The sequence below is a fragment of the Plutella xylostella genome, chromosome 12 (genome assembly GCF_932276165.1).
Source record: "Plutella xylostella chromosome 12, ilPluXylo3.1, whole genome shotgun sequence".
NCBI lineage: Eukaryota > Metazoa > Arthropoda > Insecta > Lepidoptera > Plutellidae > Plutella > Plutella xylostella.
This window is the reverse complement of record NC_063992.1, coordinates 11,845,319-11,898,994: the sequence shown is the minus strand read 5'-3', so window position 1 is coordinate 11,898,994 and position 53,676 is coordinate 11,845,319. Positions and strand designations below refer to the sequence as shown.

General features: G+C 41.0%; 1 protein-coding gene across 1 annotated transcript; it reads right to left on the bottom strand.

The window, feature by feature from the left end:
* Window positions 1-25,658: 25,658 nt before the first annotated feature.
* LOC125489285 (counting factor associated protein D-like) lies at window positions 25,659-38,628 on the bottom strand. The gene is made up of 16 exons (XM_048624707.1): window positions 38,528-38,628; window positions 33,247-33,342; window positions 32,005-32,085; window positions 31,413-31,466; window positions 30,744-30,977; window positions 30,328-30,562; window positions 30,105-30,204; window positions 29,719-29,972; window positions 29,377-29,492; window positions 29,097-29,220; window positions 28,291-28,371; window positions 27,947-28,173; window positions 27,597-27,862; window positions 27,306-27,395; window positions 27,133-27,230; window positions 25,659-26,004 (listed from the first exon to the last, which is right to left on the bottom strand). Exons 1-16 carry the CDS (start codon window positions 38,562-38,564, stop codon window positions 25,776-25,778), a joined length of 2,322 nt encoding a protein of 773 aa, XP_048480664.1. The 5' UTR covers window positions 38,565-38,628; the 3' UTR covers window positions 25,659-25,775.
* Between the last annotated feature and the right edge of the window lie 15,048 nt (window positions 38,629-53,676).

Sequence of the window (53,676 nt, the reverse complement as noted above, 5' to 3'; positions counted from 1 at the left end):
TAGGGAAATTTTGTTTTTTTCCCTAAAAATGGGTCGTTTTTATTTCATCAGCAAACTAAATGCATCCACCTACACAAACGCGCTCTACAAGTCAAAACTGTCAGACCACTCAATACAGGTGAAATAGCCTTAAAACATGTAAAGTTTCTCTTTTACAAAATGGCTGCCACTTCATCCGCCATTTTGATTTTTGCAGTTTTCGGAATTTTCCTATTAATTTCACCATATATCCAACCATGTGCAAAGAAAGACATCACCCCACTTTCCCCCTCTTCCGGGAGATCAATTCACCTCAAGTCGGGTCTGACACGCCCTAAACTTTACTTCACTGCAACTCGGCCGCCATTTTGTTTTTATAATCTATCAAACATTCCGAAAACACCCTCAAAATATAAAAAAATGTATGGTCACCAAAAAAGAGGAACAAAATTTTTTTTTTTTTACAACTTTTTTTAAAAAGTCGAGGTTTTTCTCTACTCACCCGAGCACCCTGTACATTTCCCTAAAACATTTTCATATAAAAAAATGGCTCCTTCTGTCAGTCAGTGGTAATCCAGCTTTATATATAAGTTAGTTATAGTTATTATTAAAAGTATTGTTTAGTTATACAGTAATAATAATAAGTTACCTAAATTAAACGGTAACAATTCTCACTTAACAATAGTTAATATGAGCATTTGACAGCTCTGCCATCATCCTCCTCCCCTGCCCTCGCCCTCAACGGACGCAACGTGCGGCTCGGACATACGCGGAGGCCGCGTCCTTGCCTCGCCACCCTGTGGTGGTGGAGTCGACAGATCCCAATAAGACCCGTGACGAAATATTGTCTGAAATCAAATCGAATGTCGACGTCATCGCCATGGGTGTCGGGGTGAACGCAGTCAAAAAGCTCCGCAACCAAAAAGTCATGGTCTCGTGCGACCCCAGCGCCGGATGAGCGGCTTTCAAGAGAGCTCTCGATGAAAGAAAGGATTTTAAAACCTCAGAGCCACCCATGAGGAGGCCGCTCGTCCAACTAATAGGATTTTCTAAAGACCTATCGGACGCACGCGTTATGGAGGCCCTCCGAGCTCAGAATAAAAACCTCACGGATGGCTTGGAACATGAAAAGATGAAGATGCGGGTAGTCAGGCGCACGAGGGGTAGAACCTCATCGTAGAACTGGGTCCAAAAATTTGGCAGCGGCTGTGTGACCAACGCGTCCGGGTAGGATACCAAATGGTCAATGTGGTCGATCAGTCACCAGTAGTCCAATGCTTCAAATGCATGGGCTACGGCCACACTGCCCAGATTTGCCGCGCCGTGGAGCGCTGCGGTCACTGCGGTGGGGCTCACGAAACAAGATCTTGTCCCCCAGCGTCCAAATCTGCCCCGCCCAGCTGCTGTCACTGCAAAGGAAATGCTGAAGGGGACGCCGCGCATCCAGCTTACTGGGACATTTGTCCAGAACGTCAACGCTGGGACAGAATAGCCCGTCAATCAGTCCAATACTGCTGGAACAGTTTCTGTTGCGATCTCCCAGACACCTCAGTACACCGACTACTCAACTGGGACCCACGACCACCTCACCAGGAAAGCGGAAACCCGACTAAAGATCATTCAGATCAATGCAGGCCGTTGTCGGGACGCTCTCCATGAAGTGCTCCAAGTAGCCATAGAAGGTGGCTACTCGGCAGTTTTGATTCAAGAACCTTACGTTGGATCCAAAGGCCGAGTAGAAACCAGATACCGCTGTGTACAGAAAATGGCTACAAGGGATAACCCAGTTAAGTCAGCCATTATAATTCTGGACCCCTCTTTTTCCTTAGTAAAAGATCACACCATGGTGACGGAAAACATTGTCACCGTGGTGTAGAGCGAGGTCCAGTTAAGCTAGGCTTAGTGTCGGTGTACCTCGAAGGAGATAAGCGCCTCAACCCATATCTCTCAACTGTCCAAAGTTGTGTGAGTTGCATTAACACTAAGACCGTCATCTTAGGAGGGGACATCAACGCTAAGAGCCAGTGGTGGGGGTGTGAGCATGAGGAACCCAGAGGGACCACATTTTCTGAGTTTGCAGCACAGCAGGACCTCCACGTGCTAGCTATCTGGCGAGGGGATAACTTGTACACCCGGAGAGTGGATGTTACCCTCGCAACCTCGGCTCTGTTTCATTGAGTGCAAAATTGGAGCGTACAAGCAGACCTGGTTCCTAGCAGAGCTCCAGACCATCGTGCAATCACCTTTGCCATTGACTTCGGCAAATTGGCGCATTCTCCTCCTCCTCCAAAGACAACTCGACTCTACAACTCCAAAAAGGCCGACTGGGTCAAATTTGGCGCCTCAATGGACGTAGGCCTCGCTGACCTCAAGGTCGAAATGATTGAGGCTATTGAGGCGCCGGATGACCTAGAGAAGGCGATTGGACAGTACACTGCGGCTATCAAAAAGCATGCGACGATTCTATCCCTCTAATAAGTCCATGCAAAAAATACAAACCGGCAAATTGGTGGACTAATGATCTTGACAACCTCAAAAGAGAGTTGAAGATCCTGAGCGGAAGAATCAAAAATGCAAATAGCCGCAGGAGGGATGTGGTAGTTGAAGAGTACCTTCCTGCGAAGGAGAAATATAAAACAGAAATTGAAAAGGCGAAAACGAGCAGCTGGGTAGAGTTTTGTGCTAAACAGGATAGAGAAAGCGTGTGGGACGGGATATACAGGGTGTTAAGGTGCGTCTCAAAGTCCCATGAGGACATCCTGCTTAAGGACAACGGCGGAAACACCCTAGATGCCCAACAGTCCGTTGACTTTCTAGCGCAAACATTCTACCCAGCTGACGTGTTGGACTATGAGACCGACGAACAGCGGGCTATTAGGATTCGAACAGACCGGGCTGAGGAACAGTTAAGAGCGGCACCGTGTGAACACTTGCCATTTACCCGACACGAGCTGACAGAGGTACTTCAAGGCATTAGTCCTAAAAAAGCACCTGGAGAGGACGGCCTCACAGCGGACATCTGTAGAGCGGCTATCGGAGCTAATGTCAACATCTTCTTGGCTCTGATAAATACCTGCCTCAGACTAGGATACTTTCCCAAATACTGGAAGGCTGCGGTAGTAAAAATCCTGCGGAAACCATGTAAGGAAGACTACTCGCAGCCTAAATCACACAGGCCAATAGGAATATTGGCCGTATTGGGAAAGATCTTAGAAAAAATGTTCGCCAAGAGGCTTCTCTGGCAGCTTGGTTTGGAAGGTAAGCTAAGTTCCACGGCAGTATGGCTTCATGCCGCAGACTAGCACAGAGGACGCCCTGTATGACGCCGTTAACCTCATAAGGGCACATGTCGAGAACAAGCAAATTGTCGCGGTAGTCTCTATAGACATCACTATAGACAAGATTAGCTCCAGGCCAAAGGATGCGACCCGTCTCTCTACACACTGCTCTGCAGCTACCTAAAAGACAAATATGCTGGTGCAGCAGTGGAGAGACCTACCAATAAGGGTTGCATCCAAGGCTCGACATGCGGTCCTCTGTTGTGGAATATCCAACTAGACCCTTTACTCCAGCGGTCACTTTCTGCTCACGTACAGGCATTTGCCGATGACATTTTGATCATCGCTGCGGCAAATGGAACTGGTGAGCTGGAACGAATTACAAACTATGCGCTGGAAGCCGTGTCTGAGTGGGGAAAGAGGGCCGCTCATAAGACCCAGGCTATGGTCGTCACTAGGCGACTGAAATACGACCTCCCACAGCTGAGACTAAACGGAGTCGAAATCAGTCTGTCGGGGGAAGTAACTGTCCTGGGTTTCACAATAGACAGGAAACTTAATTTCTTGAGCCATTTTAATAAAGTTTGCGGCAAGGCCATGGCTCGGTTCCAGATGGTATCTAGAGCGGCGAGAGCAACGTGGGGCTTAAATGCCGATATCCTCAAGCTGCTCTTGCAACAACATTGCCATCATTGAACCAACTGTTCTGCATGTGTCTGGGCTCCTATTGCGCGGTGTCGATACGCACGGACTGTACCCGACAGAGTCACCAGGGCCTTTGCCATTAGAATTTCAAACGCCCACCGCACCACGTCACTTACATCTGCCGTCCTGTTGGGAAGGCTTTTTCCTCTGGACTTGAGAGCAGAAGAAGTTTATAAGTTCTATGAAGTCAAAAGAGGAAAACCCTTCATCAGCCTTCCAGGCCGACCACCTGAACTAAGAGAGAGCACCTTCTCACTGCCACACCCAGCCCGAAGGGCTATGTTACCCTTCGAAACAATCGCCAGTGAGGAGGAGCTCTCAAAAATCGAGAACGATTGGCCGATGGTTTATACAGACGGCAGTAAGATCGTGGATAAAGTGGGAGGTGCGGTGACTCTGTGGAGAAATGGCAACGAGTATAAAACAAACGCCTTCAGACTGGAAAATTACAACTCGGTGTTCCAGGCCGAACTGGTGGCAATTTCAAGGGCACTGAATCTTATCGCCAGGGAGCCCCATGTGAAAAGAGGCAATATACTCAGCGACTCTAGATCTGCACTGGAGTTGCTGAGGGACCCATCATCAACCCATCCCCTGGCCTACGAAATTAGAAAAAAGATAGAAGATCTAAAAGGGGGTGGTGGTGATGTTGCATTTTATTGGGTCAAAGCTCACATTGGGATCCCTGGCAATGAAAGGGCTGATGAGTTGGCCAAGAGAGCAGCATTAACTCGAAAAGACTTAGCAGCGTACAGTTCGTTTCCTCTCTCTCATGCAAAATATGCAATTAGATGGGAGACGACGAAGCAATGGCAGGAGAGGTACGCAACCTGGCCGAGTCGCCTTCTTGTTCTTCCCAAATGTCACGTCAGCCTACAAAATCCTTGGTTCCTTCACAATGTGCATCCACTTCATCCACTTCATCATCATCATCCGGACATCAAGCAGGACACCTTCTTGTAATGTATGGACTCTATTGTAAGAAACTATCTCAGAAATAAGAAGTCCAGACGCAGATTAAACGTTAACACTTTTATTGTAGCTAGGTACTTATTACAACACTTAGGAATTATACATCCGTCCACCTTGGAAACTCAGCTCGATCTGCCGGTCACCGTTGAGAGGGCCGACTCAGCTGCGGTGAGGTACCGCCCCACTCCTCTCAACGGTGTGGCCAGCATCTTGCTTTAAAATGTCACATAAAGTTACAAAAATACAAATGAAATCTATGATTCCACCAACAAAAAGTTATGAATTTATATAAACTAAATTTTTAAATTAACGAAACCTTACACTCGTCCGTCCTGACGTTGTGTATGTCCTCATACACATATCTGGTGAAACCTTACACTCGGAAAAATAAATTCACAATTATTGAATGAATTGACATTAACTCCCTTCAAATCAGATAACATCAATATTATTATTGTACATATTAGTCTTTTATCTACAATTAATTATTTAATTTATTCCTTCAACATTTAGCACATTATGTATATATGAACATATATTATATATCTATTATAATTAAGGTATACCAGTGTTTAGCAATTTTTCATATAGATATTTACCTACTCATACTTAATCATTTAGTCAGTATCATTTGTTTTAATTTACAATCTTATAGAATATTCGGATTTTATAATTGCATCAATTGTTCATAAACTTATATTCATATTCAACTCATAAATATTAACACAAATTATTATTTTCTATGAACAGATTAATAGATCAAACTTATTAATAACCCCCCCCGCGAAGCGACGAATCGAGTCGGACGTGTTTGTTTTCGCTGCTACATTTTAATGTTCAAAACACTGTTTACAATTACCTATAACTAAATCTAACAAAAACTATAAAACCAGTGTACTTAACTTCAACCAAATAAGTGCCCCGAACTCAAGATTGTGCGCGATTAAGTGTTTTTATAGTAATCTTATTGTGAATATTGTGATTAATATTTTGTTGGTTGCAATTCGTGCACTACCCCACGTATACAAACTGGTATAAGCGCCTGTCGACATAGCAGAGCAATTAATTGCAACTGCGTAACAGTGCAGCGTCTGTGGAACTGTAAACAATCATTTCCCACTTTTTGTTTGGCACGCTACGAGACCAACAATTATGTATCACTCACCTAAATCAACTCATCAGGGAGCTCCATCTAAATCGGAAAGTGACCTAATAAATTTAGAGAAGGAAGTGAGTACTCAACTACACTCACCTGAGACTTTTATAACACAACGAGCCAAACGTCCTAGAGACTCCAGTAACTCTAATCCAAGCGAATTCTCCGACCTCAAGGATATGATACTGCGGATGATGTCCAGCCAGTCTGAACGGATGGACAACTTGGAAAAACATATACTGGATATTAAAGGACAAACAACAAACATTGAGAACACAAATTCAGATATCGAAAAATCAATGAACCACATCTCTGACCAAATGACATGTTTCGAGGCAAAAATTGCGAAGTTGGAAAAGGAAAACAAATCCTTATCAGCTGAAATTGTCATGGCTCAGAGCAGAATCGACACGATCGAACGATCCATGACAAAATTATCGATAGAAATACGGGACGTACCTAAACAGAGCAACGAAACTAAAGAGGTTCTGTACGGGATGATAACCCAACTATCTAAAACTCTCAATATACCATTCAACCGCAGTGACATTCGAGATGTTTCCAGATCCCCCTCCAAGAAAGAGCAAAAACTCTCTACAGTCGTCGTTGAGTTTACCAACACATTTATGAAGTCACAATATCTAAATATGGCCAAGGACTACAATAAAAAGAACAAGAACAATAAACTTAACAACACACATCTAGGACTCATGGAGCCAAAATCACCTATCTATATTGGCGAGCTGTTGACACCTGCTGCAAAAAAGCTTTTCTACCTCACAAGAACCTTTGTAAAAGAGAGCCACTTCAACTACTGCTGGACAACAGAAGGAAAGATATTCATAAAGGAAAATAATGACGGTCCATATTTCCAAATTAAAAGCGAAGATCACTTATTATCCTTAAAGAAAAAACCTATTTCTGAATGACTACCTAATTGTATCATTTTACTACGCATCATTATCATTTATATTTTTCGTTACTTACGATGCTATTTAACCTATATTAAAACACAATACACACCTCAATTTACACAAACAAATAACAAAACAATGCCAACAAAGTACGTACACACCAGACTACCAATACTTGTGCCAATATCTACATCACCAACGACGCTAAAATCCCGCAATCAATTTTATACAAAAAGTGATTGCAACACATCTATATTAGTATATATTTTTACACTATTGACCGGCTTTATTATTAAAAAAACAGTGAGCATACAATTTATAGATTCCCCCCAATCTATGCATTTCCTAATTACTCCGTTTCCGTGAATAAAATAGACGATGCTTTTCTGCAAGACCTAGATAATTTTTATGTATCTACTGTCATACACTGCCGGGCAATGAAATAGTTCCACTGATATAACACCAAAATACTCCTAAACGGAAAATGCTAGCTTAATGACGCCTTCTGCAATATTGGAGAATATTTAATTGCGCATTAGAATATTCCCATGTAAAAACTTAAATATTGTAATAAAAAAATTAAATGAAATGTTTAAAAAAAATGGGACATTTTGCAAATAAACAAAATGACTAATAATGCGTTTATTAGGTGTAAGCATGGTATTTTGATAACTCAGTACTTGGTGTTTCCTCCATGTGCTCTCAATACAGCTTCTACGCGATTGGGCGAGCTGAATACCAGATTCTTCAGCATATGCTGAGGAATGTTCTCCCATTCTTTGATGAGCGCGTCTTTCAAGCCACGAAGTGTAATTGTAGGTGGAACTCGGTCTCCACAGGTCTGTCGAGCTCGTCCCAAGCATACTCAATGGGATTCAAATCGGGGCTCCTTGCTGGCCACTCCATATTGTGGATTCCTACGTCATGAAGATACTCATTTACAACTTAAGCAGTGTGCGCCCGTGCATTATCGTGCATGAACATTACATTCTCGCACATATTGGCCAAAAACGGACCAGCATGTTCATTGAGGACCTCACTGATGTATCTCACAGTAGTTAGGTCCCCATTCTCGATTGAAACTAACGCTGTTCGACCCTCTGCAGAGACACCCGCCTACACGTGAAAGCTGCTTCCGCCGCGTGCCACTTTTTCTTCAAAAAATACTTGTGAATAATGTTCTCTTGGTTGTAGGTATTCTCTTTTCCTCCCATCATGATGCTACAGCATAAATTTTGACTCATCTGAGAACATCACCTGCTCCATTCGTCCTCACCCCATTCTGTATGAAAACGAGCGTATCGCAATCGGGCAACTTTATGATGCCGTTCCAGTTTTGGGCCATTTGCTGGCCTGTAAAGCTTTAATCTTCTTTCGGCAAGACGTCTCCCGACTGTCCACTCGCTTATTGGCTCTGTCCGGACTTGTAGAAGTTGTTGTTGAACGGCTGCTCCCGTCTGATGTCGATTTCTTAACATGATTTCCGCAATGAATCGATCTTTTCGGACTGTTGTGCACCTTGGCTTGCCAGTACCTGGTCTTCTCAGGTTTAACCCAGTCTCCCTAAACCTTTAGATCACTCGTCGTACAGTAGTATGAGTCACACCCATTATTCTGGCCACATTTCGTTGGCTGGTTCCCATTTCCACCATGGTGATGATTCTCGCACAATCCTCGCGTGATCCAGGCGTGATTTATGGGTACGAGATCCGTAAGACTTTACAATTTAATAATTCTTTCACAACGACAAAAAAAAAGGATGAAATAAAAAGCACAACTAAAAACGAGGCAAATGTCTTCCTAAATTTTCAAACCCGAAAATTTTGCTTCTTATCTTTTTTTATCCATGGCTTCGAAAAGAACACTATTAAAAAGAGTTTGCATTTAAAAATGTTTGCATAATAAACTATATTTCATTAAACTTTTTAATTCATGAAGCTAGGTTCTATATCTTAGGAGATATTAAAATGTTTTTCGACATTTTGTGGGTGGAACTATTTCATTGCCCGGCAGTGTATCCTGTACTCCAGAACAAATCCATAAACATGTTACTAAACACAAAAATAAACTTAAAATACTATCAATCAATATTCGCTCTATAAACTGCAACTATCATAGTTTCCTTACTCTGCTCACAAGATTAGACATAGACTGCGATATTCTAGTCTTAACAGAATGCTGGTTGAATTGCCTTTCTAATTCTAACGTACCTACGCTAGCAAACTATACCTCTATCTTATCAACTAAACATCAGAATCAAAGTGATGGCGTTATTGTTTATGTAAGATCCGAACTCGCCCTCAACTCAGAGGAACTTGATTTTAACGGATCAGCCTCTGGGCTTCTATTGAAAGTAGGTTCTGATATAGCTATACTATGCATCTACCGCTCTCCTTCTAATTACAACATTGATTTATTTTTAGAAACTCTAGACCATGTCATTCCTACACTATCTTCATTTAAATCCATAATTATAACGGGTGATATTAACATCGATATTACCCCAACCTCCCTGGACTCACGCTCTCATAACTATCTTAGCCACCTTTCATTCCATGGTCTCCTGCCAGCACACGATCTACCTACTAGAGATAATAGCTGTCTAGACCACCTGATGCTTAGAACACAATCTCCATCACTCACTTTTATTCTCGACTCACATACAACTGATCATCGCCCAGTACTCTTTATGCTAGACTTTAAACCCATACGAGATAAGTCTTTGGGAACAATCTCTATTATAAACTATGATGGCTTGGATAAAGACATGGAACAACTAGACTTTACTCATGTCTTCTCCTCCAAGGATCCTGAGTCTGCAACTAATAATTTAATAACCAGTCTCTCTACTATAATTAATAAAAATACAACAGTTAAAATTATCTCCAAAAAACATAAAATTCTTAAGCCCTGGATCTCTCCCGGACTCCTTCGATGCATGCGTAACCGCGATCATCTCCATAAACAGCAGAAAGCGGACAAGGATAATGAGATTTTAAGACTAACTTACATACGCTATAGAAACTTTTGCAATAAGCTTTTGAAAAAAATAAAAAGACAGTATGATACAAATGAATTAAAAAAGGCTGGTACTAATAGCAAATGCTTATGGGATACTATAAAAAGAATTTCAAACACTAAAAAAACTAAATTCATAGCTAACCAACTTCTTTCTCCTACTAACTCTCCTAAACAGTCATGCAACAGTGTAAACACCTTTTTTGTTAATATCGGAAAAACTTTGGCCGATAATATTAGATGCTCACCCCACCCTACGGGCTGCAGTAACCCCCCTCCTCAATTATCTAACACTCCTGGTTCTTTCGTCCTGCTGAACACAGACGAAAACGAAGTTCTTGGCGCCATCAACTCTTTAAGACCCCTTGCTGCTACTGGCTGGGATGGCATTTCCCCAACAATCATTAGAAAATACTCCTTGATTCTCGCCCCTATTCTTACACACATTTTTAATCTTTGCTTACAAAACGGTTTCTTCCCCTCTGCATTCAAAAAGGCCATAATCCATCCTATATTTAAAAGTGGAGATAGGTCATGCGCTACTAACTATCGTCCAATCGCTGTGCTCAGTACATTCTCGAAGCTTTTGGAACGCATCATTAATAATAGATTGATCAATTACCTAGAAACAAATAATATAATATCACCCCAACAGTTTGGATTTCGTAAAAATATCTCCACCGTTGATGCAGTTCTAAAGCTAACAAATAATATAGTAAAAAACATAAACAGCAATAAGAAAACTCTCGCGGTGTTCCTTGATTTAGCAAAGGCCTTTGACACCGTACCGATTCCTATTCTTCTAACCAAACTATACTTAATCGGTGTCAGAGGCACTCAGCATAACCTATTCGAATCGTACCTTACGGGACGATCACAAATGGTTAAAATAGGCCACCACACTAGTGACGAATTGCAAATCTCCTACGGGGTACCGCAAGGTAGTATATTAGGGCCCACACTATTCCTCGTTTTTATTAATGATATGTGTAATATTCCACTTAAAAATGGCACTATTATTACATACGCCGATGATACAGTCCTCCTTTTTAATGATGTTAGTTGGGCTAATCTCCAAAAGACAGCTCAATCAGGTTTCAATGTTGTCGCAAACTGGCTTTCCACACACTTCCTTACCTTGAACACCTCTAAAACCAAATTTATACCCTTCTCTCCCACATCCGCCAATCAACCTAAATCACCTATTGTTATCCAAGCTCACTCCTGTCACGATCTTCTATTGTGCCAATGCCCCTCCATAGACCGTACTGACATAATTAAATACCTAGGAATCACTTTAGATAAATATCTTAACTTTAAAACCCACATTGATATGCTTACATCTAGACTTAGGAAATTAATGTATGTATTTAAATCTATCCGACACTCTGCCCCTCCAAATGTAATCAGGACTATGTATCTTGCTCTAGCTCAATCTATAATTACATATTGTATACCGTGTTGGGGTGGTGCTGCAAAAACACATCTAAAACCGCTGGAAGTTGCCCAACGCGGAGTACTGAAGGTGGCCACTAAACGTCCTATCCTCTACCCCACCACTAAGTTATACAAGAACTGCGACATTTTAACTGTCAGGCAGCTCTTTATTTACAACACGGTGATTTATCAACACATCCATACACCCCTCTTTGAAACCTCCAAACGTCGCAAAGACTTAATTTGTAATACTCCCCTGCCTAAGCTTAGTTTTACAAAAAGGCATCAGTTTTATCTTGGCCCAAAATTATATAATAAAATTAATAAAATCAATTTTGTGTTTGACAAACCTACATTTGAAGTTAAAAAGAAAGTGTCTACACTACTAAAAACCTTTACATATGATGAAACAGAGCTTTTTATTAAGTAATACGTACTTATTCAGTTTACGTACTCACACTCATTCTGACTCACATACAAACACACACACACAAACACACACACACACACATACACACACACACACACACACACACACACACATACACAGCATGTTAGTTATTAGGTTTTTATTTTTATTTTGTGTCTTCTTTTATGTCCTTCCTTCTGAGGGAACATAAAAATATTGTTTGAAAAACATGACACCACCGATCACTGTTACGATCCTCATAAGAGGTGCGAGCCTACTTAATCATAAATACAGGCTACATGTGAGCCTAGTTATGATAGTAGTCGTCAAAACTTTTCTGTTATGTTAATTTTTACTAAGAATAAAGATTTTTGATTTTTTGTTTTTTTTTAATAAATATGAATAATGCATAGGTAGGTATACAGCAAATTATAGGTACTTAGTTATACATTTTTTGTACATACTGCTAACGAAACTTATTGAAATAGGTTATTTAACCAATAAAAACTTATTGAAACAGGTTATTTAACCAAATAAAACGCAATTATTGCAAATGGTTATTTACCCAACAAAACTTATTGAAACGGGTTATCTAACCCAACAAAACTTATTTAACAGGTTATCCTTCAAACAGCCAAAACTTATTTAACTGGGTTATCTGTTAACCAGACGAAACTTATTTAACCCAGCAGGTATCAACAGAGTTGATCAAAACTTATTTATCCATTGTTTTGCATTGGTTTCAGGTCAAGCCAGCAAACCTCTCACGTTTCTCGTACTTGACCTGAAACAACACAAAAAGAAACTATGTAAATTCATTATTACATACACTAGAGGTTTACCATAAATCGGGTTTCAATCATTCTTATTCAAATATGCTAAAATTTAACCTTCAGACAAACTATCTTCCGCGACTGTATCATTCCCGGTATCATCATCAGTATCATTGTCAATCTCTAGAGAGGCTACATGGATCCAAGGTCGCATGCGGTCAGCGGCAACGGTCGTTTTCCGCCTGTTTTTCATGCCTTCGAAACCAGCTATTGGAGCCACTTTGTACCGATCATTGCCCAGGACCTTATCAACTTTAAAAGGCCCTTCATACGAGGGCATGAGCTTCGTACTTTTACCATTATTTTGGAAGTTAACTTTAGTAATTTTTACTAAATCCCCTTTTTTGTATTCCCGTGCAGGTTGCCTTCCCCTATCATAATATTTCTTTTGTGTCTCTTGAGCCCTATCAATCCTGTCCTTAACCTCACTGCGAATCAATGGCAGGGAAGACACCTTACAAGCTGCTTCTACTACTTCATTTAGAGTCGGGTCAAACTCGCTACTCATTTCCGTACCAAACATCACATATCATACAATCGTATTCGTAAGAGTCGGACGTGTGTCAGTTGCTCTCGCAATAGTTTTAAAATTATTTTCCTAAAATTCTGATTGGTTAAATTAGTGTTTTTAAATTTCCTTGTCGCACCTATGGGAAACATATGCTGAGTCGCCGCCCACCGCCGCTGTACGGTGAGATAGCCTGCTTGCTATTGTTGCTTGGGTCCACCGGGGCGTGCTAAATTGCGCTTAGCTGGCTGCGGGGCCTCGCGGGATTCGAACCATAGTCGCCTGCGTGCGAGGCGAGCACCTGCCCGAGCGCGCCACCGTGCACTTGTCCTGCTTTGCGAATCTATCGTCCCTCTTCGACGCGCTGAGTCATCGCCGCCGCCGTAGCGACATCAACCAGTGCTACAACGCTCTCACTGCTACGACCCGCTACGAGTGCCACACTACAATCACCGTGCGCAGCGTTACCGCTCTGGGGATAAGTAATTATATACGATGCCGCGCACGGCTAGGTCACCACCACGGGCCGCAAAAAAACAGGTAATAAACCAGGAAAACGATAGTGCTTCGAGCACACTGGATAAGTCGCCAGTTAGCGTGCCTCAGCGATCTAAACGGCCTCGCGCGGAGTTCTCACCTGGGAATGATTTCTCGATACTAAGGGACGAGATAAAGAACATGTTGGCTGAGTGGAAAACGGAGCAGGACGCAGCGCTATCCAAATTGATATCAGAGGTATCTGATTTAAAACTTCAGAATATAAAAGTACAAAAAACTTTCCTAGATATTGAAAAAGCAGTCGAATTTATGAGTTCGAAATATGAAGACTTCTCCAAAAAAATACAAGAATTTGACAAAGAACGTGAAGGTCTACATAACTATATACTTAATCTTGAATCGAAGATTCAGGACCTGCAATCCAATTCTCGGCTATCTACGCTGGAGGTCAGAAATGTTCCTAATAATGATAAAGAAACAACTCAAGACCTCATTTCAGTTGTCTGCAGTATAGGGCAAGTGTTAAAGGCCGACATCTCTCCGTCTGAAATACGAGACATATACAGAGGACCAGGAAAACCGGACACCAACAAGGCTATAATAGTGGACCTCACCTCAGTACTAAAGAAGAACCAGGTAATATCCTCAATTCGCCTATTTAATAGAAATAAACCAATACCTGAGAAATTCCACTCTGGCCATATTGGGAGACCGGGCCAAACAGTTCCAATTTTTATTGACGAACACTTGCCTTACTCAGTTAAAAAGCTATTTCTTTTATGTCGCAATTTTACCAAACAAAACGATTATAAATACTGCTGGTCCAACAATGGTAGAATATTCATTCGAAAAAATAATGAATCAAGAGCAATTCTGATAAAATCTGAAAAATGTCTACAAAACTTGGAGCCGCAGAAGTGACTAGGAAATACCGGCAATGAGCTCTTGATGTCGAGTAGAGTCTATTATACTAAAATGCATAACCTATTTATTAGTGTATTGTCTATGTTTATTGTGATTGTATGTATAGAAAGTCAACCCTCCCTAATGGTGTTATCTGTAGAACAAAGATTAATTTTAACAAACGACTGTTATAAACGGATATTTTTGGCGTGTGTCACTGCAATAAATGTAAGCGTGACTGTAATTCAAGTCAGTGACGGTACTTTTGCACTCTATTTCAACTTAACAGCATATTATCAGTTTACTGTGACCTATAGCCAGATAAATTTCATTACTATAAATGGCTTGTAATAGTTTAGATCTTATCACTCAGCTGGATAGCTTTGAAGTTTCGTCCGCAATTCTATGTCCATTAGAAGAGTGCACTAAAGTCATGAAACAAAACATTAATCCGTTTAATATTATTCATCTAAATATCCGTAGTATTAGTAAAAATATAAATGAATTAAACACTATATTATCTCTTTATAAACTGGATTGTGATGTCATAGCTCTAACCGAATGTTGGCTCCTAGCGGAAACTAACTCAATAATTCCTCAATTAGACGGCTATAAAACACATGCATCAAAAAATCTGCTAAACCAAAATGATGGTATAGTAATTTATATAAAAGAGAATTTGGAATGTTCCTTTACAGAACCTTCTTTCGTGGAGGGTAGTGGAGTTGTTTTAAAAATAGGCTCAACCCTGGCAATGATATTTATATATAGATCACCATCTTTCAAGAGCACAAATGGTTTCATATTATGTCTAGACAATATTCTTAACAGTCTAAAATCATATAAAAACCTCGTTTTAATGGGAGACATCAATATCAATATTGGAAGTAATAGTTTCGATCCCCTTTCCGTATCCTATCTCAATCTAACCGTATCACATGGTCTTCTTCCTGCCCACACATACCCTACAAGAGATAATAACTGCCTAGATCATGTTATGCTGAGGACAACAAAATCCTCCCTTACACTTGTCATTGAGACAAACATAACTGACCACGCACCGGTTATGCTTAGCATAGATAATGCAAATCTAAATGCGAGAAATGATTGTAGCAGAAAACATATTAAATACGAGCTGATACAAAAAGAGCTCCTGTTATGTGATTTCTCAGATGTTTGTAATTCCTCTGATGCTAATGAGGCTACTGATCTATTTATAAATAAAGTATCATCAATAATACAAAATAACACATATATCTCATCTCCTCCAAAGAAACAGCGACTCTTAAAACCGTGGATGAGTTTAGGCTTATTACGCTGTATACGCAATAGGGATAAAATGCATAAAAACCAAAAAAAGGATCCGGATAATATTATTTTAAAAATTACGTATAAAAGGTACCGCAATTTTTGCAATGAACTTCTAAGCAGGCTAAAAACGAATTATGAGAAAAACGAGCTATATAAATGCAAAAATAACTCTAAAGCACTCTGGAAGACCATTCGATCAATATCAAACACCAAAAAAACACTATCACCGTCAAATGTATTGCTTAAACTCAATCATGATCCGACTATTTCAGTAAATACGGTAAATAAACACTTTGCAAACGTTGGGGAAAACCTAGCAGCCAAAATTGTTCCACCTCGCACAATGGTATATACTCACCCCCACTCATCTCCTAAAGATTCTCTGGCTATCCTTGAGCTTGATTATAATGACATAGCTATGCTTATTCGTGGCTTGCGAGATGATTGTGCAGTGGGGTGGGATGGCATTTCCTCTAAAATTCTAAAGGCCGCTCTAGAAGTCATTGTTCCACCCATCACACACATCTGCAATCTAGCAATTGCTACTGGAGTTTTCCCTCGGGCATTCAAAAAGGCGGTGGTTCATCCAATCTATAAAGCTGGGGACAGAGACAGTGTTAATAACTATAGGCCTATTTCCGTACTGACTGCCCTTTCAAAAGTACTAGAAAGAATCCTTAATAGCTCTCTCGTCTTTTTTATGGACCGCAATAAAATTATTTCAGACAAACAGTTCGGATTTAGGTCAAATATCTCAGCTGAAGATGCTGTTACCGCGCTCACGACCTCTATTGTTGATCATATAGAGAAAAAACACAAATGTTTGGCTATATTCTTAGATCTCTCTAAGGCATTCGACACTGTCTCTGTCCCTCGCCTGGAAAAAAAGCTTGAACAGATCGGTATAAGAGGACTTCACATTTATAACGATTATCTACACCAAAGAAGACAATCTATTAAAATAAGTAACTTTATAAGTGATGAGGAATTCATTAAATATGGCATTCCGCAAGGTAGTATTCTGGGGCCTACACTGTTCCAGATTTATGTCAACGAACTTTGCCAAATGAGTATGCCCAACTGCGAAATATTTGCATATGCAGATGATACCGCTCTACTCATTCATGGATCTGACTGGTCTAAAGTAAAGTCACATGCCGAAAACAGTTTGAGACACGTCATGACATGGCTGTCATCCAACCTCTTAACCCTAAATATAGCAAAAACCCAATACGTTTCCTTCAGCCTGAACAGACTATATCAACCACCACCAGAGTTCAAAATATTTGCACATCAATGTACGGAGGAAGAGTGTAATGTAGGTAGATCTATATATGATATGTATAATTCATAGTATAGGGTAGGTGTCTATGTACCGCGCCTTTAGTCTCGCATTAAACGGTCAACTGATAACTTGTGTTTGATTTATTACACTGGCGAACGAGGCTGGTTCAAATTTAAAAATGGCCGGTAAAATAACGGAGTTCGACGTGGTTGCCGGGAACTGGGAAGCTTATTGCGAACGGTTGGAGATGTCGTTCCTAGTAAACGACGTTAAGGAATCACTGAAGGTGCCTACATTAATAGCGTGCGTCGGCGAGAGTGCATATGAATTGATGGTAAATTTGTGTAGCCCGTCAAAACCAAAGGACAAAACATACGCGGATCTGGTGGCCCTCGTCAAGGAACATTTACAGCCGAAACCAGCAATATTAGCAGAGCGGTTCCGTTTTAGACAGTGTCGTCAGCGCAGTGATCAAAACGTGGCTCTGTTCGTGGCTGAATTAAAGAAACTAGCGAGGTATTGTGAATTCGCGAAAACGTTGGACGAGAACATGCGAGATCAATTTGTGTGCGGGTTAGCTAGTGACGCCACCCGTCAGAGGTTATTTGCGGAGGACACCGTGGATTTTACTAAGGCAGTGCAAATAGCCACCACTATCGAAGCAGCGGAACGGGACGCGCGAGCGGTGGAGCCGGGCAAGATGGCGGCGGGCGGCGGCGGCGGGCCGCCGGGCTGCAGCGAGGTGCACCACCTGCGGGCGGCGCCGTGCAAGGCGTGCGGGGACCATCGACACCCGCACTGGGACTGCAAGTTCCGACTCTTCGAGTGCAGCCGGTGCCGGAAAGTGGGACACTTAAGGCGAATGTGCCCGATGGGCCTGGAGCAAGGCGGGCAGGCGGGCGGCGGAGGCGCGCCGGGGATGGCGCAGCAGCAGCGAGACTGGAGTAGCGGAGCGCGACGCGGGGCGGGCGGCGGCGGCGGGCGGCGCGGCGGGAGCGCGCGCGGCGGCCGCGCCACGTGGCAGCGGCGCCGCGGCGGCTACACAGGGCGGGGCGGCCCTACCCCCTCATATCTCATGAGGGAGGAAGAAGAAGGACAAGAAAGGGACAGCGATGAACAACGGGAAGAAGACGAACCTGTTCACCAAATGTCCTTGAGGGAGTATAAGCCGGTTAGTTTAATTTTACAAGTAGAAAATTGTAAACTAAATATGGAAATAGATACGGGCTCAGCCCTTTCGTGTATTAGCAAACAAATGTACGATAGCAATTTCAGCGATTTCACGATTAAACCATGTGAATTAATTTTATCATTTTACGATGGGTCAAAAACGAAACCGGTAGGTTACATAGAGGTCAAAGTGAAGTATAAGGGGGTCAGTAAATTATTAGATCTATACGTAATAGATAAGGGTACAACGACGCTCTTAGGACGACAGTGGTTAACTGAACTCAGTATAGATGTACCTAAATTTCAAATTAACAGTGTAGAGGTGTCAGAAAAAAATAAATTAATTGGCGAATTGCATTCCAGGCATGGTGATTTATGGAACGGTGGACTGGGATGTTTCACCGGCGGGCGCGCGCGCCTGCACGTGCGCGAGGGCGCCGCGCCGGTGTTCTGTAGGGCGCGGCCGCTGCCCTACGCGCTGCGGGAGCGGGTGGACGCCGAGCTGGACCGCATGCTCCGCGACGGCGTCATCGAGCCCGTCGACGCCTCGGACTGGGCCACGCCCCTCGTCATTGCCAACAAGGCGGATGGTTCACTACGGTTGTGTGCTGACTATAAGGTAACTCTTAATCGTGTTCTCGCAGTTGATAAGTATCCGGTTCCTAAAATTGAGGATTTATTTACTAATTTAAACGGGACTAGCATCTATAGTAAAATTGATTTATCTCAGGCGTACAATCAAGTATTACTAGATGACACCAGTAAGTTTACAGTGATTAACACACATAGGGGTCTTTTTAAGTATAACAGACTGGTCTATGGTTTAGCGTCGAGCCCGGGAATTTTTCAAAGAATAATGAGTAATATATTCAAGGATATTCCGAATGTTATTGTCTTCTTGGACGATATTTTATGTGCAAGCTCAACAATAGAGGAGCATTTTGAGACATTAAATAAGATCTTAGATCGATTAAGGGATCATGGTTTAAAAATAAAGCGGGAAAAATGCGTATTTTTTACAAATGAGATAAAGTTCTTGGGTTATGTCATAGACCATAACGGAATAAAAGCGGACCCGGACAAGGTTAAACCCATATTAAGGATGACTCCGCCGAAGGATGTCTCTCAGCTAAGGTCTTTTTTAGGAATGATAAATTTCTATGCTAAGTTCATTAACAATTTAAGCTATACTTTAGCACCGTTGTATGATTTATTAAAAAAAGATCAGGCCTGGATCTGGGGGCCGGAACAGATGTTAGCTTTTGAGAAGGTAAAAAGTCTATTATGTCACGCGGAGGTATTATGTCATTATGATGTGTCACGACCGGCGGTGCTGACAGTGGACGCGAGCTCGCGGGGGCTCGGCGCCGTGCTGGCGCAGGGCGACGCCACGGGCCGGGAGCGCCCCGTCGCCTACGCGTCACGAGCACTCACCAACGCGGAACAGAACTACAGCCAAATTCATAAAGAAGCATTAGCTATTGTATACGCGGTTAAAAAATTTCATCAGTACCTTTATGGTCGTAGGTTCGTACTTAAGACAGACCATAAACCATTGGTTAGCATTTTTGGACCGGGCACGGGAATACCGAACATGACAGCGAGCCGATTACAGCGTTGGGCGTTAACTTTATCAGCCTATGATTTTGATATACAATATGTAAGCACGGATAGAAACACGGCTGATTGTTTGTCCAGAATGATAGCGGAACACAGGGCCGAGGGCGGTCGGTTAAGTGGGGATGACCTTGTACCGGAGCAAACTTATTTACATTTTGCTACAGAAGCGTTTCTTTTAGACTATAACGACCTTAAGAAAATGACTCAGCGGGATCCAGTGCTAAGTCGCGTGCTAAGTTACGTTAGGGACGGCTGGCCAAATGAAGTAGAAATACGGGAATTGAAACCGTTTGTAACTAGAAAAAATGAGTTGTACACGGAGCTAGGTTGCCTCATGTGGGGGCATCGGGTAGTTGTTCCGGCGGAGTGCAGGGACAAGGTTTTAAAAGAGATACACGACTCTCATATGGGCATAGTAAAGAGCAAGTGCATTGCACGGAGCTACGTGTGGTTCCCAGGGATAGACGAGGCGCTGGAGGCGATGTGCCGCGCGTGCGCCGTGTGCGCCGCGGTGGCGGACGCGCCGCCCGCGCACGCGCCGCGCGCCTGGCCGTGGCCCGACAGGCCGTGGTCGAGGCTCCACTTAGATTTTCTGGGCCCTATAGAGGGCAGTACGTACCTAGTATTGGTGGACGCGTGTTCCAAATGGATAGAAATTTGGAAAATGAATTCTACCTCAGCTAGGAATGTCATTGCGAAGCTGAGAGAAAGTTTTGCGAGATTTGGCTTGGCAAAACAAATAGTTACAGATAACGGACCACCTTTCTCCAGTAATGAGTTTATTCAGTTTTTAACAAATAATGGAATAAAATCAATCCATTCTGCGCCCTATCATCCTGCTTCAAATGGGGCAGCAGAGAACGCGGTCCGGACTTGTAAAAAAGTTATTAAAAAAGCGTTAATACAAGGGGTTGATGTTGAAACGGCGTTATGTCGATTTTTGTTAATATACCGTAACACAGAGCATTGTACCACAGGGGAAACACCCGCTAAATTGTTACAAGGTCGAAATTTGCGTACACGTCTCGATATGTTAAAACCGTCGCGGTCGGATCACGTACGGGAGGCACAGCAGCGCCAGCTGGCGGCTGCGGGCGGCGCCGAGCGCGGCCTCGCGCCCGGGGACCTCGTCTGGGCCCGGAGTTACCGGCCCGGCGCGCGCTGGTTAGCCGGTCGAATTAGCGAAAAATGTGGTGATACGAATTATAAAGTTAAAATGCTAGATGGAACCGAGATACATAGGCATATAGATCAATTAAAGAAACGTGTCGAGCACTCAACACATTCCACACCGGTGAGGGTGGAGGGAAGTAGGCCAAAGAACATCAGCAATCCTTTCATTTATCCGTGTGAACCATCCGAGGGGCAAGGACGAGGGGGTGGAGCGGAGGCGGGCGCGGCGGCGCCGGCGGCGCTCGCGGACCAGGCGCGGCTCGACCCGGCTCCCGGCCCGGTGCCACATCCCCGTCCACAAAGGGACCGTAGACCTCCACATCGTTTCGGGATTGACGATGTTTCCTGATAGCTTGTTTATTATTGATTGTATTGGATTGTAATTTAATCTAATCTAAGCTGCTCTTGCAATCAGCTGACGAGGGTGACCTCCGCTAAATACCTAGGTGTACATATCGATGAAAGGCTCGACTGGCACACACACATTGAAGCGTTAACTGTCAGGGTGAGAAAATTAATGGCGGTTTTTATGAACCTTCGTCGGTCGGCCGATGTGACTACCTTGATAATGGTGTACAAGGCGATGGTCGAATCTATACTCACGTATTGTATTAACGTTTGGGGGGGTGCCGGTAAAACCATCTTCCTAAAATTGGAAAGGGCCCAGCGAGCTGTGCTCAAGGTGATGCTCTCGAAGCCTTTCCGGCATCCAACCACACAACTTTACTCAGAGTGCAAAATGTTGACAGTCAGGCAGCTGTACATATTGAAAGCTATTTTAAGAATTCACCGTTCCCTTTCTGCAGAACAAATAGCCAAATACTCTAAATCCAGGCCAAATAAAAATGTGCTTCCAACAGTAAAACTTAGAACCCGATTCGCTGGTCAAAACTATGTAGCCTTAAGCACGCGCCTCTACAATAAAATAAATAGGAAACTATCCATCTACTGCCTAAATAGGAATGAGTGCAAAACTGCCGTTACAGCCTTTCTGCTTAAGCTTAATTACAGTGACACAGAATGCTTGCTCGAAACCCTATTGTAAACGCACAGTAGTGTTCCCTTTCACAGTGTTTATGTAAATTTTTAGACTGTATACAACATAATAGCAACTTTTTTTCTTTCTAAATCACTTTCCCATGGCATAATTTGTTAAACTTTAAATTTATTTCATAAATATAATCTAAAATACTTTCTTAATTATCATGTACTTAACAATTTAAAATCAACGTTTTAATGTATAAAGCAACTGGCCACAAATAAAGCCTAATTTAAGTATATATTTAACTTCTAAAATACAGGTTTTTACCTAGTTTAGAAGTTATAAAAATACATAATAAACTACTGCATTATTTGTTACCACCAAAAACTCAAAACAGATATTTTTTTGTATAAGTCTAAAGTTAAGTTAATTTTAGGCCATATTAATATTAAGTTACTTTTTGTGTGTTTTTTTGGTCAAAAATAAACATTCTATTCTATTCTATTCTATTCTATCACTTCCGAGGGTGTTCTACCTATCGTCTTTTGCACACTATTATTTAATCCCCATTGTATCCTTCCTATTTGGTTATCCCAATCTTTTTCATCCTCGCTGTGGTTTTGTGCCTTTAAGGAGTCAAGGATCGTCCTGTTATAACGTTCAACTTGACCGTTAGATCTAGGGCTTGCGACTGCGTTTAAAATGTGCCTTATTCCCCGGTCAAGACAAAACTTTCTGAATGCGTGTGAAGTGAAACAAGAACCTCTGTCACCTATTAATCGGTCAGGAGCTCGAAACGTATCAAAAATATCTTGCAACACTCTGATAACATTTTGTGCGTTCGTGCTCCTCACCGGTTTGATGAATACAAATTTTGTAAACGAGTCTACAATTACTAAAATGTGGGTATTTCCCTTCTTAGATTTCACAAACGGCCCAAGATGGTCAGTGTGTAACGTATGGAAAGGTTTTTTGACTTTCTCTATAGGGTGCAGTAAACCTTCTCGAGTAGTCGCGGCATTTTTCGTATACGCGCAGTTAATACACGCGCCTACGTATTTTTTTACGAATCGTGCCATTTTCGAAAACCAATATTTCTTTTTTATTCTTTCTAAAGTTTTCTCTAAACCGACATGTCCTATATCGTCATGATTTCTCTTACACACTTGCCATCTTGCTCCCTTTGGAACCACCCATCTCAAACATTCTCTATATCCCCCAAATACATCTAAACAGCTTATTATCTTTTAACGTGTAATTATCTTTGAGATACTCTACACCTTTAGGGTCTAGATTACTACCAACGATATCGCGGATTCTACATAGCTCTGTGTCGCCTAACTGTAAGGTAAGAAGCCAGTCCTCGTCATTTATAGCCATGACTGAAGGGTATAGCTCAGGACACAAAGTTTCACAGTCTATTATGGGGTTCCGTGACAAAGCGTCTACGTGTGCCATCTTCGTCCCTGCGCGATACTCTACACTGCAATCGAATTCTTGAAGAGTCAACCACCATCGAGCAATCCTAGGTATAAGATCGCGCTTCTCAAAAGTGGAACGTAGCGCACTACAATCGGTGACTATCTTAAATGGTCTTCCTAGTAAATATACTCTCAGCTTTTTAAGAGCACAAATAACCGCTAGCGTTTCTAGTTCATATGAGTGAAAGTTCTTCTCTTCCGGCGTTGTTTGGCGACTATAATATGCCACCGGATGAAAAGAACCCTCACTGCCCTCAGACCGCTGAAATAGGATGCCACCTACACCTAACTTGTTGGCATCTGTGTGCAGTTCAGTCTCTGCCATGGGATCATATATAGCGAGTACGGGCCTATCTATCAATTTGGACTTGAGATTTTTAAACGACTCTTCTTGAATTTGCGTCCATTCCCACGTTGCATCCTTTTTGAGTAGTTTCGTGATTGGGTAAGCCAATTGTGCAAAACCTTGTATAAATTTCCTAAAATAGCTAACGAGCCCTAGGAATTGGCGCGCGCCATGCACATTTTCAGGTCTGGGAAAATCGACTACGCTTTGAATTTTGCCTTTCCCCGGCCGCATACCCCTTGAGCTAATTTCAAACCCCAAATAATTTATAGTATCTTGAAGGAAACTACATTTTGATAAATTTAATTTCAGATTAGCTTTTTTCAACAAGACCAGTATCTCCTCTAATCGCTCCATACACTCGGATGGACTCTTGCCGTAAATTAACAGATCGTCAATATAAACCGTGGCCTTATTGAATCGAGCTGGACCTAAGACTCTCGTACCAAGTTTTTGCAAGTCCAGTCAGCTTTTGCATGGCAAAATGAACTATAGTCTTCTCATCCCAGCTGTAAACACTTGCACATTCGTTTATCTTTTTGATCCAAATATCTACACGTTGATTTTTTTCTGAAGGGTTGAACTCAGGAATTATATTTTTATAATCTAAACTTCTATTACTCAATGTGTTTTGGTTTGGCAGCTGAGATGGTAAGGCGTCCTTTATGTTTTTTATAATTTCTATAACGTCTTTAGAAGAAAATGAAGGACTACATTACCTTTTTTCTCGAAGACCGAGGCTCGAGGCCTCCCGATGTCGCCTCTCAGGACCCCGCGGCAGCCGACTGCGACTGCGCCGCTCCCCGCTGGCTCCCGGGGCAGGTACACGGCTACGGCTGCGACCTTCATGACTCGCTCTCGCGTCGGGCGACCCACGTCGCTCCCTCTGGCGCCTGTCGTGCTCCCGTTCTTCAAGCAGCTCCATCTCCATTCGACGAACCCGTTCCTTCTCGCATCTCAGCGCTTGTTCGCGCTCTTTCAGCCTTCTACCGTGGCTACGGCTCCGGCTTCGACTCCTCGGATGCACGCTGGCCTCGCTTCGTCTGGTGCGCGAGCGGGTCTGCCGAGGAGTTTCAAGAGTCCGGCTGAAACCGCGCTCTCTTTCATTCTCCATGACCAGTTTTATTGTGGGTCGATCCCAATTCTGAGATGTAAGAAACTATCTCAGAAATAAGAAGTCCAGACGCAGATTAAACGTTAACACTTTTATTGTAGCTAGGTACTTATTACAACACTTAGGAATTATACATCCGTCCACCTTGGAAACTCAGCTCGATCTGCCGGTCACCGTTGAGAGGGCCGACTCAGCTGCGGTGAGGTACCGCCCCACTCCTCTCAACGGTGTGGCCAGCATCTTGCTTTAAAATGTCACATAAAGTTACAAAAATACAAATGAAATCTATGATTCCACCAACAAAAAGTTATGAATTTATATAAACTAAATTTTTAAATTAACGAAACCTTACACTATGGACCCCTGATACTTAATTGCAGCATGAAATCGTATGGCCTTCAGCAAAATCCACTGCTAAGCGAAAAAAGTACCAGGAGCCCATACCTATGAAGGAGGTTTTCCTGTCCCGCCTGCTATGCAGGTAATAGAAAATTTTAATTCTCAAGCTGGTTATACTTATTTTTAATGAGGGCGAAGAATGTCAATTCAACATTTAAAAAAAACTGTTTAGTTTATAATTATTTATTTACTTATACATTTTTTTTATATTACTTATTAGTGTTAAACATATTTATTAGTAATGTCAAGAGTGTAACATAATAATATAGTGTGCGTCGCCGGCGCTAGGGCTGGTCGACGTCGGCGGGCGCGAGGCGCGGGTAGCTGGGCAGCGCCAGCACGCCGCACGTGTTGGCGGGCGCGTGCAGCCGCGCGTACCCGCCCTCGCCCCACCGCTCGCTCCACGAGTTCTTGATGGTCACGTACTGCGCGCCCCCCGCGCCCCCCGCGCCCCCCGCCGGGCCCCAGCCCACCGCCAGCACAGCGTGGTTCAGCCTGGGCTGCTGCTTGCCGCTGTCAACAAAATATCTATATTAATAATTTCGTCAAGGGGTACGGTAGACTGGATCGAAAACTTATATAGAATAGAATAGAAAAGAATATTTATTCAGAAAATACTTAATGCAAAATGTGGCCGGCCGTTACAATAATAGGTCAACTCTTAATGCTAAAGGTAGTTAAAAATGCTGATCTGAACTAGGAAATAACAGAGTTTTTCGTGTATTTCAGATGGAAATTGGAAAAGCACTAAATTAATCTTACTTTCTAGATGTTTTCTGTTAGATTTATTGTAAACAAGGCAATTTATATTAGGTTTAGGTAATTATATAAGTTAAAAGTATTGTTTAGTTATACAGTAATAATAATAAGTTAAATTAAACGGTAACAATTCTCACTTAACAATAGTTAATAAGTTCTCTGTATCTTCGTAAGACATCTCTTGTAGAGATTTCTGGAGAACTTTCTTACACTCTGTGTAAGTTAACGGGTAAATGACCAATTTAGCATTTAAACTATTGCAAAAGAATTGGTCCCAAGAACAAGTATATGAATAACAAAGCATAAAAAAAAATTTTATTTACCATGTTTATTAAACACAACTAACGAAGCTATATGAATCTATATTTAATATTCTTTGAGAACCGATGACTACAGAAACATTTAACTATCTACATTTTGGACCTAGATATGTATAATGAATAATGAGTCAAATTTCAGCGATCCGAGCGAGGCTGGGTTTTTATCTAGTATTTTATAAAACTCCTTTATGTTGAGTTGAGACTAATTTTAAATTTATTATGTTTAAACATACGTGTGCTGAGTAATCCGCGAAGGGGTAGTCAGAGGTGACCCACCACTAAGGCAGGCCACCCGCTTTTCGCTGTACATTTTGCCCGTGATAAGTTGCGAGCCGTATCGCAATTTTGCAATAAGTACAATGCACTTAGATATATGTCAATGACTTAGGGTACAAATCCAGAATCTAGATGCACGGTTTTATCACGATGTTTTTCTTCACAGTAACAGCCCGTCGTATAAATGAATCCTCTCGATTGAGAGTCCAGATCCCATCCATAACGACACCGCGGCTCTCACATTGTGTATAAAATAGCTACATTAAATGAATGAATAGGAACGAACCATCGGTCGTCGTAGAGCACTCCCTTCTTGTAGAAGATGAAGCTCTTGACTTCGCTATCGATGATGACCACCGTGGGCGCGTGCTCGCCGATCGCCACCTGCGGGAGACATGGACATTACACTCTGAGCTACACATAGAGTATACATGATGTATGAACAGACGGTGCGGGTACCTTGAGCGCGGGCCAGCTGTTGCGCGTGACGTTGACGTGCGCGCTGATGTGCGTCTCCGGCGGCGCCTGGCGCTCGCGGCACGCCTCCACCTGCGGCACAAACACGAGTGTACTGGGACATCGGGGCCACGACTTAACATCGAGTTTACATCGTTAAAAAGTGGGACAATTGATCATTTTATTGTTAGATCAGATACGATTCAGATTACCCAACAATTTCAGAGTTCCAAGAGTGCATTTGTAGTTCAAATCCTAAGAGTATGGAGCCCAACACTCGTAACAAGTAATGACCTTCTCCTTGTGCGGTCCGTAGGTGTCGAGCGCGGGCAGGCCGCGCAGCTTCACGTAGTCGTAGGCGTGGCTCGGCCACGTGCCGCCGCAGCCGTGCGCGCCCGTCTGCTGCGCGCAGTCGACTAGCGCCTGCTCCGCCAGCGCCGTGAGCCGCCCCCCGCGCCCCGCGCGCGCCGCCGCCGCGCCCCCGGCGCGCGCCACGAACAGCGCGCCCTCCACCGCGCCCGTCACCGCCACGGCCCAGCACGACTTGCACGACCCTTGGTCTGGAATAGAAAACATATTACTCATTCGAGTGTTACTGCTGCTTTACCGCTTTGAATTAGAGCTAAGTGTGTGTGTGTACTGACAGCGCACGTGCGACACGGCGCCCACGTCGCGCCAGTCGAAGGCGGCGGGCAGGCGGCGCGCCAGGCCGGGCAGCGCGGCGGCGTCGTGCGGGTCCTGCTCCGCCGAGTCGCCCGGCTGGTTGAAGGCCACGCCCAGCAGCGCGCTGAGCTCCGCGTCCAGCCGGTCCGACAGGAAGTTCACGCCCATCTCGAACGACGCGCCCTGGCGGTTCCCCGCCACCACGAACCTGCCGCCAGGTGGACACTTACAATCATATCACATGTGAGAAATAAAGATTTCTTAGCTTTAAATGTAGATATTAAATTCAATAATGATTATATAATTTATATATGTTCGGACAAACCTTGAGCATTGCGTGAAGAGATTCTTACGAACAGCCTGTTCCTTGGCATCGGCGTACACTCGGTTGTATGTCTGAGCGTACCTGAACAAGAATACACACTTATTTGTAGTGCGATAAGTGTACGAGCCACGCTGTAGGTATTTGTGTCCGCGTCAGCAGTTTAACCTCACTTCAGTGTATTTGAGTCACGTCAGTATGCCTTTAGCAGTCAACCCGCGTATCAACGCCTCATTATCAACTCCAAATTATTCTAGCAATAATGACTTAGTTTACAATAAATCAGTTAATCAGTTAAATTATAATTTTATGTTTTATAATATCAGTAGAAACTGTGGGTAGGTATCATTCTTTACTTAACTAGAGTTGTAAGTAGATATCATTCAATCACGGAAATACGAAAAATATACACAAATCCTCATAAACGTGAATAAACACTTATATACCATAGGTAACTCAACTAGTCCCATATGTAGGACATGTAAGGGAGTAGATGAGACGGTTAAACACATATTATTCTGTTAGCTTGTTCACCTGCTACAGAAACAAGATTATCTATTCTTGGACCAACAGAGCGCCTATCTCAGCTAATGCAACACCCAGGCTTGCTACTCCAGTTTACTCGGGAGCTAGGCTGGCTGAGCTGAAATCAAGGGGATATGTACAAAGGTTCCACTCGAGAGAGCCACGTAAAGGAACTTCGCCCCCTCTCAGAATAGAATAGAATCCTCGTAAACATAAAGACTGTTAATAATTTAGTCTCAAAACGAGCTACTAGTAGGTGTAGTGAAGGAGGCAGGAGTGGGTACTTGAGCAGCGCCTGGTCGTGGCGCGGGTCGGCGCCGGCGCGCGTGAACTCTTGCAGCGGCCGCAGGCGCGCCGCCGCCTCGGGGTCCGCCGCCTCCAGCGTCTCCGTCACGTCACACGCCGCATCTACACAAACAGATTTATTACTATAGAGTGGTGGGAAACGGTATAAGCTTACAAAGGAAGTTTAGACATTGGGGATATGCACAAAAGGTTCCGGTCGAGAGCGCCAGGTTCAGGTCCATACGTCCTCACAGAGAATAGTATAGAGCAGGTACTGACCGAGGTCGGCGGCGAGGTCGGCGGCGGGCACCGCGCCGGCGCGCACGTCGGTGTAGCGGTGCTCCCAGCCGTCGCTCGCCGCGCCCAGCACCGAGCTGTCCACGCGCACCGAGTACCTGCACACACCGGGACATTAACACCTTCATAATGAGCTGGAGGCCAAGGCGTATCAAAGACAAAACATCATTAATTACAACACAAATAACAACTAAATACTGGCAAACTGGTGACTCCGACGTGATATAAAAGTATAATTTTGCTGTACAGCTTTATAAGACCCTTGGTTGAGTTCTCTAGACAGTCATGAGGCCGCTCAGTATATGCGTGTTCCCTGGTGCCTACCGCACAGGCATGGCGTCCCCCGCGGCGCCCCTGGTGAGCACCAGCTCGTGGTGGAAGGCGCGCTGCTCGCCGGCGCCGCTCTCGTCCACCGCGTGCCGCCACACCTCCACGGCGGCGCCGTCCAGCGTGGAGTAGCCCACGAAGGTGAAGGGCGCGGGGTCGGGCAGGCCGGGGGGGGGCGCGGGCGCGGCGCGCTGCGGCCGCGACGTGGCGCAGCGCCGCAGCGGCCGGCTCTCACTGTTGTCCATGCGGATCTGTCACAATAAGTTAGATCCTTAGTAAATACACCGTTTCTGGAACACCGGCAAGTGTTTTTTCATGCATTCAATTAATTAGCCTATTGCTAATTTGATATTTTATGTAAAGCTATGTAGGTAATTGTATACCTCTGAGTACTTGTAGAGTCCGTCGCCGGTGCGCTGGCTCAGCGTGGTGGTGGTGCCGCCGTGGAACTGCGTGCGCGACGCGCCGCTCGCCTCGTCCCACCTGACACACACACACACACATGTGAACATACAGTCACATGATCACACAATCAGAAGGAGACACACGAGTGTTCAGCAGCCTAGAGGCTCTACGAGGTTCGAAAAGTGTTTCAGTAGTACTGACCAGGTGGCGTATGTCTCGGTGTAGTCGGCGCGCGGCACGGTGAGCGCGGCCCGCAGGCGCAGCGCGCGCGGCCAGCGCAGCGGCGCGGGGGCGCGGCCGGGGGTCAGCGGCCCCAGCGGCCCCTGCAGCACGGGGGCGGGGGCCCCCGCGGGCAGCAGCACGGGCGGCAGCTGCGGCGCGCTGGGCTGCTGCAGCCGGAACTGCTGCACCAGGTAGTCGGACGACGCCGCTACCGCTGCAACATTAGCATTTACTAAAATATATTAGTGACACAAAAGAAGGGGCGTTCGATTAGATTTTTTTTGTGCTTATTATTAAGACAAAACTTTCTTTATATTCAAAAAGACATCAGTAGGGAAATAAAATATACTTACATCATAAAGGTCCAGAATCACAATGAGAAAATATAATCTTACGGACAAAATCGTTGACCGGAGCCTCCGTCTGTCCGAACTTGTTCTGCACCCCGAAGTACTCGAAAGCGCTGGGCTGCGGCGCGGGGGCGGGGGCGGGCGCGGGGGCGGGGGCGGGCTGCGGGGCGCGGGCGTAGTTCGCGGCGGACACGCGGAACACGGAGGACACGCGCGTGGGGTCGGCGGCGGGGAGCGCGGGGAGCGCGGGCCGCGGGAGCTGCTCGCTGCCGCACGATCCTGCAATACACAATGCACATATAAAATAGTATTAGGTTTATATAGCAGATTTTAGGTATATATAGCAGATTAGAAATTATCATAAAAACAAGTAAGGTAAGGTGTACATCAGAAACCTGACCCCCTCTCAGTAGCAATGTCACTCTAAGAGGGGCCAGGTGTCAGTCGAGGCCACTGTACTCGTATGGCAGTTGGTACTAAGGTGTCAGTCGAGGCCACTGTACTCGTATGGCAGTTGGTACTAAGGTGTCAGTCGAGGCCACTGTACTCGTATGGTAGTTGGTACTAAGGTGTCAGTCGAGGCCACTGTACTCGTATGGCAGTTGGTACTAAGGTGTCAGTCGAGGCCACTGTACTCGTACGGCAGTTGGTACTAAGGTGTCAGTCGAGGCCACTGTACTCGTGTGGCAGTAGGTATACGTGGCGTGAACTCACCTGGCACGGCGACGGGCACGGGCAGCACCAGCACGGGCAGCGAGCCGCGACCCGCTGCAACACACAACACCATCATCAGTATACATTGTACCGGTGGTAGGTATAAATCATAAGTTATAGGTACTATGGCGTCGGATGAGGCCAAATGTCAATGTTATTCGTTCTATGTTCCGCCGTAGCTCTAATGTTGCAATTTGTATCCTCAGCAGTTTTTGCTGTAGTCTAGGGCGGAATTATGTATATTAAATCGGACTTTCCTAAATAATATAATCGTCCTCATAACATCCCAAAATAGGTACCTACTTAAACAATTTTAGCTATTCAGCTGAATAAACTTAAAAAAGTAGATAAATAAAAATGATTTCTAGGAAGCTGAACTTTGCGAATTAGGTGTGTACTGTTGCTATAAATGTCATCGATCTCTTGATCTTACAATGTAGCAATTCATCACGTTGAATAAGTTAAGCAATTAAACTCCCTCAAAAAAATTACGTCTCGATACGAGTTATTATACTTATATCGAATAGGTTACTTTATTTATTTGTGTGTGTGTGTGTGTGTGTGTGTGTGTGTGTGTGTGTGTGAGACTCACCGATGGGCAGGTCGAGGCGGAAGGGCTGCGGCACGCCGCCGCCGCCGCCGCCGCTCTGCGACGTCTGCGCACGCGCATAGTCTGGAACATACATGCACACAGCGTTATGCATATGTCGCAGACATTTTGTAAGATCTCGCCGTTTACATACGGCGTCGTCAATTTAAAAACGCTCGCCTTTTTTTTAATATGCCGAAGGCAAAATGTATATTGCCGAGTCATTTTATAGTATGCCACAACATTTCATTGACAATCCATACGCCGTTTACATAATGCCGCGACCAATTGAAGAATTTAGTTCTGGTTCTTACCGCGCGCGGCGCTGTTGATCACAACAACAAAAATGGCGTCAAGTAGTGGTTCCGTGACTCAATAAATACTCAAAACAGTGCAAATATTACGAGTATAGAACCATTTTCACCAAATAATTATGACTTTAAAGTCACTTATTACAGTGCAGGAGCAGTAAAAAGGCCGTAGACAAACGAAAAAGTTTTTGAGGTTATTCTGCACCTAAAAACTACTACATTATCCATAGATCCCGGTGTACGGAGGACACATGCAGGATATTAATTTAGAGCTTCATAAATTGTTTAGTAAAGGGTTTAGCGTTTTCCTTAGTTTAGTGCATTCGGGCACCAGTGTTTGTTTTTATCTGGAAATGCCTAGTTTTATTGTTTTGTATAAATGACTACGTTTTTAATTTAAATGTATCTTTTTATTAAATACCTATTTAAACTTATGTAGCACTTACCTGCTTAGGTACCTACCTACTTTAGAAGACAAAAGTAAAAAGTCTTAATTGAAATCCTGAAATAAAGACTGATATTTCCATTTGTTCAAAGTTTAAACTGTGTTTTATCATGGTCACCCTAATACTGCAATTAACGTCGAAATCAGAACGATTGAACGAGTTATCAATATGCCTTCGGCAAATTACAAAACAACGAGCGTTTGTAAACTGACGACGCCGTATGTAAACGGCGAGATCTTACAAATTGCCTGCGACACATATACAGCTTTAATCCGACCATAGTATGATATCATATGACAGGATGGGTCAGACAGCTCTTTCAGCGTCTAACTATCTACACATTGGAGTGACCAGCGGCTGCTGTAGCCTATTGTTAACATTCCCGTGTACCTACTCGGGTCCACCATGCACACCTCTCTTCTCGTAACGAAATCCCTTATTATAGTAAGCATAGTTCGGCACAGCAAGTGCGGCGCCACGCGACGTACCAGCGACGAAGTCCAGCCAGCGCTGGTTGTCGGAGGAGCGGGGGGCGCGCGCGGGGGCGGCCGTGGGGGCGAGGGGGGCGGGGCTGCATAGTGCTCCTGAAACAATACAACATTAATATTAATATTATGTTTCTGGTCTTCATACCTTATGGTGTGATAACTATGGTCTGAAAAATACCCAATATAGTTAGGTAAACATTGCCATAAATATTATGATCTTTCTCTTTTATACAGGGTGTTGCAAAAAGGGTATAGTTAGCCTAAGCGGGTGACTCAGGGGTTATTTTGGACAACGTAAAAAATTTGCTTTTGCATAGAAGCTCTGTGTCATGTGACTTTTTATAATGGGGTGCACTTCCTTTTTCGAGATTTTCTTATATTTGTAGAAAAAAGTTCAGGATGAGTCACCCTCTTTCAGCTTAGTATACCACATTTGCAACATCCTATATTATGATATGTCACAATCTAGAGTTCACGCAAGGGATCTCATTCTTTGCTAGTTTGAGATCATTAGATAATAAAATAGACGAGGCACTTCTACTATCAAATATATGGATCGGATCTAAAGGTCACGAATTAACGATCGACCTGTTTTTGGTTTTCTTAAAATCTTAAATGCTTTATTTGCATTATTTTTATAATTCAACACGTTCACAAATTTTGCATTAGGTAGGTACTATATACCTACAAATTTTCAATAATCAATACAAATTTTCAGTGTTGATGGCCGGTATCAACTGTTGCTGTAAGCTTCCCCGCGAGCCTAGCTTCGTCCGGTCGCGGCCCGAGGCAAAGCTCGGGTCAAGTTCTTGTCATGGTTATTTGCGCAATGTTATTTATTATTTATTACTTATTTCTTATAAATAAAAACAATGAATCAGGTGTCATCAGAAATAATAAACTCATTCAATAAAAAAGCTCTATCTGCACTCTTAGACTAGAACAGTCGTGAGCACAAGTTAGATCCTCCGTTAACGTTGCGTATCGTCAACTGTCACTGTCAAAATGTAAGGCAAAGTTAGTTCCAAAAGTGACATTTGTTTTTTCCATATGTTAGGTGGAATTTCACCAAACGCTAAACGTATTTAGTAGCCTGTCATACGTCTGTCAGTTAGTACAAAATGTATTTAAAATTTGATTTAATTACGTTTAGCGTTTGGTAAAAGTGACTCTTCGTGTAGATTCGAAAATAGTATCGAATCCTATGCTCGCTGCGGACAGTTTACGATGTGAGCACCGATAGTCGAAGTAGGTCTATGGATAGACGTGTGACCAAAGAGTATGTAAAAAGCTAACGCTAATGAGGCGTTTGTTAAAAAAAAAAAGTTCCTTTTTGGAGAAATAGATGGCGTTGTCTGGGGTTGTACCAACTTTCAAACCCTCAGAACACACTCAGATCACAATATGTTATTCTGTGAGGCTAACGAAATGTGAAAGTGACGTAGGTAGGTAGAATTGTAGTATTATTTTCTCTATGATGTCGATGTCACTGTTGCTTCAGCGTTCAGTGCGATTGTGCGTACAGCCGTTCTTTTCAAGTTTTCTCAGTTTCCTTGTGTTTCTCCTGTATTAATTGAGTTGTAATTGAGCTATCTGCTCCTCCTCCCTTGATACTGTAGAGTTAGTGCACTTGAGTTAGTGACTCTTTTGAGATAGTGACTCTTGTGAGATAGTGACTCTTGTGATAGTGACTGCTATACTGTAATAATGCCTAAGGCAATCCCCTAACGCACGCAGCACCCGTTCAAACGGCGCGCATAGAGAAAAGAACACTACGTGACGGCGCGGGTAGAACTATTCACAGAATACTTAGCACTATCCCAAGCCACATGCAGTCTGAGCCTCGGAAGGATGGCTCGCGCTACCACCCGACATTTAATCACAACTAGTGAGTTCTTATTCTGAGTTTAGTACTCTTTGCTCTCTATGTAATTCTTGACAGTTGGTACACTGCGTTTTCACGCCATCTATCGGCTTACCCAAAAGCTCAACTGACAGCTGTCAAGGAAAACGGCTCATTTGGTCTGAGCGCTAATGTGACGCCTGACATATATTTTTTTATTGCTCATTGAGACGATGGAAAAAGTCCTAGGGCCACTTGCACCAACATATTAAATCTAGATTTAGTGTCAAATTTTATATGGACTGACATTTCTTAAATCGAGATTTGACACTAAATCTAGATTTAATATATTTCTGCAAGTGACCCCTAAAAAAACTTTTCAAGTTTCACAAAACGGGGATTCTACGGACTTTAGGACTTTTTCCATGAAGATTCATCCATCATCCAGATTTTTATAAAATTACTAACGCATAGAAAAAATCTGAGATTTTTTAGGATGATACGGAGGGTTATTCCTATCGTCAGAAAAATTATAAGCGTTGTCGATTTTTTTCGAACATTGCCCATTACTCATGGCATTACTTTTCTGTTTTCGTAGCTTTTTCACTCAACAATAAAGTAACTATCGTGTCAATCACTTTATTAACCGATTTCAAAAAAAGGAGGAGGTTCTCAATTCGTCGGGATCTTTTTTTTTATATTTTTTATGTTTGTTCACCGATTACTCCGCCGTTCATGGACTGATTTTCTAATGGAACAGCAATTTGCAGAGCGTGATGTAAACTGTATGTAAAGCAGCGCGTCCCGCGGCCGCCGCGGGGTCGCTCGCCACATCCACGTGATTCTACGAGGTCACAGCTCACCGGTTTAGTAGAATCTTCATAAACTTATTTATGATTTGCATATAAAAAGTTCGACCCAAAAAATGTCGACACCTATTCTATTCTATTCTATTCTCATAGGGGGTGAAGTTCCTGTACGTGGCTCTCTCGAGTGGAACCTTTGTACATATCCCCTTGATTTCAGCTCAATGTCGACACCAAACTTCCCCAATTTTTATAACATAAAATTTAAAACAAAATATAAAAAAAAACATTTTTCGTTCGTAATACGCGCTGTTTATAATGTACTTCAATATTGTTGACGGGTGGCGTCATTATGTTAGTTTGTTTCAACATTTGCAAGTGAGATCTTTGTAGAGTGACTCGGGCGGGCGGCGCGGCGCCCTCGCTCGGGGCGGGCGGCGCTGCTGTTCATTACACCTCGAGGCTGCGGGTTTTATTTTTCCGCCATTTCGGGATTTACTTACATACACAAAATTAGCTGCTAACTTAGAGGTGACGCAGTCATGAATGTTCTATGCTATTCTGAAGAATCGGTTGTATGTTTCAATTTCAATTTATTTGCATAAACACAGGTTAGTTACAATAGTCTTATATGTAAGTTAGAACATGCCATGCTTTGCCATGAGGCGTACACAATAGAGAGAAGGCGTCGGTCTTAATTGAAACAATTGAAGACTATAAAAGAAAAATATATCGGTACTTATGTATATTGAAATTCTGATTTCAGTTTCGGGCTTAGACATAACATGCTGCACATGCTGGTTTCGGCTTAGTATACCCTTTTTGCAACACCCTGTATATCGTCATATAATATTGTCTGTAAAAAACTCATTTAGGTTATAGTAGTTCTTTTCTAGCATTTCTAGTAAAAACTTATATAATTCTCTTTTGAAATAGAATGTCACGTATATATTTTGTCAGTGTATTGAATATCTTTGGGCCCATACCAAGTACACTCTTACTAAATAGTGCAATCTTATGAGGCATTGCTTTTATTAAGTTTTTTTGTCGTTTGTTGTTGATTTTATCAAAAATCTTATTATTATTTCGTATAAAAACTGATATTTCGTATAATTAGAGACACGGGAAAGTCAAAATTTTAGTATTGTTAGTTTTAGTAACCAGTGCTGTTAGTGTTTTTCAGCGAATTTATTATCAAATAGATGTCACGTGCAGTTGATGGTTTCATAAATAATCATTTGTAATTTTTAATGTCCAATAAATTATTATAATTATATTTTTTGTCACTCTTAAAATTATTATTATCAGAGTTTTTACTAGGATTCAAATTAGATTTCACTACATTTACAAAATAATTATTAAAATTTTCAGCAATGTCTGAAGGATTTTTTATTAATTCCCCTTTAATTTTTATTTGGCTTATTGGTTCGGGAGGTAAATTTTCCTTAGTCTAGTTTATGATTTTCCACGTTGTTTTAGATTTATTCGTTGTATTTTAGTTGTAAATTTTATAATCGTTCTGGTGTTTCTGAGTGAGCCTGATTATTAACCTAAGTTTTTTTGAATAGAGCTTGAGTTTCTCCTTATTGGAGTCTGGAGCTCGTCTCTATGCCCACAGTAGCTCTCGTTTCCGCTTGCTACAAGCTTTAATACCTTTAGAGATCCATTTTGTTTTATTTTAATGTCGTAATTTTTATTCTTCTGAGTGGAAAACACAAGTCACAGAAAAACTTAAAGATATTAAAATAGGCGTCGAATGCTCTATCAGAATCTTTTTCCTCATAGACATCATTAAAACTAAGACTATCTAGGTATGTAATAATATTATAAATTAATAAATAATAAAATAAGAATATTAATACACTCACTGGCAATGAAATAGTTCCACTCATAAAATACCGACACCAAACTACCCCTATTAAATTTATTCAAGATTATAAAAAAAAAAAAAAACACGCACTCACGCCTTGTACTAATGTACTCCCTTGCGGGGTAGGCAGAGGTGCATTGCTGCACCCACTTTTCGCCAGAGTGTTATGTTAGTCCCAATGTAATAGGGGGCGGGCCTATTGCCATTGTACGGGCACATCCAAGACCCGAGAACAAAATATCTGTGTTTAAACAAATATCTGCCCTAGCCGGGAATCGCATCCGGGACCTTCGGCTCAGTAGTCAGAGTCACTAACCACTACGCCATTCGGCCGTCTTTAAAAATTTAACAAAATATTAACGTTTTTACTTGTTAATATCGTGATGCTCTGTTAAATGTACTTCAATGTTGTAGAAGGCGTCATTAAACTAGATTTTTCCGTTTAACAGTAATTTGGTGCTTTGTTCACTGGATTTTTTTCATTGCTCCTGAGCTTGTCCTGAGCGTATATAAAAGTCTGATCACAATAAATTACTGTAGTACTGTAAATAGTATAGGTATCGGTAGGTAACTATACTTATTTGATTATTTTTAAGCAGGTAACTGATTGATTAAATAATATTTACTATTTAATCGACCATATTAAGTATTAAGTAAAAACTTATCGATAAGTAATAAAATTTAAACTAAATAAGCACTAAAAAGAGCATTATTATTATTTGATTAATAATATAATGTGAATGAATAAAGTATTGTACTGACCGGCCACCAGAGCCAGCAGACACACACGCACACTCATGTTGCAGCCGTGACGCACGCACACAGAGACACAGGGACACGCACACGAGCTCGCGAGCGGCTGCGAGCTCACTACTGTACGTCTTGTATAGGTTTTTGATAGTTTTAAAAACTTTTATAGTTTCAGTTTTCTTCCATAAATTTACAAGCAGCGCCTCTAGCGGAAACTATCATAAACTAAAATTGGTGGGTTCACTACGCCTTTCCGAAACACGTTTAGCCTTGTAACATTTCACCTATGACCAATCATCGAACACTACTTTAAACTACACTTCATTCAATCAAATTATATTACACCCTTAGTTCAGTTCACCTAAAGTCGTGAATACTAAGGCTCACTTTATATACGTATATAATTATTTAGTCTAATGTTGTTTTATCTAGATATCATTTCTTCAAAGCTCATTTTACCCTCGGTTCATTTCAACTACAGCCAAGTCTTAGCCTTATTTTATAAATTAATCAATTTGTCTCATATGATTTCTTATTTATAAACAGATCTTTGGTAGTAAACTTCAACTAATTCGAAAACTTTTGTAGTTTTTGCTCTCACCGAAAATTTGTGGGTTAGAAGTGTTTTTTGTTGGTTAGAATTAGGGTTTCGTTCCCGTGTTCCCGGCAATTCCCGTTCCCGGGAATACCCAGGAAATTTGTCCTTCCCGAAACCGGGAAAAAAATAGCATTCCCGGGAATTCCCGGGTTTTGTTTTTTAATCGATTATATGCTATATTTTCATATTTATTTATCTGTTTCTCCTACCTTAAACAAAAAAAATATATCGGCAGACTTGTCGTCTACGATCAGAAACTCGGTTTTGTTGTAAATTATTGGAAAATCATACGTGTTTTCGTTTTCGCGCAGCTGCATTGCAAAGATAAATTACTCATCTACATCACCTTGTTTCACCTCTTCCTGATTCAATATTTTCATCTTTATTTATCTGTTGGTCCTACCGCCTACCTAAAAATGTAAAAGCTAACGCTAGTGTGACGCCTGTCATATTTTTTTATGTCCCCGTTTTGTGTCCGCGTTTATTTTTTTATAAAATTAACTACTAACGCATAGAAAAAAACAAAATAAGAAGTAGGTTGAGCGATAAATCGTTGAATGAATTAATTTTTCTAAAACATTACCTCAAGTGTAATTAATTTTCTATTTTAATTATATGTCATAATAATATTATTTTCAAACTGTTAATTATAATACCTTTTTTATTATTTAATTTAGGTACAATTTTAAGAAAAACAAATGATTTGGCATGTAAAACAAATAATTATAATTTTGGTTGTTAATTTATCTGACTGTTGCTTTTTTCTGCCTATACGAGTGATAAAAGTTTATTTGATTTAATTGTAAGTGTTTTAATAGACTTTTAATACCCGAAAATAGCAAAACCAAGCATTTAAAATAAATCCCGGGAAATCTTGAAAAATAATCCCGTTTCCCGGGAACAGAAAAAGGTCGGGAAAAACGAAACCCTAGTTAGAATCTAGTTAAAATTTAATATCGAGACCAATTTGTGGCAATGGGATCATATTTTGCGTGGCGAATGGCTGCAGAGGCAGAGGAAGCCGAGCGTCGCGAGCAAGAGCGACAAGAGCTAAGAACACGGAGGGAGAGTTTGACCATCGACTCTATTTCCGATACCCATTTTATTCAGCGGTATCTAAGCGGCTTAATAAAGCTGGGTTTGAGTATCTTTGTGATACTCTAAGAATATAATTATGGTAACCTCAGGAGCTCACAAAGGGTCTCATTAGAGTCTAAGGTATGTAGTGCACCTCATTCATAACACATAAGATGTAGGGTTTTATCTCCATTTGGTTCTGTCCCTGCGCCACAAGCATGCCATCATGCCACTGAAACACGCCCCCTTATCTCATCCTGCAGCCTTCTTCTTCTAAAATATATATAAAAAATCATGTGTTTTAGGTGCTTTGTGTGCTGTTGTTTTATGCCAATGGAGACTACCAAAGGGTGATTGGCGTAGCCAATCATCTATCTCAAGAGGCAACAAGCCGGTACATTGAGGAAGTTACTGAGGCATTGAACCATCCGGATGTGGTCCGAAAATTTATTAAATTTCCAAGCACTCCAGAAGCCAGGGAACAAATAAAACAAAAGTTTGTATAAAAATACCTAGTATATCATTAAAAACTTCCATTAGGTATGTAAATTTATTACAACGAATGCTAATTTGAGTAATTTGTTCTTCATTTTCAGTTTCTACGATTTGTACAAAATTCCCGGTGTGGTTGGATGCATAGATGGCTGCCACTTTAGGATTTTCAAACCCCAAAAAGAGAAAGTGAGCACCTGTATTATTGTAGGAAGCACTATCATTCCCTGAATGTACAAATGGTAAGTTCCATTACATAGATGGGTTAGTTCTATCAACTTATTTAAAGTCCGGACTAAAACTGCCTCCACAATAGTAATGGTTACAACAACCCTGATTTGTTTGTAATAGGTACTTACCAGATATTTGTTTAAACACAGATATTTTGTTCTCGGGTCTTGGATGTGCCCGTAAAATGGCAATAGGCCCGCCCCCTATTACATTGGGACTAACATAACACTCTGGCGAAAAGTGGGTGCAGCAATGCACCTCTGCCTACCCCGCAAGTACATTAGTACAAGGCGTGAGAGCGTGTGTGTTTGTTGTGTGTAGGTACTTACCATATTATTTCTAGATGTGTGATCATGAATGCCGGATCCTCAGCATCAACCCCAAGTTTGTAGACACAAGCCATGATGCTTTTGTGTGGAAAAATAGCCAGATCAACACCCTAATGCAAACATTGCACCGGAATGGTGAATCAGTTTGGCTTCTTGGTTTGTATATGATTTTGAAAATATTATTGCTATATTTACTACGGTACATCATACATAGTACTAAAATAGGAATAACTTATCAACAGGTGACTCTGGATACCTACAGAGGGTATATAAGAACTAACCAATAAAATTAAGATAGTTTTAAGAACACTGTCACACATTAACACCAGGCAAAACAACAGCTATGACAAAAGGAGGGTGAGGCCACTGACAGGCGTCTAAGTTCTCTGAAGACGGCTGACATTGGCCCTATCCTTCAAATGTTTGTTGCCATTTTGTAAGTGTGACTGTGTAAAATATAGAAAAAAAACAAGAAATACACTACTTGGTGTTTTTAGTCGGTTAAAGGCCGACACTACCTGGGCCCCGTTCCCAGGTGTCTGTGTAGATTTTCCTCCAGGAGTGCAAACATTTTTTTAAATTATTTTATTAATATGGCGCAGTAAGATAGTTATAGCCGTAATATAGTTATTTCACTAAGTTTAATCAAGTAATATATTTATAACACTGAACTTAATCTAGTAATATAACTATATCACTAAACTTGGTCCGTTTTATAACTATATTCCTAGTGAGATAGTAATGAATCGCTTTCGTATAACTATGTTCCGGTATATTATAATCATATCCTAGGGATATAACTATATTACGGCTATAACTATCTTACTGCGACATATAATACTTACCTTGCTTGTGTTGGGGTCCACCAACCTGCACTAGGCCAGCGTGGTGGACTAGGCCTAAAACCCTTCCTTCATTGGAAGGAGACCCGTGCCCCAGCAGTGGGGACGTGATGGGTCGTGATGGATGGATGATGGATATATAAAAGATAAAATATACATATATGTATACCGGGTGGCCCAAAGAGTGACGACCAAAGCAAAATGTTTGATTCCTTAGGTCAAGGGGTAGCCAAATCACCCCCATGTATGTTCAGCAATTTTTAGTAGTTTAGGAGTTATGAATACTTTTACTAATTTTCTACGAAAATCGACCTCAGTGGATCAATTCGACGACGACGAATGGCGCAGTGGTTAGTGACCCTGACTACTGAGCCGAAGGTCCCGGGTTCGATTCCCGGCTGGGGCAGATATTTGTTTAAAGACAGATATTTGTACTCGGGTCTTGGGTGTTGATATTTAATAAATATCAACACCCACGACACTGCCGGCCGAAGCGCCGAATATTCGGCCGCCGAATATTCGGCGCTACCTGTTTTTTTTGTTCGTGGAACTTCTTTGAAGAAGTCGCTACAGATTATATGAGAAATGCTAATTATTAGGAGGCAGAATGCTGTGGCAAAGATGTTGAATTTTTATTTGATAATAGTTCGCCTAGATCGAATGACCGATCCTTACAAGTGGTGGTCAGCAAACAAAAAACAATACCCGAACCTTTTGAAATTTGCAAAAACTTATTTATTTATTTATTTATTTAATAACTTAAAACCTATCATTACAGCTACTCCAATGCGATAGGCAAGCAAACAGTTTTATCTTTCTTCTTCACCTGGAAGTAGCGTTTATAGTTAGAGGTTATTTTCTGAGGGTGGTTACAATGAAAAGCGCAATCGTAGGCTACCAAAAAATGCTAAAATGCTCGTTTTTATCCAGCACAACTTACTACTGATTAATTTTAAGTAAGTAAGTGTTTTGATTTGGAAATAAATACACAATTTTGATTAAAATAACAAGTCATTTTTTACATGTTTTACTATTCGGTATTCGGCCCGAATAGTACGCACTATTCGGCCGAATACCGAATACTGAAAAAACTGGCCGAATAGGCCGAATACCGAATAGTTGCCGAATATTCGTGGCATCTCTAATATTTATATTTAGTATCTATCTATCTATGTATTTGTGTAGATATATCAGCTGTCCGACACCCATAACACAGGTTCTGCCTAGCTTGGGGTCGGATGGCCGTGTGTGAGATGTCCCCACATATTTATTATTATTATTATTTTATTATTTATTTATTAATTATTTTTTATTATTTTTTGGATAACTTTTTTAAATATTTTTTATTTTTGTGTCATTCTCTTAAATTGTTTTTTTAACCATAAAAGTTTCAGCTTCCTAGCTGTAATGCAAGTTAGTTATTTTTTTATCGAAAGTTCGAATTTTACGATGGAGCTAGACTGCTCTGAATTTTCAACTTGAAATTAAACATAAAAAAAGATAATGTCATGGTCCCTTATTAATTTTAAAAACTCCGCAAGGTTCCAAAATTACATAAAAATAAAAATAAACTATTGCTTAATGGGGTATTATTTGCAGAATAAAATAAAATAATAAATAATAATAAATAAAAGTTTATTTCAATAAAAAATAGCAACAACGTTACAAACTTAATCTAGACAAAATAGGTTGAACAAATGCGTTGTGTGTTGAACCATCATAACCCTAAGCTAGGAATGATCCTGTATTATAGGGTTATGATGTTTCTCCGATATAATGAAACAGTAGTAGGTACTTATACAAAATAAATTTAAGTAACGCCGTAACTTGATTTAGGATTAAAATAAGAGTATGTGCCTACGTTGTAAGTATATGACTCTGAGTGTGTAGGTGTGTGTGTGATGTGAGTATGAAGTAATGTTATAGAGAAGAGCGATGCAGCTGATACATAATTTATGGGAAAAGTATTTTGATTGCAAGGTATTTTTAGTTATGTTATCATGAAGTCATAGTCAGGAGCTTCTCAGTCTCTTCATATGATAAGTCTGATAGCCAGCTTTTTAATTTACATTTAATTTCAAATTTATTAAGGGGGTAAATGTGCAAACTTTTATTTATTTTATTATATACTCTCGAGCTAAGGTTATCCAATTGGCTATGGGCAAAAACCGTACGACAACTTTTTAACTCGCAAACAGAAAAACCCTGTCGTCTGTTTAGCACTTTGGCATCCAAGGGAAGGTATGAGTGGCGGCGCAACACAGTCCTGAGAAGGTATATTTGTCTCACAGTAAGGACTTGCGCTTCAGAGTATACTTTCACGGTAGCGTAGTCTCTTGGTTTGGACAATAAAACCTTCAAAACCGCTCTTTGCGCCCGTTCCAGAGGTAACATATAGGTCTTGTAAGTGCCACCCCATATTGGAATACAGTATGATAGAATAGACTCACATAAACTTTTGTAGACTGTAATCAGAGTTTCTTTGTCAAGACAGTGACGAAGATTCTTGAACAAATAGATCAGTCTTCTGACTCTCTTACAGAGGCTGTTTATATGCGAACCCCAATTCAGTTTGTCATCCAGTATGACCCCTAGGTATCGTATACTGTCAGTTTTATCAATAGTTGGGCATTGGCAATTAGTTGAGGTGGAGCAGTAGTGGGCCTTTATACGGAGATCACTATTTTGCTTTACGCGGTTAGATATATTAAAACAGAGGTATTGTGTTTTACTAAGGTTGAGTGTTAGCAAATTTGATGATAACCATTCCATAACCACTCTTAGGGAAGATTCAGCTCTCAATTTGGCACTTTCCCAGTCCACATCATAGATAAGGAGCGCAGTGTCGTCTGCATATGTAAATATCTCAGTATTAGGCATTTTTAGCGTGCACAGATCATTGATGTAGACCAGGAAAAGTGTTGGACCCAGAATACTCCCTTGAGGAACGCCGTAACTTAAGGGTTCATTTTTACTGACATAGGAGTCAATCTTGACGCACTGTGATCGGTCAGTGAGGTAGTCACAGAAAAGTTGGAGTGTAATACCGCGTATTCCGATCTGTTCCAGTTTGGTCATGAGGATGGGTACAGACACAGTATCGAAAGCCTTCGACAGATCGAGGAAAATACCGTAGCATTTAAATTGTTTGTCCAGTTTACTCACGACTGCGCAGGAGAAGTCAGCAACGGCATCTTCTGTGGAAACACCAGCTCTGAATCCATATTGGTTTCTTGCTATTATTTGATATTTGTCGAGGTACTCCGTTAGGCAGTTATTTAATATACGCTCAAGAATTTTAGAGATGGAGCTTAAAACAGAAATAGGCCGGTAATTTGTGACACTTTCTTTATCTCCGCTTTTATAAATGGGGTGCACGATAGCGTTTTTTAGAGCTAGTGGGAAGATTCCGCTGTTTATGGCAAGGTTACAGAGATGTGTGATGGGTGGTACAAGAACGTCTGAGGAGTTCTTGAGAATTTTTGCTGGAATATCATCCCAGCCTGTCGCACAATTGGAGCGAAGGCTCTTTACGAGTCGCTCCACTTGAGCATTATCAACTGGAAGAATAACAAGTGAGTTACCGATAGGGGAGGATAAACCATATTTGGGCGTTGAGGGTATCTGGGCACAAGGGGAGATCTTAGATGCCAAATCTCTACCAACGTTAACAAAAGCTTGGTTCACCATACCAACAGATACTGATGGGACGGGGTTTATATTTAAAAGTTCAGATGTTTTTTGCTTACCACAATTTGTATTGTTAATAGACTTAGTAGCGTTCCAGGTTGCTTTAATATTGTTTTTGGACTCCAAAAATAAGTTTTTATCATAGGCTCTCTTTATTTTTTTAATTAGATTGTTGCAGAAATTTCTGTAGCGCTTGTACGTTGTTACAAGAATTTCATTATTAGGTTCTTTCTTTAGTTTAAAGTGCAATTTATCTCGATGGCGGATGCAGCGTAGAAGACCAGTTGTCATACAAGGTTTGATTAGTTTTTGGCTCTTTTTGATTTTAGTATTTCTTGTATGTTTTTTTATAATAGGTTGTATAAGGTTTATGAGTGAATTTGTGGCATCGTTAGCATCAGTCTCTTTCATTACTGAAGAGTAGTCGGTTTGGTCCAGCTCTTTTTTTATCGCGTCATAATTTATTCGCTGAGCTACACCGACCGTTGACGATTTTTTGATGCTGCTAGACTTTAAGTTTAACATTACAGGCAAATGATCAGTAGTTACCGATTTAAGAATGATAACTTTGGCAGGATCTTTGGTTTTCAATAATATATGATCGAGGCAGTTTGTTAAACGAGTCGGAAATATATGAGCCGGTAATAGTCCCAAAGTGGCAGCAAGTGTTAAATATTCATGATAATTTTTGTCTTTACTGGTTGATTTTATGTCTATATTAATATCGCCTATGAATGCTATATTCTTGAACTGACTCAAAGAAGAAATCACATTTTCCATGCTGGAATAGAATTTAGTTAGATCCTTATAGGATGGGGAGCGATAGATACACACAAATGCATAGTTATTTATGGTACATATGAGACAGTTAGCATCTGAGAAATCGGGTTCCTGTATCTTACAATTTAGAGATTCCTTGACATATAGCACGACCCCGTCATTTTGTATAGGATTGTTCAATGTATGAAAGGAATTGTAGCCTTGAAGAGTAGGAATAGATACAGAGTCCGTAAGCCAACATCCCGTCATAATAATAAGGTCGTAGCTAATTTTAGTCATCGATAAAACCGCGATAAATTGATTAAATTTTTTATTTATGCTTCTAATATTAGTGTGTATAATATTTAAGTCTTTATGTGACTGTGTGATAAACGTGGAACATTTTTCAGGCTCAGAAGTGTGTGCTTCTGCAACAGAAAAATCATCAATCTCGTTCGAAATGTTTTTTAAGTTTACGCTAGCCATTGATTATATTTATAAATCGTTTGTAGTCAATCTTGGAGTCAAGAAAAGGTAGAGTGCAATGGGTATGTACATATGAATATCTTTTGAAGTTTACAATAATTAGCAATGGAACTACTGGAGAAAACTGTTTTGAACATCTGTGGACATTAATTGTGGTGTGGGTGTGATGTGTGTGTATGTTAGTTTGTGTTAGTAAAGTTTGAATAGGAAGAGGCTTAAAACTACGACAATATAATAAAATATAAAATACATGCATTACAACAAGTGAAATTTCTTGAACTAGTCACTGCTTATTCATGATATCACTTAAATTGTGCTCGGATAGAATGGTTAGGTTTCTCGTTTTGATTTTTTCGGATAAATATCTTGCCATTTGAATGCCAGCAGGTATATTGGTTTTCTTTAGCGGCTTTTCGTGCAGTATACAGTAATTTTTTTAAGGATGGTGCTACACGTTCATCAACATAGATAGGTGTTTTTTTGCCAGGCATAGAAAGCAATTCTGAGTTCAGTTTGTCTTGTAGATTTTGAGACTTATTAAAGCGCCGTACACACGACAAAAACTCGTTTCTCAAATTCGCGGAGTTGAAGTCAGCTACAATCGCCGATGGACTTGTGGAAACACCAGGTCTAGTAGGCACTCGGTATATGTCACGAAGGTCGGATGTTTGCACTTCCATATCTACGGTTTTCCCAATAGATTGAACTATAGATGCTAGTGCGTTGTGGGTCTCGTTATTTTTCTCAAACAAAGGAACGTTCCTTATCTCTACACTTGTAGGACGGGAGATAGTTTGAATATCCTGTATTTGTTTTTCTAACATAGATATACGGTCCAGGCTTACTGACTTTTCTCTTTCCAGGGAAACTATTTTCGTTTTCATGCACTCATAGCTTTCGTTAATGAATTCCATACCTTTCTCTATTTCAGAGATCGTTTTAGAGTATTGTTGCATCTGTTTTCTTAGGTCTGTCATGTCATTAACCAGCCTGTTTAAAGTGGAAGTCTGTTCTGCCCTCCATGATGCAATTGTTTGATCATGCTTAAGTTTCCACGAGGACAGCATTTGCATGAGTTCCTTTTTGATGTCTTCGAATACAACAGTAGTTGACGGTTGGTTGTATTGTGAGTTGGGAGACTCATCCATGCGTGGGCGTTTTCCCCTTGAAGAAACATTTTCGATGTCGCAAAGTGTATTGGAGAACAGGTCAGGCTCAGAAGAAGATGTATTTAGTTTACCTTTGAATAATTGAGGTGGGGTTCTATGTGTAGACATCGTGGACTCACTCGTGCGTTGTAAAAAAAAAAAGTGAATAGTTAGCAAACTCATAGCAGTTCCGTAGCCCGTAGCAGCCGCTTAACGCTCTGCGCGGCCCGTAGCAGTAGATAGTGTAGCGATATTTCGCCGTGCAAACGCTCACAGTGTTGGTTCAGAGGGCTAAGCACCCACCTCGTGTCCAGCGGGCCGCGGGTTCGATCCTCACCGGAGCAGATTCTTTTCTGTATTTATTTCACTGCAGTAGCCGGCCCGACGAAGTCCGACGACACCCGAGGAGTTCCAACTTGCGGGAGCGAGAGATCCGATGTGTTTTCAATATGGCCGCCACAGCTTATGGGACAACCGCCAAGATAGAACGGGAGGTACCGAGTTTGGTATGATTACGAGGCACGAATGTTAACCACAAAATAATTCGAACAACTGGGACACCAAGAAACACGTCTTCACGCTACGACGTCCAACCGGAGAAAAAAAAAAAAAAAAAAAAAATCTTGCGTAGATGTAGGTTGTGTATTGCTGTGGGAGGTCGCCATTTGACAATTTAGTGTGAGTAAATGTGTAAAAGAATTATTTGAGTTTTTTCCCTAATTATTAATAATACAATTATCTCATAAATCTTACAACTCACACTAAAACATTTTACTATGAATTTACACTCAAAAATGTAACTTAAATAAATTATGTTAGTAAATAATTTTATTTTCCCTTTAATTTGATACATTTTCTAACTAAGTAATGACATAACAGGAATCGTTCAACTTTCTGAAACAATTTACTAATTTGGTAATTTCCACCCAAGTACCTTTGAAGGCTGATATTCTGCAAATAATACCCCATTAAGCAATAGTTTATTTTTATTTTTATGTAATTTTGGAACCTTTCGGAGTTTTTAAAATTAATAAGGGACCATGACATTATCTTTTTTAGGGTTCCGTAGCCAAAATGGCAAAAACGGAACCCTTATAGTTTCGTCATGTCCGTCTGTCCGTCTGTCCGTCTGTCCGTCTGTCACAGCCGATTTACTCGGAAACTATAAGTACTACAGTGATGAAATTTGATGGGAATATGTGTTGTATGAACCGCTACAAAAATATGACACTAAATAGTAAAAAAAAGAATTGGGGGTGGGGCCCCCCATACATGTAACTGAGGGATGAAATTTTTTTTTTCGATGTACATACCCGTGTGGGGTATCAATGGAAAGGTCTTTTAAAATGATATAAAGTTTTCTAAAAAACATTTTTCTTAAAGTGAACGGTTTTTGAGATATCAGCTCTCAAAGTCGTAAAAAGTATGTCCCCCCCCTCTATTTTTATAACTACGGGGTATAAAATTCTAAAAAAAATAGAGGTGATGCATGCTAATTAACTCTTTCAACGATTTTTGGTTTGATCAAAGTATCTCTTATAGTTTTTGAGATAGGTTGATTTAACTGTAATTTGCTACGGAACCCTTTGTGCGCGAGCCCGACTCGCACTTGGCCGGTTTTTATGTTTAATTTCAAGTTGAAAATTCAGAGCAGTCTAGCTCCATCGTAAAATTCGAACTTTCGATAAAAAAATAACTAACTTGCATTACAGCTAGGAAGCTGAAACTTTTATGGTTAAAAGAACAATTTAAGAGGATGACACAAAAATAAAAAAATATTTAAAAAAGTTATCCAAAAAATTATAAAAATAATTGATCCACTGAGGTCGATTTTCGTAGAAAATTAGTAAAAATATTCATAACTCCTAAACTACTAAAAATTGCTGAACATACATGGGGGTGATTTGGCTACCCCTTGACCTAAGGAATCCAACATTTTCCTTTGGACGTCACTCTTTGGGCCACCCTGTATAAAAAGCTTCCACATTGAGTAGTAGTGAGTACTTAAAAGATGAAGATAAAAAACAACCAAACTCTCACAATAATATATATTGATCTCTCAAAAAGGCACGGACATAAAGTCTGTGGAGTGATAATAATTAAAATCTTTAAAAAAAAGATACCCACAAAGGCCATGGCTTATGACTCCTTACAACAACTCTGCACCTGGTTCTGCAGCAGAGCTCGGGTGCTCATAGATAATACTTTTGGGCGTCTGAAAAACCGGTGGAGATGTGTGTTCAAGGATCGTGTATTGCAATATAAGCCGGACAAATAATGTGCAAAAATTATCAGCTTGCAGTGTTTTGCACAACATTTCAATTGAGTTTAAAGTGCCTTGTCCCGAAAATCAATTGAACGGTAAATATGATTTAATAATTGTACCTATAATATATATTGCTACTTTTAGCAAGTATCAGAAAATATTGACAATACCGATTAAAGTAACTCATTAACAAATATTTTCCCATTGTACAGTAATTGAAGAATTTCATCGGATTGAAATACCACGGCAAGAGGACCAGACCCTACTAACACTAGTAAGTTTACTCCGAGATCGTTTGGCCAACGCTATTCGTGGAGCAGCTGTATTAGGCTGTCACTGAACCGATGTAAATCAGCCAATAGAAATGAAAAATAAGTGTTTAAAAGTATAAAAGCGGTGGTAGCTCAGTCGGGTAAGCGCCCGCTTCTCACGCCAGAGATGCGGTTCAAGAGTTTGAATCCCGGCGCTGACATGTACCAATGAGTTATTTTCTGAATTTAAGTACAATTTATACCATCGCTCTTACTGTGAAGGAAAACATCGTGAGGAAACCTGCATATCTAGATTTAGCACATCTAGATATGTGAACCCACCAACCCGCAGTGGACCAGCGTGGTGGGAAATGGTCCAAGCTTAGGAAGGCAGTTTAGACCTTGGGACCTTACACTCCCGAAGAGAATAGAATAGAATAGAAAAGCATAAAAATAATCATTTATTATTTATAAATTTCACCATGACATCTCGGCTGTGCCATTTCAAAACCTAGTAAGCGCATAGTTTGAAAAAAAACGGGTCTTAGATTTATACATTATTTTAGGCGATTGCGCACAAAACTGCATTGTCAGAATATAAAAAAACCGCTTAGAAACGAAAATAAAAATTCTAAAAACCTAGTAACTCCACCCTGCAAAATCAAAAATGCCATGAAAACCATTTTAAAACCTAGTAAGAGCCACCAACCGTTTTAAAACATAGCAAGTGACAATGACTTACTATGTTATAAAATGGTCAATGTCTCATACTAGGTTTTGAAATGGTCAGCGAAGGTAAATTTTCGACCGTTAATTTTAGTAAGTCACAAATGGCATACATTATTACTAACACTTTTTTAGAACAAAATATCAGATATTTCAGAACCTGTATCTTTGAACCAATGAGACCTAGAGAGTTGAATTAAAAGTAGAACATAAGGAAATTTTGTGTTCTTTATAAAAGCCATAGAGAGACCTTTCTCGTCAGAACCATTCTACTAGCACTATTATGCATAAAACAAAAAAAAACTTAACTTAGAAAACATAGAAAACTGATTTTTAACTCAATATTTGGGAAATATTGTCTAATTTAAGGCAGCTATATATTATTTTCATTCATGTCAGAGCCTTTTTACTATGGCTATTTAGTTCATATAGATAAAACAAAAGAAAAATATAAAATATGCCGGTATTTCAGCTATTACTTATAGTGCCGTCATGTAAAAGTGCTGCTAAATTGGAATTATATTATGTGAAGGATCCCAAGCATATAAAAAATGTAGCGCCACGCAATTATAGCAATTTCAATATACTTAACATGTCTTAAATGACACAATAATAGCCCTTACCAGGTTATGAAATGGTCAGTCGGGGCGGTTTTAGGGTGAGAAAACCATTTAAAACCTAGTTCGGCTGTGCCATTTCAAAACCTAGTAAGCGCCAACTTAAAAAAAAAACGGGTCTTTGATTTATACATGTCATTGTTTTATGCGATTGCGCACAAAACTGCATTGTCAGAATATCAAATAACCGCTTCGAAACGAAAATAAAAATTCTAAAAACCTAGTAACTCCACCCTGCGATATCAAAAATGCCACGAAAACCATTTTAAAACATAGTAAGAGCCATCAACCATTTTAAAACATAGTAAGTGAAAATGACTTACTGTGTTTAAAATGGTCAATGGCTCATACTAGGTTTTGAAATGGTCAGCAAAGGTCAATTTTCGCCCGTTAATTTTAGTAAGTAAAAAATGGCATACATTATTACTAACACTTTTTTCGAAAAATATATCAGATATTTCAGAACCTGTATCTTTGAACCAATGAGACCTAGAGAGTAAGTTGAATTAAAAGTAGAAATTTTGTCTTCTTTATAAAAGCCATAGAGACCTTTCTCGTCAGAACCTTTCTACTAGCCTTATTTTGCATAAACCAAAAAAAACTCAAACATTGTAAACTAATTTTAGCTCAAAATTTAGGAAATATTGTCTAATTTAAGGCAGCCATAAATAATGTTCATGTCAAACATGCCTTCTTAATATGGCGGTTTAGTTAATTTAGATAAAACAAAAAACAAACTTAAAAATATGCCGGTATTTCAGGTATTACTTACATAAATAATAGTGCGGTCGTGTAAAAGTGCTGCAAAATTTGATTTATATTATGTGAAGGATCCCAAACATATAAAAAATGAAAAAACATATAAATTACACACACACACACACACACACACACACTCACGCCTTGTACTAATGTACTCCCTTGCGGGGTAGGCAGAGGTGCATTGCTGCACCCACTTTTCGCCAGAGTGTTATGTTAGTCCCAATGTAATAGGGGGCGGGCCTATTGCCATTTTACGGGCACATCCAAGACCTGAGAACAAATATCTGTGTTTAAACAAATATCTGCCCCAGCCGGGAATCGAACCCGGGACCATCGGCTCGGTAATATAAATTATTACGTAATTATTGCAATTTCAGTATACTTAACTTGTCTTAAATTACACAATAATGGCTCTTACTAGGTTTGGCCAAATCTTTTTTAAAAATGTTTGTTGAAGTTCAAGGATGGTTTTTACGGGGAGAAAAATTTGAATTATTGCTGGAAAAACCCTAAAAATAGCCCTTTTCTTTTTCCGATACAAATGATTTGAAACTAAAACGTAGTCAATTTGAGCTTTATAGCTATGGTATAAAGTTCATATTAAATTACAAGCACTCGCTGTTGTCTAATTTGAGGTTGCGTTCAACCTTCCAAACTTTTTAGTGATAAAATAATTAATTTTGACACAATTTCAAAAACTAAATTACATTCTGCCCATCTACAAGTCCGATGGACGTGGCGCTGCACTCCCAGGAAGTGTCATATCATATGAATAAGTAGTTAGTTCCCGCTTTTGCCGTAAGACTTCAGTGGTGGTGAGGACTAATGATAGGTGAGGGTTCATTGGAGTTCATGGTACATGTCAAGGAACCCACTCACTCATCTGC

What these genes read in the sequence shown, in the direction of transcription:
- LOC125489285 (XM_048624707.1), bottom strand. Translation starts at nt 38,564, where the DNA reads ATGAGTGTGCGTGTGTGTCTGCTGGCTCTGGTGGCCG. An exon ending in CCGCCTCGACCTGCCCATCG is followed by an intron (nt 31,467 to 32,004) that starts GTGAGTCTCACA and finishes TGTGTGTTGCAG; the next exon opens with CGGGTCGCGGCTCGCTGCCC. An exon ending in CGACCTCGCCGCCGACCTCG is followed by an intron (nt 29,221 to 29,376) that starts GTCAGTACCTGC and finishes CTGTTTGTGTAG; the next exon opens with ATGCGGCGTGTGACGTGACG.